Source organism: Heterodontus francisci, chromosome 15 (genome assembly GCF_036365525.1).
Source record: "Heterodontus francisci isolate sHetFra1 chromosome 15, sHetFra1.hap1, whole genome shotgun sequence".
NCBI lineage: Eukaryota > Metazoa > Chordata > Chondrichthyes > Heterodontiformes > Heterodontidae > Heterodontus > Heterodontus francisci.
In genome coordinates this window covers 82,419,717-82,484,980 of record NC_090385.1, presented here as the reverse complement: position 1 = coordinate 82,484,980, position 65,264 = coordinate 82,419,717, and the positions used below count along the sequence as shown (strand labels likewise).

General features: G+C 42.7%; 1 protein-coding gene across 1 annotated transcript; it reads left to right on the top strand.

Moving 5' to 3' along the window:
- Window positions 1–23,691: 23,691 nt before the first annotated feature.
- On the top strand, window positions 23,692–56,365 carry LOC137377754 (integral membrane protein 2A-like). Its single transcript, XM_068047765.1, has 6 exons — window positions 23,692–23,911; window positions 39,618–39,752; window positions 46,151–46,348; window positions 51,235–51,345; window positions 55,130–55,280; window positions 55,442–56,365. The coding sequence occupies exons 1-6, from the start codon at window positions 23,840–23,842 to the stop codon at window positions 55,537–55,539; spliced, it is 765 nt and encodes a 254-aa protein (XP_067903866.1). The 5' UTR covers window positions 23,692–23,839; the 3' UTR covers window positions 55,540–56,365.
- Window positions 56,366–65,264: the final 8,899 nt, after the last annotated feature.

Below are 65,264 nucleotides of genomic sequence, written 5' to 3'. Positions count from 1 at the left end.
GCCCCGACAACCAATTTTATCTGCAGCACCTGTGGAAGAGTCTGTCACTCTAGTATTAGCCTTTATAGCCACTCCAGGCTGCTGCACAAACCACTGACCACCTCCAGGCGCTTAACCATTGTCTCTTGAGATAAGGAGGCCAAAGAAGAAGAAGGGGCCAAGATAGTTGAAGGATCTTCAATTGAAGATAGCAGGAGGGGTTTGCAGGGGGGGTGGGTGGTGTGAGGGAGGGACATATAGGAGATCAGAGTTGAAAAATCAAAAGGTTAGTGCCGCCTTCTCAGTTTTGAGGAGGTCATAGAGGGGCAAATCTGTAGAGGGATTTGTAGATGACGATCGATGCAACAGCTGAGGTAGACCTTACCACGATGGTGTATCCTAGGAACACACAGATGCTCTAGGGTTGAACTTAATGGGCCCCCCAGAAGACAGGGGATGGGGGAGGAGCCATCGCACCGGAATTGAGTTGGGGGCAGGATAGGCTGAAGACAGCCTTCCTGCCCAGAAGCCAATTGAGGCCCTTAAGAGACCAATTATCAGGCACTTAAGGGCCTCTTTCTGCTGCCACTGGAATAATGCCAGCGGCGGGAGAGCCTCCACCATGCGGGGAGGTCGTCCAGTAAAACAAGGCCACCTCCCTATGGGATTAGGGGGTGTTGTGGGGCCCTCCTTTGTTGACAATCTGTGGCCTGTGGAGGGCACCCAACGGGAAACCATCCACCTCCCTGAACCTTTTCCCCCTGCACTCAACGCCCACCCTCCCCATCCCCATCATCAGGGCCTGCTGGATTGGCCCCAGCGATCCCACCTCACTTAGCTTGGGTCCGGACTCCAGCGCTGTGCCTGGTTCCAGGCCTGGTGTAGTACCAGCAGTGGCCACCACTCCTGGTGGTGCTGCCATTACTACTGAGATGCCAGCTCTCTGATTGGCCAGCAGCTCTTGGAGGTGGATCCACAACTTTAAAGGGACGGGGATCTCGGCACCATGCTGTTAATTGGCCGAGTGCTGTTAAATACAGCTGGAGGTTTCTGAATGGCTGAGACAGGGTTCCCACCGCCTTTTCAGCCCGGTGCCAGGAGCCCCGCCGCCTCCACTAAATCCTGTCCCTAGTGTGCAGAGTTGCTAGGGTGTAAGTATTACAGCAGTAACAACTTGAACTTATATAGCACCTTTAATATCCCAAAGTGCTTCACAGAGATTTGAGGAATACAGTTGGGTCTGAAAGGAAATATTAAGAATGGTAACCAAACATTTGGTCACAGAGGTGGGTTTTAAGGAGGATCTTGAAGGTGAAGAGTGAGTTGGGAAATGAAGAGGTTTCAGAAGGGAACTCGCGTGTGGGATCTGCACAGCTGTAGGCACAGATACCAATGGTGGGAAGAGGGGGGAGATACACAAAAGGCAGCAGTCAGAGAAACTGTAATTTCATGGGGGTGCTTCTAACATTGGAGGAGGTGATTGAAATACATCATACAACATATTTTCTGCCATTTGCACAGCGTTACAATACGCCTGCTCATATATACATCCCTTGTCACTTGCAGCAGATAATACTGGAACTGGTGTGGCAGCAAACAGTCGGCAGACTAGCTCCTTAAAAGTTTTCCTGCACTAACCCACTGGGAGCCAGCATAGTTCCGAAGGAAAAAGGTTCCCTTTCTATGAGAGCGTATAATCAAGTTTCTATGTATAATCCTCAACTAGTTTACAGTTGGTTTTTGGAACATCAGCTCAATGACCTGTTTCCAAGTTTACTAACAGCCTCCTTCTGCAAGACTAGCACTTTGTGACAGTAAAGAATGGACTCTATTACGATCAGGTGAAAAAGGGGTCTAGGGTTCCCTCTCAGCCTTCACCAGGTCTTACCATAACAGGGTTTAATTTTAAACACACCATTTTTAGTTCCCCCTTAGTGCATCCTTGTTAATTAACTTCCAATTAGAAGGCAAAGAAACTAGCCTAACAGATTTTCTTCGGTTTAAAGAAAAAAGGTTGAACTTTATTAAACTTAAATTCTAATTCGGTTAACGCCTACAGATACGCGGCACGCCCACACTAGCACGCATACGCGATACATGCAGATAGACACAGAAAAGAGCAGAAGAAATAAAGTGGAAAAGTTTGAGGCAATATCTGATGATGGTTTTGGCTACTGTTCTTCGAGCTCGCTGTAAAGTCCTTGATTGTAGGTAGGTCTTGCTTTTCGTTGGGGTCCAGTATTCTTCTTAAACCTTGTTCGATGTCGGAGACTTTTCTCTCTTGGAGTTCATGTGTGCTCAGTGGGTCCAGAGGCTTGTGAGAAAGAGATGGGAGCAGACAGGAGAGGTCTTCTCACTCCAGGAGCAAACAGTCTTTCTGAGTTCAAAAACCCTGGGGCTCGTTCAAAAAACCCTGGATCAGCCAGTTGGTCATGTGACCGGCTGGTTTAACCAGTCCTGGCTTTTGTGGATTGTACCTTAGCAGTCTCTAGAATGCTCTTCTTTACACCTTCAATATCTAGTGATCAAAATCCATTGTAGGTTGAATGTGGCAGGGAATGGTCCTTTTGTCTCCACAAGCACTGTCTGTTAGTATGCAAATGTTTTTCAGCTAAGTGTCTGGCAGCCCTTGTAACAGACCTTTTCTTCTTCCCAGCAAGTTTAAAATCAATATTCATATGACAAAATTAATATGCCTCATTCTTGGCAGGTGGGAGCCTGCATGACAACTCCTAAAACAAATATTTATCAAAAGCAACTTTCATTCCAAATAATTGGCCCTAACCCTACACTTGCAGGACTGTAGTGTCTCCCACCCGCCCTCCTCCTCTAACCAAAAAAAAGGACTCGGTGGTGTGCAGATAAGGTAAGGCTTTTTCTATTTCTTATTTTTTCGTGCGAATGGTAAAAACTTTTCGTTCCTTTTTCATTTATCTAAGTTAAGACTAAGTTAAGCTTAAGATTAAAAATGGCAGGAGATCTCAGACCCGTGTTATGCTCCTCTTGCTCAATGTGGGAGCTCAGGGACACGGCTGATGTCCCTGACTCCTTCACGTGCTGGAAGTGTGTCCAGCTGCAGGTCTTGTTAGACCGCATGACGGCTCTGGAGCTGCAGATGGACTCACTTTGGAGCATCCGCGATGCTGAGGAGGTCGTGGATAGCACGTTTAGTGAATTGGTCACGCCGCAGATTAGGATTGCTGAGGGAGAAAGGAAATGGGTGACCAAAAGGCAGAGAAAGAGCAAGAAGGCAGCGCAGGTGTCCCCTGCGGTCATCTCCCTCCAAAACAGGTATACCGTTTTGGATACTGTTGAGGGAGATGGCTCACCAGGGGAAGGCAGCAGTAGCCAGGTTCATGGCACCGTGGCTGGCTCTGCTGTTCAGAAGGGCGGGAAAAAGAGTGGAAGGGCTATAGTCATAGGGGATTCGATTGTAAGGGGAGTAGACAGGCGGTTCTGTGGTCGAAAACGAGACTCCCGAATGGTATGTTGCCTCCCAGGTGCACGGGTCAGGGATGTCTCAGATCGGCTGCAGAACATTCTGAAGGGGTAGGGTGAACAGCCAGTTGTCGTTGTGCACATAGGCACCAATGATATAGGTAAAAAACGGGATGAGGTCCTACAAGCAGAATTTAGGGAGTTCGGAGCCAAGTTAAAAAGTAGGACCTCAGAGGTAGTAATCTCAGGATTGCTACCAGTGCCATGTGCTAGTCAGAGTAGAAATGAAAGAATAGTCAGGATGAATGCGTGGCTTGAGAGATGGTGCAGGAGGGAGGGGTTCAGATTTTTGGGACATTGGGACCGGTTCTGGGGGAGGTGGGACTATTACAAATTGGACGGTCTACACCTGGGCCGGACTGGAACCAATGTCCTTGGGGGTGCTTTTGCTAACGCTGTTGGGGAGGGTTTAAACTAATGTGGCAGGGGGATGGGAACCAAATGAGGAGGTCAGTGGACAGTAAGGAGGTAATAACTAAAGCCTGTAAGGAACTAGATAATGAAGTCAGCGTGACTAAGGGGAAGAGTAGGCAGGGAGCAGATGATGCACGCAAAGGGACTGGTGGTCTGAGGTGCATTTGTTTTAATGCAAGAAGTGTAGTAGGTAAGGCAGATGAACTTAGGGCTTGGATTAGTACCTGGGAGTATGATGTTATTGCTATTACTGAGACTTGGTTGAGGGAAGGGCACGATATGGCAACTAAATATCCCAGGATATCGATGCTTCAGGCGGGATAGAGAGGGAGGTAAAAGGGGTGGAGGAGTTGCATTACTGGTCAAAGAGGATATCACAACTGTGCTGAAGGAGGGCACTATGGAGGACTCAAGCAGTGAGGCAATATGGGCAGAACTCAGAAATAGGAAGGGTGCGGTAACAATGTTGGGGCTGTACTACAGGCCTCCCAACAGCGAGCGTGAGATAGAGGTACAAATATGTAAACAGATTATGGAAAGATGTAGGAGCAACAGGAGAGTTTAATTTTCCCAACATTGACTGGGATTCACTTAGTGTTAGAGATCTATATGGAGCAGAATTTGTAAGGAGCAACCAGGAGGGTTTTCTAGAGCAGTATGTAAATAGTCCAACTCGGGAAGGGGCCATACTGGACCTGGTGTTGGGGAATGAGCCCGGCCAGGTGGTTGAGGTTTCAGTAGGGGACTACTTTGGGAATAGTGATCACAATTCCGTAAGTTTTAGAATACTCATGGACAAAGACAAGAGTGGTCCTAAAGGAAGAGTGCTAAATTGGAGGAAGGCCAACTATACCAAAATTCGGCAGGAGCTGGGGAATGTAGATTGGGAGCAGCTGTTTGAAGATAAATCCACATTTGATATGTGGGAGGCTTTGAAAGAGAGGTTGATTAGCGTGCAGGAGAGACATGTTCCTGTGAAAATGAGGGATAGAAATGGCAAGATTAGGGAACCATGGATGACAGGTGAAATTGTGAAACTAGCTAAGAGGAAAAAGGAAGCATTCATAAGTTCTAGGCGGCTGAAGAAAGACGAAGCTTTGGAAGAATATCGGGAATGTAGGACCAATCTGAAACGAGGAATTAAGAGGGCTAAAAGGGGTCATGAAATATCTTTAGCAAACAGGGTTAAGGAAAATCCCAAAGCCTTTTATTCATATATAAGGAGCAAGAGGGTAACTCGAGAAAGGATTGGCCCACTCAAGGACAAAGGAGGAAAATTATGCGTGGAGTCAGAGAAAATGGGTGAGATTCTAAACGAGTACTTTGCATCGGTATTCACCGAGGAGAGGGACATGACGGATGTTGAGGTTAGGGATAGATATTTGATTACTCTAGGTCAAGTCGGCATAAGGAGGGAGGAAGTGTTGGGTATTCTAAAAGGCATTAAGGTGGACAAGTCCCCAGGTCCGGATGGGATCTATCCCAGGTTACTGAGGGAAGCAAGAGAGGAAATAGCTGGGGCCTTAACAGATATCTTTGCAGCATCCTTAAACACGGGTGAGGTCCCGGAGGACTGGAGAATTTCTAATGTTGTCCCCTTGTTTAAGAAGGGTAGCAGGGATAATCCAGGTAATTATAGACCAGTGAGCCTGACGTCAGTGGTAGGGAAGCTGCTGGAGAAGATACTGAGGGATAGGATCTATTCCCATTTGGAAGAAAATGGGCTTATCAGTGATAGGCAACATGGTTTTGTGCAGGGAAGGTCATGTCTTACCAACTTAATAGAATTCTTTGAGGAAGTGACAAAGTTGATTGATGAGGGAAGGGCTGTAGATGTCGTATACATGGACTTCAGTAAGGCGTTTGATAAGGTTCCCCATGGTAGGTTGATGGAGAAAGTGAAGTCGCATGGGGTCCAGGGTGTACTAGCTAGATGGATAAAGAACTGGCTGGGCAACAGGAGACAGAGAGTAGCAGTGGAAGGGAGTTTCTCAAAATGGAGACGTGTGACCAGTGGTGTTCCACAGGGATCCGTGCAGGGACCACTGTTGTTTGTGATATACATAAATGATTTGGAGGAAAGTATAGGTGGTCTGATTAGCAAGTTTGCAGACGACACTAAGATTGGTGGAGTAGCAGATAGCGAAGGGGACTGTCAGAGAATACAGCAGAATATAGATAGATTGGAGAGTTGGGCAGAGAAATGGCAGATGGAGTTCAATCCGGGCAAATGCGAGGTGATGCATTTTGGAAGATCCAATTCAAGAGTGAACTATACAATAAATGGAAAAGTCCTGGGGAAAATTGATGTACAGAGAGATTTGGGTGTTCAGGTCCATTGCTCCCTGAAGATGGCAACGCAGGTCAATAGAGTGGTCAAGAAGGCATACGGCATGCTTTCCTTCATCGGACGAGGTATTGAGTACAAGAGTTGGCAGGTCATGTTACAGTTGTATAAGACTTTGGTTCGGCCACATTTGGAATACTGCGTGCAGTTCTGGTCGCCACATTACCAAAAGGATGTAGATGCTTTGGAGAGGGTGCAGAGGAGGTTCACCAGGATGTTGCCTGGTGTGGAGGGCGCTAGCTATGAAGAGAGGTTGAGTAGATTAGGATTATTTTCATTAGAAAGACGGAGGTTGAGGGGGGACCTGATTGAGGTGTACAAAATCATGAGAGGTATAGACAGGGTGGATAGCAAGAAGCTTTTTCCCAGAGTGGGGGATTCAATTACTAGGGGTCACGAGTTCAAAGTGAGAGGGGAAAAGTTTATGGGGCATATGCGTGGAAAGTTCTTTACGCAGAGGGTGTGGGTGCCTGGAACGCGTTGCCAGCGGAGGTGGTAGACACGGGCACGATAGCGTCTTTTAAGATGTATCTAGACAGATACATGAATGGGCAGGAAGCAAAGAGATACAGACCCTTAGAAAATAGGCGACAGGTTTAGATAGAGGATCTGGATCGGCGCAGGCTTGGAGGGCTGAAGGGCCTGTTCCTGTGCTGTAATTTTCTTTGTTCTTTGTTCTAAATAATAGTCTGTATGAATTTTATGTTATTCATCGTTCCAGGCTTTTGTTCATCGACTACTGTTCTTGATTTAGGACATTACTCTCAAGAACATGCAGGCTCCCTAGCTAAAGACTAATCAGTGCCACTGGGAATTCTGCAATTATGAGGCACCAGCTGATTTTCTGTTAAAGTGTTCCCTTCCTGTGAGGAAGTACAAAGCTGCTGCCGGATAACAGACACTGGCAACCATATCGTGCTTTTAACACAAAAACAACATGTATTTGCACAATATTTGCATTGTGAAATTCCCAAGGCTTTTCACAGGAATGTTATCAGGCAAAATTTGACACTGTTTCACCTAAGGAAATATTAGGGCAAAAGATCAAAAGCTTGGTCAAAGAGGAAGGTTTTAAGGAACATCTTAAAGGAGAAAAGAGAAAGAGAGATGGAGAGGTTTAGGGAGGGAATTCCAGACCTTAGGGCCTAGGCAGCTGAAGGCATGGCCGCCAATGGTACAGTGATTAAAATCGGAGATCCTCAAGAGGCCTGAATTTGAGCATAGCAGATATCTCAGATGTTTGTGGGGCTGGAGGAGATTACAGAGATAGGGAGGGACAAGGTCATGCAGGGATTTGAAAAGAAGGTTGAAAATTTTAAAATCAAGGCTTTGCTTAACCAGGAGCCAGTGTAGGTTAGCGAGCACAGAGCTGATGGTGAACAGGACATAGTGCAAGTTAAGGCATGGACAGCAGAGTTTTGGATGGTTTCAAATTTATAGAGGGAAGAATGTGGGAGGCTGACCAGCAGTACATTAAGTCTAGAGATAACAAAGGCATGAATGAGGGTTTCGGCAGCAGTTGCACTGAGGCAGGGTGAGATCAGGCAATGTTACGGAGGTGAAACTAAGCAGTCTTAGCAATGGCACGGATTGGTGGTCGGAAGTTCATCTCAGGGTCACACATGACATTGAGGTTGCAAAACGTCTCAGATAGTTGCCAGGGAGAGGGATTGAGCCAGTGACTAGGGAACAGAGTTTGTGATGGGAGTAGAAGATGATGGCCGGAATTTTACGCCCTTCCCGGGTGCAGGCTGGAGGCGGGAGGGGAGTAATATTGAGTGGGAGACAGGGACGCCATTCCTGTTGCATACCTGCCCCCGCTGCCATTTTACCAGCAGTGGGGAAAGTGGCAAACAGTCCACCCACCCTAGGCCAATTGAGGTTCTTATGCGGCCTAATAATTACCATTTAAGCACCTCCTCCTGCCACCACTGGTATATTACCAGCAATAGACAGGCACTTGTTAACTGGGGAAGGCCACCCAGTAAAACCTGGCAGCCTCCTTGTGGGCTCAGAGGGGGTGCCTTCCTGATCGAGCACCCTGTACCCCATGGAGGGCTCCCCCATCAGCACAAGCTGCCCCCGCAGCACCTCCCCCTACCCTCTCAATCAGCCCCACCCGCCTTGCTGGTGCCCAGCCGATTGTCCCCAGCGATGCCAGAAACCTCACTCACCTTTATTGGAGCCGGCGCCCTCTTGCTCTTCTGGCTGGGTGCAACCCCAGCAGTAGCCACTGCTCCTGGTGGCGCTGCTGGGGCTGAGGAGCTGCCGGCCCTCTGGCTGGCAGCTCTTGGAAGTGGGACTTCCTGCCTCAGTGAGGGTGGAAGTCCTGACAAAGGACAATTAAGGTCCTGGGCCACGCAAAATTGCTGCGTGACTTCCAGGCCTGGTAGAGGCAGACTTGTCCCTGACTTTTAAACCAGTGGGCAGGGCCTCCACCGTAACATAAAATTTCGGCTGATGGCTTTTATCTTTCTGATACTCAATTGGAGGAAATTTCTATTCATCCCTTACGGGAATAAATGTTTAGCACAGTAAAACATCACAAAGCACTTCACAGGACTGTTACCAAACAAAATTAAACACCAAACCTTGTAAGGACATATTAGGATAGGTGACCAAAAGCTTGGCCAAACAGGTAGGTTTTAAGGAGCATCTTAAAGGAAGAGAGAGAGCTAAAAAAGCAGACAGATGCACGGTAGGGAATTCCAGAGCTTAGGGCCTTGGCAGCTGAAGGCACGGTCACCAATGGTGGAGTGATTAAAATAGATCTTTAAGAGGCCAAAATTAGAGAAGTGTAGATACCTCGGAGGGTTGTTGGGGTGGAGGAGATTACAGAGATATGGAAGGGCAAGGCCATGGAGGGATTTGAAATGTTACACAAAGGGTTACAAAATGTTAAAGGATATTAAATAGGGTTGCACTAAGTTCACATTTCCTGTTTTAAAGGGATAGAATTCTTTTGTCTGGAACATGGTAAGATTGAGAGTAATAACAGTGGCATAATTCCACCTCTGGATTTTAAACAAAAAAAACTTATGATTTCCCATTACCCTTGTTGCGTACCTAAAGCAGCCAAAGCCAGAACTCAAACCAGGTGACAGGAGGGTGCAAGATACTAACTTATGGCTTGTCTCATTAATCAATAGGTTTGAGAGTCTTTTGAGTGAATTTAATACTTTAGTAAGAAATATAAGACTAGTCGATTCTCTGATAGTGGTTAGGCACCAAGTACAAAATCCTTTGGAATTCTAATATTAAATGGAATCAACAATGAAAGTAGAAATATCGGATGTGGAATTTTCAGTAATACTTATTCAATCCTAAATACATGTGTACGTCTGAGCATGTTCTCCACACAAACATGAATGATTACATTATTACACATGGCTAATCATCTTGTCAAACAATGAATAGCAAAGTATTCTGTTTGTCAAGGGGGTTCTGCAAATATGGATGACCTCCTTGGGAGCCCCAATCCTAAGATCTCAGAAAGACAAGGGACAGCTACAAAAAGGACGTTTGGACAGGACATGTGTAATTGGACTAATGCACTAGTATCCCATAAACGTCAACAGAACATATAGTTTGATCATTACCTCATTGCTGTCTGTGGGATCTTGCTGTGTACAAATGATGCTGTGTTCCCCAAAATAACAACAGTGATTACACTTCAAAAGTACTTCATTGGCTCTAAAATATCTTGATGTTGTGAAATGCACTATCTCAATACATTTTTTCTTCAGTTAAGTTGATACATAGATATAAAACATACAGCTATCAGATAACAAAAAGATAGAAATCTGACAGTCTGTCAGGTCTCCCTGCTCGTAGGGACCCCACTCTCAGATCCCTTCAGAGATCCAAATGAGCAAATCTATGTGGGGTAAGTTGGTCTGAGTGACTGCATAAAATACCAATGCTTCATAACAATGAAGCCATTTTCATTGAACGTCCCAAGTTGCCCAACCCAAGCTGCAAAGCAGAAGCTGACCACTTATTTCAACACAACTATAACTGGACAGCCTAGTGTAATGATCAGATTAACTGTTGTCAAATGAAGTGACTGCCTGAAACAGAAAATGTTGAAATTACTCAACAGGTCAGTCAGCATCTGGAAGAGAGGAGAGAATAAGAATTCATAAAGGGTATAACCCCATTTTTCTTTTTATGCATGCTGCTATTTATTTTCAGAGTTTTCTGTTTATATGTCAGATTACTTCCAATTTTTTGTATTTGTGACTGTTTGAAGCATTGCTATTGCCTCATTTGTGTCAGTTTCCATCTTCTCCTTATGTGGTCAGGCAATGGGCATAGTCCCTATCAGATGCTGCCAGCACATTCTGAGCACTGATGGGTAGCTCCCCATTTTGGCAGAGACAGTGTTGCAGGTAATCCAGCAGGCCATCCACAGAGCAAGGGCCTGCAGCATGGGTTAAATGAGAAAGTTGGGCTCATTGGAGATGGTTGCTCATTATTGAAGGCGGGGGTAGGCTTAGCAGCAAGGCACTGGGAAAGCAATTACGCTCATTCTGCTGCCCCCAAAAGTATTTTGAATAAATTATTCTTTATTGTTCTCAGAGTTGCTACCATCAAATCACTTTAATGGACGGTGATTCTGGAAATTTCTTGCTCTGTGTAGTGGACTGGACCAGAACTCAGTGGCCATTGTGTTTAACTACACCAAAATGACATTGGGGTCTTAACATCAAAGGTCCCTGATCTGCAGTGAATAATTATGAGCCCGTTATTTTGGGTGGGATTGTGCCCTCCCCCCCCCCCTTGAATTGGGGCCGTTTGCATATGGGGCAGATAGGATTTGGGCAGGAAACCAGCAATTGGTTTATTTTTGTTGCTTTGGTCTCTCTACCAGCCCATGTGTGAATCCATCGTGTTTGTTATCTAGATCAGCTCTCAACTTTATACACCCCTTTTTACAAGTTCCATTTGAATGCATGTTCCGGCAGCTACTGTGTGTAGATTCAAGATCAATACAAAAATAACTAACCACAGGACTTGCTCATGATTCTGGTGTTGGTTAAATCTATGAAGCATCATCCCTCAACACTTAGACTACTCCACTCTACTATATTATTCTCACACACTTGTTTTGGACTGAATAGTTTGGTTTTTCAGTGAGCTGTCTATAAAGTTCTCTGGATTAACCAAATACCAAGAGTTCGGTTTTTAAAACAGAAGCCTATTTTTTGACTCAATTCTGTCTTGTGATGACAATACATCTATTATTTATGTTAATAAGGTTTCCATTAACTTGCCTCATCAACAAAACAAACATCAAGCCATGACCTCATCTCCTGCCCTGTCCTGCCCATGTCCAACCCTTTGTCTGGTTTGGCAATGATGAAAAGGTGACACCCTGCACTGTGGGGGGCTTATAGTGTGCCAGTAATACGAAAACATTCTTATTCCTTTGGAAGTAAAGTTCTTCTCTTTCAAGCTGAGAATCACTTTTATTTTAATGTTGAGGGAAGTGACTTGGTGAAAAGTGTTTGGGAAGGAGAGAGGAGCTGTACAATATTTTAGTGGGGGTTGTTACTTGAAGAGGGTATTTCCAACCCTTGCAGAACAGGGTGCTCTTTAACACAAATAAAACAAAATATAAAATGGTGTTCTGAAGAAGGGTCACTGACCTGAAACGTTAACTCTGCTTCTCTCTCCACGGATGCTGCCAGACCTGCTGAGTATTTCCAGCATTTCTTGTTTTTATTTCAGATTTCCCGCATCTGCAGTATTTTGCTTTTATAAAATGGTGTTGTTGTTTGCAGTGCATGTTGTGACGGAAAACCCACATGCCAAATGGAAAATATTAATTTTGTCGTATGGAACTCTGCTTGAGACTTTTTTACTGGACATTATTACAAATAACTTTTAAAAATCAGAAGAGAACAGCTAAAGATGGCCGCGCACAATTTGCATTTGAGAAGCCAAAGGCCGGCTGAGAGACAGAGGTGATTTCCGAGTCTAGCCAGAACAATAGGGGTGTACTCTGATTCAATCACCAAGAATGGTTTTGTCAATGTTGGTTGTCAAAAGCCATCGACACCCAATGACATTGAAAGAGCCAAAACCTCCCTACCAAGTATGTCTGAACAACCTTGAATTTCAAAGATCATGCCAGAAACTTCTGTTGCAAACAAAGAGGTGGTCACATGACAGGACTACCTGAGTGACTCTGAGAGTTTGTGATTTGTGCCTCAGAAGGCAGACAGCAACTGATCTCCAAGAAAGAAAGCACCACTCCGTCTCTCTCTCTCTCCCTCTCCAGCAAAGTCCCAGGGGAGCCTCGGCTTCAGCTAAACCTCAAATCTACAGATCCTCACAGTCAGCAAAAGAGGATGCATAAAGCCTCTCTTCAGCCATCTGGAACCAGAGAAACAAGCTTGAATTATGCACGTGGTCCAGCAAGGACTTCAATTTCACCTAAGGACAGTAGGACAACACTTCTGTATGTAAATTTCATTTTTATTAAGGACTCTACTCCAATCTCCCAACCCTGCTTTTTCCTCTCTGTATCTATTTGTGTGTGTGTGCCTCTCGTATGAATGTGAGCATGGATGCATCATGTATTATCGTAATTTTAACCGGTTTAGAGTGATAAGGTTAATAAACTTACATCCTTCTTGTTTAAACTCAAGAAAACCTGTCTGATTAGTAAATTTACAATTATAATTAGAGGAACAAGAGCAAGTGCTCACTGAGGTGGTAAGTTGTAAAAGAATAAACCCTGTTGTGGTCAAACAAGAGAAGGTGCAAAAGGGGAGCCTGAGACCCTTTCCTCACCTGGTCATAACAATGTGCTCTAATCAAAACAGGAATCAACATTATCTTAGCTATGGCAGATGGTATCACTGCAGCTCATCACTCCACCAGGATGAGGTGCAGAAAGATGTTTAAAACCACTAATGCTTTCTTTAGAGTGCAAGCTTACAGTAAATACAGCCCAATGCTCCAGTGCTGTACGGAGGGAATGCTGCACTGTCGGAGGTGCCGTATCTTTGGAATGAGGCCTCATCTGCCCTCTCAGATGGACGCAAAATCCCACGACACTATTCGAAGAACAGGGGAGTTCTCCCCAATGTCCTGGCCAAGATATATCCCTCGACCAACATCAATCAAATAGATTATCTGGTCCTTCACAGCTATATGTGGAACCTTGTTGTGCACAAATTAACTACATTTCCTACATTAAAACAGTTCACTTCAGAAGTACTTCAATGGTTGTAAAACACTTTGTGATGGCCTGAGGTTGTGAAAGGCACTATAGAGATGCAAGTTTGCCTGAAGCTCAACGTCTGATAGGCCAGTAGATATCCATCAAAATTGCTGTGTGATAACAGCAGTTAAGAAATCATGCCCCAGTTCAGACAGATTGATGCTTTGGCACTACAGCTTTTCAAATGTTTTAGACCTAGTTTAGGATAGGGCAGGTAGTCCAAGTATTGATGTTCTGGATCGATTATGATCCTTTGGGTAGTTTTGACCTCATTTGACAAACTACTTTGAATGGAAAACTCCCCTGATCAGCTCTGAAAGTGATACTCGTGGGAGTTTCCTTTCATGTTTGTAGCAGAAGGCACCTTAACCTTCCTCATGATGTGTCAGTTTGAAGGTTCTTCCTCAATTGCAGAGATCTACAGGGCCTGGAATTCCCCATGAACTGATCCTGCTCACTCACCATAACATTACCAAAAGTGTGGCAGAAATCCCATCCACCCACGTTAACAGGTTTTCTGCCACAGTTCCAGTGAAGTGTCGATGCTGGGTAAGGATCATTTCAGAGGAAATTCACAGCTGCATATTCGGATTTTCCTCCACCTTACAAACTTTTGATTTAGGTCCATCATAGACGGTGACTGTGACAAAATATCTTCAATATTGTGAAGCCCTATCCTGGTATCAATAGCTTCAAGAGTAAATTACAATATGCAAAATATTTGGAGATGTTTCTGAGAGATGTGCTACCATTGCTGCATGCTTACAGGGAGTGCCATAAAGTTTTAGGCCATAAATGCCAATACTCTTTTTGGATGTGTCAGCCCTATGCTGCATTGTAGATGCAGCTGCCCTTGTAGCAAGTGGCTCTCTGACAGTTGCAAGGACTTGCAAAGACAGTGCTTCTTGATTGTTGCCAGGTAGGCTTACCAAGGAATGCAGATATGATTGGTGACTGTGGCCTGATCACCTGGGATGCCTTCTTTCATGCAGTGCAACTGAGAGCATGACATGTTACGATTGGGCGTCTAGAGGCAATATACAGCAGTACAATTAGTCAGGCATTTACACAGCCAAGTCACACCCATTAAGGCTGCTGTCCAAGTTTCCTTTGGGTGAAAGTAGCCTCCGCCTGCACTAATCATCTGCCAAAGCAAGGTGTAATATGGTAAAAAAATATGGTGGCCCTAGAAATCTGCAGGGGCAGGACCTCAGTGTAACTACCAGGATTGCACTCACAGCTAAACTCTTCCAGTGACCCTTGCAGAGTTCAGGAGAAGGAGCATAATGGAGACTGATTTTTGTGGGGGCTTCTAGCCAAAGTCCCAGAAACCAGGAACGGAAGTTATTCAGCTGAGAAGGAGGGTACTGGGTGCTCCCTTTGAAAAGCAGCTGGCTGTAGCCGCAGCAGTGCACTGTGTTGGGGATGGCTGCTTTAAACATTAAAAGCATAGGGACTCACTGACCTTTGGGGAGCAATGCCTTGCACTGGATGACCAGCCCTCAACCCTGATCTGCACCCCCAAAGATCAGGGAGCATCTTCAGAGATCCAGGGGAGTGTTAACGTAGGCGCCATATTGCCCTAAAGGAAGCAAATGTGACTCATCTGACTGGGTGTACCTGCCTGCAACCATAAATTGAGCCTGAGGATACAAAACTCCCTGTGCAGTCACCTTGTTTGGTGTGGACAGCAACTCTATTGTCAAACAAGGTAGCTGGAAAACTCCATGTAAAGCTGGGACCCAATTTATCCGAGTACTGGCAACAATTTTGGAATGGCCGAGCAAATTCCAATGTGGAAGTAGTGGCCAACTCCATTAACACACTTGTGGACCCAAACATGATGCAGCATCTGATGACAGATGTCTCAGCTTCTATTGCAGTACTGAGTGCTCCATTGGAAGCGTAGACTGCTGCCATCATGGCTGTGCATACCAGTATCTGAGGGGCCTCAGGGCATCATAGCACTCCTCCAATCTATTGCCCAACAAATCTGCTCCCTAAAGACCCTCTGCAGATGTGTTCTTCTGCTGAGAACCCTTCTCCCCTTCCTCCTCCTCTTTGCTCTTGAAGTAGGTTCTCCTGCACTGCGTAGCCTCTGCTCATTCTCCCTGTCATGCTGAATGCCAAGAGGAAGCCCTACTAGGCCACCCATATCAGAGAGCAATGCAGAAGCTTGAAGTCAGCTATAATGGCATCAGCCTCTGTAACACCACTTCCTGTAAACCTTTACAACTTTAAGCAACTGCAGAAAGCACCAAATACTTGTAGAATTGTAGCAACAGCCAGAAGAAATCAACTAGCAACTAACCTATTGTTACAAGAGTTTTGTTTTTGTATTGAAAACTTAGAATTCTGTGTGTTTTTAAAAGCTGAGGAAAGGATTTTTCTGTGGACACTTATTGTTGAAACTTGATGGGTTTGGACTGAGTGAAATACACAGACTGTAAGGCACCTGTTTCCAAACAACTCAGCTAGGGAATGACAGGTCAAGATTTATGATTGTCATGTGACTCGATTGTTGAAGTTAGTTTCACTTTTGGATTGTAAAGGAACAGTGATTTGGACAAGGAGCAGGCATTTGAAATTTGGCTGTAACATGCCTGGAGACTAGAGAAAGGCCCTCTCTCTCTAAAGGAAAGCTGCATCTCTTGATAAGAAATCCTGCATTTGAAAGGTGGCAGATTCCTATTGCCTCCTGTCTCTGAAGAATTCCTGCATCCATTGTGGTTCCTGGTGCCTCCTATGTTTTGGGAAACCCTGGAACCCGCAGAAAGCTTCTACTGCTGTTTTTCTTTTGCAGGAAAATCCTCATAACAATTTATTTAGCAATGTAAAATATACAGATACTACACATTAACGGGAGCGACGGAGCTGCAGTGTATTGCGTCTTCTCCATGCAGCACGACGAGAGCCTCCAATAGTTAGATGGTATTTGTGACCCTTGCCAAACCACGACTCTTCTTGCCAGCAGATATTAGGCCACGCATCTCTCTGTGCTTGTGCACAGGCTTTGTGATCCATTGGGTATCGGGGTTGCATCGGATAGCTTTGTGGAATGGGTCGACAAGAACAACCTCAAAGAACTTATATGTGGCATCTTCACCCACCCAGTATGAAGCAAGAACTCCATTATATTCTGAGGAAACAGCTGTAAACCAAAAAAAAATCCTTTTCCCCCAGTTAACCTTTTTTTTTTTAACATAAGTGTGTGTGCATGAAGGCTAAGGAACTAAGCAGCTTTTCATATATATAGATTTATCTCATTAGTAGTTAACACTTATTATTTCCTTTATAATAAATAGTTACAGTTGTTGTTCTTTAAAGAAACCTGTTTTGGTGTGCTTTATTCTGGGGGACAAATAGAGTGTCTAATTTGACTATTCTTCAGTCGGTGGGAAACTTTCTTGATATGCTGTGACCTGTGGCGTAGTGGGACTGAATTAACAGTGTATTACTCCCGTCTTGGTCGTAACATATTAATAAATAATTGAAGATTCCTTTAAATAGTGCTGATGGTGTCCTTTTTGCTGCTGAACGTGTGTTCAGCTGTGAGGGATTAAGAGAGGGCATTAGATGTAGCATGGAGCTCCAAATTTGCACCGCCGGTGTCAAATCAGTGTTGCACGCTGATTGATGTCATGATCTGCCTGCTCTACATACGTCTGGCAGACGTTGGTGTGCACGCTAATGCCCTGACCGATATGGCATCTGGCATGATTCATGGCAGAAGTGTGCGTGCACGGAGTGGACACTTTATTGGTCCCCAAATGGCACCCACGGCACCCAAACAACAGGCACTACCCAGTTCAATTTTGCACCTAAGGTGTTTGAAATAAGACAACATCTAAGGTCGTAAACCTGGTCCAAGCTTAAATCATTACAATTTGAACAAAGTTAGTTTGATTGCCTGAAAGTTTGAGCAACAAACTAATTTTGAGCAATTACAGACATGGGGCAGGGGTGAATTTTCACAGAGGTTCTGCTGCTAACCCACTGTAATTTTGGCAGAAGAGCTGCAGAAACCCGAGTTTCATGACTTTGTTATCCCTAGACTCGACTATTACAATGCTATACTGGCCAGCCTTCCAGCTTGTACCCTTCATAAACTTGAGCTTGTCAAAAACTCCATTGCCCATATTGTAAAATGCACCAAGTTCTGTTCGCCCATCACCCAATGTTCACTGACCTAAATGTCCAGTCCAGCAACAACACAATTTTAAAATTTTCATCCTTGTTTTCAAATCGCTCCATGGTTTTGCTCCTCCCTATCTCTGTAACCTCCGTCAGCCCTACAATCCTCCGAGATCTCTGCACTCCTCCAATTCTGGACTCTTGTACATCCCCAAATCTCTTTCACTTCAGCTGTCTAGACCCTAAAATTCTGGAATTCCCTTTCTAAATGTCTCTGCTTCTCTACCTCTCTTTCTTCCCATAAGTCACTACTTGAAACCTCCCTCTTTGACCAAGATTTGACCATGTCCCAATAGCTCCTTATACGGCTCGCTGTCACTTTTTGTCTGATCTTGTGCGTGTGGAGCACCTTGAGACATATTACTACAGTAAAGGTGCTTTATAATTCTTGTTTTTGTTTCTGCAACCTGTCTACAGTAGACAAGCAGGAAACCCCCCAACAGAAATTCACCCATCATGATTCATTCAGTTAAGTATAAGACAACCAATTGAGTTTGAATTTCTGTCATTAAGAAAATACAATAAGCCACTGCAATCAGCGAGAGGAAACCCCAGTGAACCAAAACTACTCATTCAGCTGAAGTATTAGTGAAGCAGATTGGGCACATCACAAGAAAAGATGAAGTAGACTTGTTAAATTCCATAGTCAAAACAGATTACAAGAAAGAAAAGGAATGTACACACATATATACATTCATACAGAAATAGCAGGGGACTAGGATGATTTGGACAGCTCTTTCATGGTCCGAATGGTCTCCTTCTGCATTGTATGCTTTTTGATTCTATATGAAACATATCTGCAAAGGGATATCTTAGTATCAGATTGCAACTCATTATTTTTTTCCACTTAAGGAGCTAGTTTCTACAGTACATTGTATTAAATGACTTAGGTTATTTCGTCTGCTGTTGTTTGTTTAATATATCTGCATAATATTTTAAACTTAAAATGTGATGATGTACCATGTGGTGAGATCATGTAGAGGAAGGCAGAAGCCTTGTAAATTTATGTACATTGGCATCAATGTCAATAGAACCCCGATGCAATTTTAACTGGGGACTGAGCATGGAAGCCACTGCAGCTTTAGGCAGAAGACCTACAACTGGTCTGAAGACAGAACCTACAGCTAAGTTTACAACTTTCCGTTGTTGTGCCAGGATGTGCAGAAGTGCCACACAAGGAAAGTTGTAGTCTTCCTTGCCCTAGGCTTTCCCACCTCCCTTCTTCTCTTCCACAAGACTGCCACACTCCGTCCCTTGGGAAAGATAGCATGGGTTTGCTCAAGGAAAATTGTGTTTAACTAACGTGATTGAGTTTTTTGATGACGTAACTGGGATGAATGATGAGGGTAATGTGGCTGATGTGGTATACGTGGACTTACAAAAGGCTTTTGATTAGGTTCCCCATAATAGACTTGACAGCAAAGTTGAAGCCCATGGAAATAAAGGGACAGTAGGCACAGTGGCGCAGTGGTTAGCACCGCAGCCTCACAGCTCCAGCGGCCCGGGTTCAATTCTGGGTACTGCCTGTGTGGAGTTTGCAAGTTCTCCCTGTGTCTGCGTGGGTTTCCTCCGGGTGCTCCGGTTTCCTCCCACATGCCAAAGACTTGCAGGTTGATAGGTAAATTGGCCATTATAAATTGCCCCTAGTATAGGTAGGTGGTAGGGAAATATAGGGACAGGTGGGAATGTGATAGGAATATGGAATTAGTGTAGGATCAGTATAAATGGGTGGTTGATGGTCGGCACAGACTCGGTGTGCCGAAGGGCCTGTTTCAGTGCTGTATCTCTAAATAAAAAAATAAAAACAGCATGGAAACAAAGTTGACTGAGGGACAGGAAACACAGTAGTGGTGAACGGTTGTTTTTTTGGACTGGAGGAGGGTATGCAGTGTGGTTCCCTGGGGTTGGTGCTAGGACCACTGCTTTTCTTGATATATATTAGTTACCTAGACTTAGGTGTGCAGGGCACAATTTCAAAGTTTGCAGATGACACAAAACTTGGACGTATTGTGAACTTTGAGGAGTGTGACGGAAACCACACCTGACAAATGGAAACATATTAATTTTGTCATATGGAACACTATTTGAACACTTACTGGATATTGAAAATAACTGATTTAAAAAGACCACAGAGCAAGGGCTGAAAACATGGTTGCACATTTGCATTCTGAGAGACAGTTGCCTGAAGAGACAGTGGCTTGGAGAGACAATGGGAGTACTCCCTGATTCAATTATCCAGATGGGTTTTGTCAATAGTAATGATCAAAAGACATTGAGAGTCATTGTCTGTGTAAGAGCCAGCATTCCACCCCCCCCCACTGATTGTGTCTGGTAAGCTTTGAAGAATCCACAACCTCACAGGTGATGCCATTTCAAACAAAGAGCTAGTCACATGACTAACCTGCTGGCTAACCTGGGAATTGATTGAATTGTGCTCACAGTAAAGTTTTGAGACAGACTGCTTTTGAAGACCAAAGAGAAGTAAGGTCTCTCTCACGCAAAGTTCCAGGGACCCACGGAAGTAACTTAAGCCTCAAGACAGAAGACCCTGCAGCCTTCTGGTGCCAGCGAAATAAGTTTGAAAGTGTACACTGGGCCCAATGAGAACTGCAAGACTTAACTTCAATCAAAGACTTAATATCCAACCCAAAACAGTAACTGAATTCCATTTACTAATTCAAATCTTGCCCCTTTAATTCTTTCTCCTCCTCTGTATCGATTTGTGTGTATGTTTATCGCGTATGCATGCTAACATGGTTATGTCGCATATTCTTCGTAGTTTTAACTGAGTTAAGAGTTTTAAGGTTAATAAACTTACACCTTTCTTGTTTAAATCTGAGAAAACCTGTCTGGTTGATTCCTTTACAACTACAATTAGAGAGCAGTGAGCTCTCACTGACTTACTGAGGGGAAGCTAAAAACATTGTGTTTTAAAAGTTAAACCTTGTTACGGCCAAACCAGGAAAAGGCCGAGAGGGGAGCCCTAGACCCGTTCCTCACCTGGTCGTAACAGGAGCATAATGATAGACTTCAAGAAGGCATAGAGAGGCTGGTGGAATGAGCAGATGAAATTTAATGCAGAGAAGTGGTACATTTTGGTCGAGGCAATATAAAATAAAAGGTACAGTTCTAAAGGTGGTGCAGGAACAGACAGACCTGGGGGGTAGATGTGCACAAATCATTGAAGGTGGCAGGGTAGGTTGAGAAAGCAGTTAAAAAGGCTTTATTGAGGCAGGGAGTACAAAATCAAGGAAGTTATGGTGAACATTTATAAAACACTGGTTTGGCCTCAACTGGAATATTGTGTATGAGCAGCGTACTTTAGGAAGGATGTGAAGGCTTTAGAGAGGGTGCAGAAAAGATTTACGAGAACGGTTGCATGTATGACGGACTTCAGTTATGGGGATAGATTGGAGACGTTGGGGTTGTTCTCCTTAGAGAAGGGAAGATTAAGAGAAGATTTCATAGAAGTGTTGAAAATCATGAGGAGCCCAGAAAGAATGGGGGGAAACTGTTTCTATTGGTGGAAAGGTCGAAAACCAGAGGACACTGATTTAAGGTGCTTGGATAAGAACTAACAGCGACATGAGGAAAAGCATTTTAAGGAGCGAGTGGTTAGGATTTGGAATGCACTACCTGACTGTGTGATGGAGGCAGATACAATCGGGCCTTTCAAAATGGAACTGGATATTCAACTGAAGAGGAAACATTTCCAGGGCTATGGGGAAAGGGCAGAGGAGTGGGACTAGCTGAGTTACTCTTGCATACAGCTGGCAAAAATCAGCCAAACGGCCTCCTTCTGCGCTGAAACCATTTTATGATTCTATTTACTTGGAAGCTAGCGGGCGACTCTTGGCTACCTGATCTTCGCCCACTGAGGACCGTTTTGTGACATCTTTGTGCCAGATCTGGGCAGGATGTGGACAGTTGACATTTAAATAAGACCTGACAGTTAGAATTGGCGTGGCCTCTTGCAAATACAGTGACAGAAATGAACAAATAAAGCCAGTTGAGAACCACCTTTTTGACTCAAAAAAGCTTCTAAAATTAGCTTCAAAGAAAATAAACCTTGGCATAAGACAACTATTCATTATGCAATAGAAAGTTCCTTTGAAGAAAGTGAAACTTTTTTTTACAAGTTGTACTTCAGTACCTATATGTATATACCTTCAATGAAAAACATTGAATAAACACACCTGAATATGCAACACTCAGAAACCATCAGCTCATCTGAAAATTCTTCCCCTCAAATAAAAATAGAAAATGTTGGCAATACTCAGCGGGTTAGGCAACATCTTTGGAGAGAGAAACAGAGTTAACATTTCAGGTCAATGACATTACATCAGAACTGGAAAAAGTTCGAGATATATCAGGTTTTAAACAAGTACAGTGGCAGGGGTGGTGGGGGGAAAGAACAGAAGGGAAGGTCTGTGTTCGGGTGAAAGATAGGAGAGATTAAATGACATAAGTGATGATGATGGTACAAGGCAAAAGGGGGGTGGTGGGACAAGTAAAGAAACAAAAGATGGATATACAGGAGGTGTAAATAGGAAAGCAAAATAATTACCAACAGCTGCCATCCAAAAAGAAAAATGGGTGGGAGGCGGAATGGGGTGCAGAGGTTATGATCTGAAATTGTTGAACTTAATGTTGAGTCTGGAAGGCTGTCAAGTGCATAATCGAAAGATGAGATTCTGTTCCTCGAGCTTCATTGGAACAGAATTGGAGGCTGAGTAGAGAGAGGCAAGAGTGGAAGTGGGATGGAGAATGAAATGGCAGGTGACTGGAAGCTCGGGGTTACACTTGCGGACTGAACAGATTTCCAGCAGCCATGGTATTTTGCTTGTGCATTAATACTTCTGCCTCAATTTGGTACACAACTAACAGTGGGAGAAACATCTTATTGATCCAGAGCTTTTGACACCCTCAGTCTCACCATCCAGACAATTTAATTGGTTGATACACAAAACCTCTCACTTCAGCTGATTTTTCTTTTTAAAATGCTGATGAATTAAGAGACTGTCAACTTCATAACCCGACGCCTGGTCTGCCGACAATATATATAAAAGAAAAGGGAGTATTTGAACCATGAGTTGTGTTTTAGTGTTGATGGTGAAATGTTTGCAAGATTATATCACCAAGTCTTGCAGAGGCCCATTCCCATGGCGTGATGTTGTCTAAGAATAGGTATTAAAGCTTGAGGTGGCTTGAAATGCTTAGCTATCACCAAAAAAGGCTATATCATTACTTTTTCCATTACTGTCATTAGAGTCAGAGTCATTACAGCACAGGAGGCCATTCCGCCCATCGCATCAATGCTGGATTTAATTCCATATGGTTATAAGCAACACGTTTAATGATGTAGAACGAGCAAATTTAAGTATTAAACAGAGGTGAGTTTATGCATACTGTATTATCATAGGACAGGTTATAACCAAAATACATAAATAAAACAGATCAGGATTAGAAGGGTCACTGACCTGTGACCTGAAACGTTAACTCTGCTTCTCTCTCCACAGATGCTGCCAGACCTGCTGAGTATTTCCAGCATTTCTTGTTTCTATTTCAGGATTAGCTGTGTTTATTGTTCATCTAAATGAGACCACATTTTGAAACCATAAAAAGATTTGATATAGGGTTATGTGATCCGAGACATCACGTGTGCAAAAAATGCAGGGCGACAGGGATATATTTTGAGTGGGATTTATCATTAAAAAGGGTGGGACGCATCAGATTGTCTTTCGCAACGCACGAGAATGTGTTTATTTTGTCGCGTGAGACCACATAATAACAGGTGATATGATTTCCAGCTCACCCCAAGCATATCAATCACTAACTGACACCAGCAGTCAGGAACACTGCCTTCGAGCCTATTTTAAACAGGAACGGCTCGGCCCCTGACCTTTCACCTTTGTGTGTGCAGATGTTGGTTTCTTGGAGGATCGGGGTGAAGTCAGGAAGTAGGGAGTCTGCGCAACAGCTCGAGAGTTCGTGCGCAGCGGCTCGAGAGTTCGTGTGCGAGCGAGGGAGTCTGCGCAGCGGCTCGAGAGTTCGTGTGCGAGCGAGGGAGGCTGCGCAACAGCTCGAGATCTGGAGCAGCCGTTAGAAAGAGTGCGTCACAGCGGCCCAAAGTCGGAGTTCCTCGGTCCGAGAGTCAGCCTCACGCCGCAGACATGGTCAAGATCGGATTCAACTCACCCGTCGCCCAGAAGGACGGTAAAGGGGCTCTCCTGGTCGCCGAGCCGGTACGTTTGGAACTGGAGGGGAGGGATACGGGGACCCGCGAGAGGGCCTGTGCCGAGTAGAGGCTCTCCGGTAAATGGCGCAGCGCCAGTTCCTCCACCGAACACTAGCCACCAACCTCTATTCACACGCCTGGCACAGGGCGCCGACCCTCCCTGGAGCCGGCCTGCGGCTTATTTCCCTACCACTCGTTTCCCAGGGATTTGCGGGAGGTGAATCGCTCTTCATCTCCATCCAGAGTGTTTCCCCCGGTCCCCGGGTTTATGTCCTGTCCTCCAGTGGTTGCCCGTCGCCACAGTGGTGACAGCTCCATTCATAGCCATGGGTCAAGGTCTGTGTGTGTTACTGAGCACCAGTCTGAATCTATCCAACTCTTCCAGTTGGGGAAAGAGAATTCCCAACTTTATTTCTTATGGCCTTTTCCTTTACTGTCCAGTGATTTTTGTATGATCCCTTTACTTATATAAATCAAGGAAATTAAATAGTAGTGCGCGCCTGTGAAAATATTGCTTCGAATGTGACTTGTTTTCCTCGTTGATTTATCACTGTGTTCTTGACGAAGGAACTGAATGTGCAGCCTATTTTTCAATTTGTGAATTTAGTTTCTTCCCCTTCAATATACTTCGACTGAATTTTATTTCTTCTCTAAGGAAGGTTAGCTCACAGTATAAATGAACTGGATTGGGTAGCAAGGGAATTGATTAAATGATAGAATTGGTTCCATGGGATGTAAATATGGTGAAAACCTGAAGTACAGTTACCAAAATTGCATAGAATCATAGAAAAAAAATAACACAGAAGGAGACCATTCAGCCCATTGTGTCTGCGCCAGCTGAATAAACTATCCACTCAAACTAATCCCACCTTCTGGCACCTGGTCCGTAGCCCCGCATGTTACAGCACCTCTGGTACATGTCCAGGTGCCTTTTATAAGAATTGAGGGTCTCTACTTCTGCAATCATTCCTGGCAGCGATTTCCAGCCATCCACCACTCTCTGGGTAAAAAGATTGTTCCTCGTGTCCTCTCTAATCCTTCTACCAATCACCTTAAATCTGTGCCCTCTGGTAACTGACCTCGCAGCCAGGGGAAACCAGTCCTTCCTGTCGACTCTATCTAGGCCCCTCATAATTTTGTATACCTCAATCAGTTCACCCCTCAGCCTCTTCAGTTCCAGGGAAACTAACCTGAGCCGATCCAATCTTTCCTCATCGCTGCAACCTTCAAGCGCTGGCAACATTCTTGTAAATCTCTGTACTCAAACCAGAGCAATTATGTCCTTTCTGTAATCTGACCAGAACTGCATGCAATACTCCAGTTGTGGCCTAACCAACTCTCTATACCATTCCAGCCTGCTTTTGTACTCTATACCTCGGCCAATCCATATGCCTTCTTCACCACTCTATCCACTTGTGCTGCCACCTTCAGGGACTTGTGGACATGCGCTCCAAGGTCTCACTTCTTCTACCCCTCTCAATATCTTCCATTTTATTGTATATTCCCTTTATTTGCCCTCCCCAAATGCAATAACTCGTGCTTCTCTGGATTGAATTCCATTTGCCATTTTTCCGCCCACTCAACCGAAACATTGATAGAGTTCTGGAATCCACGGCTTTCCTCCTCACTGTTAACCACACAGCTAATTTTTGTGTCATTGGATTTCCCAATCGTGTCATCGGATTTCCCAATCATGTCACCCACACTTAAGGCCAAATCATTAATATATACCACAAACAGCAAGGGACCTAACACTGAGCCCTGTGGAACACCACTGAAAACTGCTTTCCATTCACAAATACATCCGTCGACTACTATCCTTTGTTTCCTGTCAGAGCCAATTTTGGAACCAACCTGCTAACTTCCCCTGTATCCCATAGGCTCTCATTTTACTGACCAGTCTGCCATGTGGGACTTTGTCACATGCCTTATTAAAATCCATGTAAACCACATCCACTGCACCACCCTCATCAATCCTCCTTGTCACTTCCTCAAAAAATCTCAATTAAGTTAGTAAGACATGACCTTCCCCATACAAATCCATGCTGACCATCCTGATTAATCCATGTCTTTCTAAGGGATAGGATAAACTAACAATTTACCCACCGCCGGGGTCAGACCTGCTTAACCCTCACACCCTTTTTAAACAATGGTACAACGTTTGCAGACCTCTAGTCATCTGTTACCTTGCCTGTATCTAGTGAGGATTTGAAGATGATCCTCAGCGCATCTGCTATTTCCTCCCTGTCTTCCTTTAACAACCTGGGATGCAATCCTTCCAGTCCTGGCCACTTATCCACTTTCAGAGATGTCAGACTCTCAAGCACTTCCTTTCTGAGTTATACAGCACAGAAACAGGCCCTTCGGCTCGCAGTATCTGCGCCGGCCATCAGGCCTATCCTAATTCCAGCTAGTAATCGCTAATAGGTAGCTATCTTGGGGCTTTATTTTAAAAAGAACCTTTTTTTTTACTCTGCTCTATCTAAGCTATCCACAGGCAACAACAGCTACCACCCACCGGCCAGTCATCCCGCAGATTTCCCGTGATGGCACTGGTAGTTTTTTTCCCACTTATCAAACAGAGCGCGCGCTGACACAGCCAGAGCGCCTGCTGCTGCCCCGGACTTCTGGTAAGTTAGGGCCTCGAGCCCTGCTCTTTAATTTATATAGCTCCGTTCAGTCCCGGTTCCGCGCAGGTCCGTTGCTGAGTGCTGCTGCCCCAGACTTCTGGTAAGTGAGGGCCGTGAGCCCACTCTTGAATTTATATAGCTCCGCTCGGTCCCGGTTCCTCGCAGGTCCGCCGCTGCCTTGGACTTCTGGTAAGTGAGGGCCTCGAGCCCCGCTCTTTAATTTATATAGCTCCGTTCACTCCCGGTTCCGCGCAGGTCAGCTGCTGAGTGCTGCTGCCCCGGACTTCTGGTAAGTGAGGGCCGTGAGCCCTGCTCTTTAGTTTATATAGCTCCGCTCGGTCCCGGCTGCTCGCAGGTCCACCACTGACTGCTGCTGCCCAGGACTTCTGGCATGTCATCAATTTTTCTCTAATTTGCTAGAATGTAAAATTTCAAGAGATGAAGCAATTTTAGCTGTATTGTGCAAGACTGTACAATTTCCTGTTTTTTTCTTGCTATCCTATCCTGAAAATGTATTTAGAATGCTGAATCAGTTCGACAAGTCATGCAGTTTAACAACTCTGATCTGATAGAAAGCCGCTAATCTTGCAGCAATCACTTTTTCTACCAATAAAATTATCAGTAGTTATTTATAATTAATATTGGTGAAATATCTTGTAACTAAAAGTTGATATTTCCCCTTTTATAAAGGGAACCATTTAGTAATGTGCTTCAATTCAATGGGACCAAGCAAACTGGAGTCAAGTAACTGGCTTCTTTCAACATTGAATTTAACTTGCATTTACGTAGCGTCTTTAATGTACTAAACCATTCCAAAGTGCTTCACAGGAGTTTAATCGGAAAAAAATCAGCACTGAGCCAAAGAAGGAGATGCTAGCATTGGTGAGGTTCATTTTATGCAACCTCTTAAAGGAAAAGAGAGGCAGAGGGGTTTAGGGAGCAAATTCCAGAGCTTAGGAGGTAGATGGCTGAAGGCACAGCTGACAGTGGTGGAAGGATGGGGATGCATGAGTGTCCAGAAATCATGTTAATCATACATCTGGGGGTTCTGTTGCCAGTCATAAAAATGCATATTGGCCTGCTTTTGATGTTGATTAGTCATAAATGAAATAGATTGGGAATTAAGTATCTACTACAATGTGAACTTAATAGCACTGAGAAAATGCCAATTTCTTCATTGAACTACCTTGTACAGAATTTTGGGAAAGCTGATCAGTTAAGACACAAACTCTTCCGTTATTTGCAGCTTCATTTTTAATCTCTTTCTGCTTAAAGATGCATAGAATACATAGTGACTATTTTACAATTGGAGTAATCCACCTATACTAGAGAGTGAACTTGGAATTTGTAACTTTTTTGACTGTACAAAGATACAATATTCTCAACTTCTAACATTTCTTTTACATATTGGTAGTACAGAAAATTCAGTTTATAAAGTGTATTGTATGGTCGTCCAACATTCCACTTCTATAATAGACAAGCCCCAAGCTGTCTTAATGTGGATGGTCTAATACTGTTTGATTTCACAAAGTGACTATTCTATCCTTTTCCAAATTACTACACTGATTTTTCTTAATTCACTTAAGGTTGGAGATCATGTTTTCATTTTTGTGTACCTTAAATCCATAGTGCTGCTTTGGCAGTTTTCTTCCAGTTTATTCCACAGCTGAACCACTTGAGCTACTGTTTTCTGTAGGAAAAAAAAGTGAACATATAACATGAAGTTCATTGTTCTCCATTCATGTGATGTTTTGAAGTGCAGTTGAAATTATAAATGCTCCATGATTGATTTCCAGTTTGATTTCTTCTACAAAGTGCTCTGTCTGTTCTAATGTGACTAGTCTAAAGCTCTTAACTCTAAGGTTTATTCTCTTGCCTGCAGATTCTAGGTAAAAATTGTTTTTCTGCATAATAAATAGACCATTGAGCTACAGGAAATTGTCTGGCCTTCTGCTCAGCGATGAGCCCATGTGTTGGTGGCTATACAGACAGTAGTTGAGATATGAGTTTGAGTAATTGCATGTTTTTTTGAGATAAAATTGGCAGTCAATATGGACTAGTGTTCCATAGTTATAATTGAATTTGAACCAAAGGAGTATATTACATAATGTAAGAAATTGAAGGTTATCGCCCACATAATTTTCAGAAGCTTCATCTAGCTTTGAGCTGTTGTAGGCCCTCAGTACTCCCAGGGGCTCATTGTGGAATATTATCTTGGTGAATGTTTACTCCATAATGTTTTACAATGATGTGACCTACCGTCAAAGTAGATTAAACTTTTAAGTTTTCCCAGCAAAATAAACTAAACTAAGTTTGCTTCCTAACATTTTATAGTCTGGAGTAACAGTAAAACTATTCCAAAGTGAGTTTGCCAGCCCTCCCTTTTAGTAATTTTAGTGATATGCAGCTAATTACAGTGGGATTGAGATTCTCAGATGCCTGAGTGCTTCATAGATTGCAGTGAAAAGCTGGATGCTGAGCAAGAGGGAAGGAAGATGTTGCCTTGTATTAGAATTTAAATGTGTTTGACAGTCGTTTTGTAAACAACGTTAAAATTTAGCCTGGAAGTGAGTTTTCAATCTCCACAAATGGATCGATTGTCTTCCCTTGGATGATAGTTCATGGGGACAAGGGGGTTTTGCTTTTTTTTTGAGGCATTGCCTGCAAGCTGTAGTGTGTTGTTCCCTTTAACAGTTTACTGTCTGTAAAATTGGGATTGAGTTTGATTCGTAAAACGCAAGATAAAGCATTTGCTGTCAACTCAAGTCTTGAGCATACATGCAGGTTAGTTTTCGTGGTGACTATTTGAAATATGAAAATGATTTAAAAAAACAGAATTAAAGGCTCTTTATCTGAATGCAGCATTTGGAACAAGATGGATGAGTTGTTGGCACAAATAGAATTAAATGAGTATGATAGCCATTTTAGAGATGTGGATACAAGGTGACCAAGGCTAGGAACTGAATATTCAAGGGTATTTGACATTTTGGAAGGATGCGAAGAAAGGAAAAGGAGGTGGGGTGGCTCTGTTAATAAAGGATGAGATCAGAACAGTAGGGAGAAATGATCTAGGCTCAGAAGATCAAGATGTAAATCAGTTTGGGTGGAGATGAGGAATAGTAAGGGGGGAACGAAGCCACCGATAGGAGTAGTTTATCAGCCCCTATCAGCTACACTATAGGATAGAGTATAAATCAAGAAATAATGGGGCTTATAAGAAAGATACTGCAATAATCGTGGGTGATTTTCATCTTATCGATTGGAGGAATGAAATTGGTAAAGGTAGCTTTGAGGATGAGTTCATTGTGTATTTGGGACAGTTTCTTGGAACAATACATTATGGAACCAACCAGAGAGCAAGCTATTTCAGACCTGGTAATGTGTAATGAGACAGGATTAATTAATGGCTTCAGAGTAAAAGATCCTCTAGGCAAGAGTGACCATAACATTCTTATGATAACATGATTGAATTTTATATTCAGTTTGAGGGTGAGAAATTTGTGCCTGAAGCCAGTGCCTAAGACAATTACAAATGTATGAAGACAGTGTTGACTGAAGTGGACTGGGAAAATAGGTTAAAAGTTAAGATGATAGAAGCAGTGTCAGACATTTAAGAAGCTATTTCCTAACTCTTTCAAAGTTATATTCCATTGATAGAGACTCTGAGAAGGATGCACCATCCGTGGCTAATTAAAGAATTAAGGATGATATCAAAGTGAAAGAAAAGGCATGCAATGCTGCAAAGATTAGTGGTAGGCCAGAAGGTGGAGAAAATTTTGGAAACTAGCAAAAATGACTTTAGAAAAAGGGCGAAATTAGTGAGAGTAAACTAGCAAGAGTTATAAAACACTGTAAAGGCTTCTACAAGCATATGAAAAGGAACAGAGTAGCTAAAGTAAATGTTGATTCCTTTAGAGGATGAGACTGGGAAACTAATGTAAACAAGGAAATGGCAGAGACTTTGAACAAATATGTTGTATATGTCTTCACAGAAGACAAAAAGTAGCCCCAGAATAGTAGAAAATCAAGAAGAAAAAGGGAGGGAGGAACTTAAAGCAGTGACTATCACAAGAGAAAAAGTACTAGAAAAATTAATGGTACTAAAAGCTGACGATTCCTCTGGACCTGATGGCTTGCATCCTAGGGTCTTCAAACAAGTGGCTGCAGAGATGGTGGATACATTGGTGGTAATCTTCCAAAGTTCCCTAGATTCTGGAAAGATCCCAGCGGATTGGAAGACCGCATATATAACAGCTCTATTCAAGAAGGAGGGAGACAGGAAGCTATAGGCTAGTTAGCCAGCATCTGTCATTAGGAACATGCTGGAATCCATTATTAAGGAAGTCGTAGCAGGGCATTTAGAAAATCATAGCACAATCGGGCAGAGCCAATATGGTTTTATGAAAGGGAAGTCATGTTTGACAAATTTATTAGTTCTTTGAGGATATAACAAGCAGGGAGGATAAAGGGGAAACCAGTAGATGTCGTGTATTTTGATTTTCAAATGGCACTCGATGGTGCCACAAAAGGTTACTACACAAGATAAGAGTGTGTGGTTTTGGGGGTAATATATTAGCATGCATAGAGTATTGGTTGACAGGAAACATTTGGGATAAATGGGTCATTTTCAGTTTGGCAAACTGTAACTAGTGGAGTGCCACAGGGATCAGTGCTCGGGCCTCAGCTATTTACGATCCCTATTAATGACTTGATTGACGGGACCGAGTGTATTGTAGCCAAATTTGCTGACGAGGCAAAGATAGGTCGGAAAGCAGGTCGTGACGAGGACACAGTATCTGTAGAGGGATAAAGATAGGTTAAGTGAGTGGGCAAAAATTTAGCAGATGGAGTATAATGTGGGAAAATGTGAAGTTATCCACTTTGGTGGGAAGAGAAGAAAAGCAGGATATTATTTACATGGTGAGAGACTGCAGAATGCTGCGTTAGGAATCTGGGTGCCCTCGTACATGAATCAGTTAGCATGCAAGTACAGCAAATTGGAAAGGCAAATGGAATGTTGTTTTTTCTTGCAAGGGGATGGAGTATAAAAGTAGGGAAGTCTTGCTAAAACTGTAGAGGGCATTGGTGAGACTGCACCTAGAGTACTGTGTACAGTTTTGGTCTCCTTACCTAAGGGATATACTTGCATTGGAAGCAGTTCAGAGAAGGTTCACTAGGCTGATTATTGGGACGAAGGGCTTGTCTTATGAGGAAAGGTTGAGCAGGTTGGGCCCTTACTCATTGGAGTTTAGAAGAATGAGAGGTGATCTTTTTGAAACATAAGGTTCTGAGTGTGCTTGACAGGGTAGATGCTGAGAGGAAGTTTCCCCTCCGGCGGGGGGTGGAATCTAGAACTCGGCACAGTGTAAAAAGGAGTCTCCCATTTAAAGATAGAGAAGAGGAGGAATTTCTTAGGGTTGTTATTCTTTGGAACTCTCTTCCCCAGAGATCAGTGGAGGCTGGGTTATTGAATATGTTTGAGGCTGAGTTAGACAGAAGTTTGGTCTAGAAGGGTGTTGAGGGTTACGGGTTGGGCCGGCAGAAAAGTGGAATTAAGGCCGCGATCAAATCAGTCATGGTCTTATTGAATAGTGGATCAGGCTGGAGGGGTCATATGACCTACTTTTTTTTATGATCTAATTTGAATTTAAGGACTAATGTGAGTTGTGTAACCCTATGTTTTTAAAAGGATATGAGTGCATATGGAGGCAGTAATATTGACTTTAGAAATTAAAATGCTGTTGCTAAAATGGTAAAAGTATATGAAGTAAATGTGCTTCTGTCTAAATGTTTGTGTGTTTTTGATATCTTGTGATCATGGTGCAGCATGCTCTTACTAGGAATGGAATGCTGATTCTTGATCAGTACTTGAGCCAAGTTTAGCATGGTGAGATTCCCCTCTTTTGCCCCAATTTCAAAAGAACACCCCACACTGCAGTAGTATGATATTTTCCATGCCAGGCATGTGTTCCTCTGAATGAATGAAATTGTTAATTTAGTGCTCAATAAGAGGCAATATTCTACTTTAGGTCCATGCCTGTCAGGCAGTAGATTGACTGGCCAAGCCAACTCAACTAGACCCTTGCTGATGCTAGAGAATAGTACACATCCCATTGGGCTAGCCTAGATTTTACTGAAGGTAAAAGATCAGTGTCTAATCCCCTGTATCATCCATGGTTTTTGTTCCATTTGTTGCCATTAAAACTTATTTTTTAATAGTTGTTCAGGCAGTCTGTTAGAGAAATAAATTCACACGTCAACTCTTTTCATCTTGACTGAACAATTTTAATCTTTGAGTTTACTGTGTCAGTTTCTTGTGCCCTTACAAGTTGATTTTGTAATTAATATGATTCGCAGTCTTAAAATCAGTAAAATGTATGCACTCTATAATCTGGTGTATACACAGGTGATTGGAGGTTGAATTGGCCAATTAGTATTATAAATGAGTCAAAATATTGTTGCTCACTCTGCAGTGTGCTTGCCCTACTTTTGTTCTCTGTTCACATCTATTGTGGACTTTCCGCTCTTGTCTCTCACTGCTTCATGTACAATAGCAGCAGTACATGGACGAATTGAAGAGCACGAAAATCAAATAAACACTATGAAATGGAAGAATTATGAACTAAGGTCAACTGTTAAACAAAACCACAAAAACTTGGATGCTTGTACCACAGTCAAAATGGAGTAACGTTCATGTGAACTGTCCTGTACTGGAAATCAACAAACTGTCTACAATGATGGAACTCCTTAACCTCATCTGAAATGGCTCTGGGGAGAACCCCTTTGAAATTGAAAAGAGCACACTTGAGTATTAATGACATGAATGAACGAACAAAGCATTCTGGAGACAGACGGACTCACGGTCCAAACCAAAATTGAATAGGCATGAAATGGCACCATGTTAACAGTGGTCCCCATTCAGGCATCAGTTGATAACCATGGTCTGTGCATCCTGTCCATTGTGTGGTCACACCAGGGGAGAGGGTCAGGTGTCTCAACAGAAACACTAATGTGATGGACTTTTACCTTAAAAGGGTAGCTCTCTGGAGTGAGAGGGGAGATCAAGCCAACACCTTCAGAAAGTAGTCCGGTTAGAGGCTATGTAAGATCCAGCCAAATAAGGAAGAAGCCCTGCTGCTAATTTGACACTTCAGCTTGCTGTAGCAGAGAACTGAAATGACCACCATCTCCAGTCTGAAGTCTTAACCACCAGAATCTACAACATCTCAACATGTTCAAGACTATAAACACACAGGCCTGCACCTTTAAAAAGAGATTGTCCTCCTGTGAAGATTCAGCAGGTTTACCATAAACCACGGACACCTACCTCACTTTGAACTACATTTGCCCTTTTCTTTCTATCGGTCGTGTGTGTGCATACACTACCATTACAGGAATTGTGTAAAAGAAAGTTTTTACAACCTATGAGGAAACCTGTCATTTGTCTTATTTGACCCTATAAAAATGGCCCAAGGACTAACTCACTATTTTTACCTTAAAAACTGCTTTTCTATCCTTGCTACCAAAGTGGATAATTACACACTTACCCCACATTATACCCCCGGTGCCACCTTCTAGCCTAATCACTTAACCTTGTTTTGCTGCATTTTATTTGGGGCTAAGGTGATCTGAATCTGCTTGCCAGAGGATGTCTGCATAGTTGTACCCAGGCTGCACTTCTAATTATCTTTAATTACTTTCCATCTAAGCCATGACATTAGAACTTTTACAATTTGAGATTGTTAGCATAATCAAGATTACAGATCACCATTAACCCTACTTATTTGCAGGCATGTATTGCACTGTACTGAATGTGTGTAACCAAATTTAAATAAGGAACATTGTCCCAAAATTCCTGCAGTGGTTGCAGACTTGATGCATCATGCACCATTGTATCTGGTGCACTTCAGAGATTTCTAACAGCATCAAAACCCAAGTTTAATGTTCAGGCATAAAATATACTTTCTCACTGTTCCTGTTGTGACAAAGTGCAGAGATGTTAAATTATATTTTCAGTTTTCATTTCAAATTTTGATGTGCCAAAATGTTGTAGACCTTGCATAGTTTAGTACTGATCTACCAGATTGACAAGTATTTTTCAGCTTCTTCTCCTAACCACAATATGCAAATTTGCTGTAGTAATTTTGTTTACAAAATTTGAACTGCTCAGAATTTTTCCACCCTAAAATTGTGGGTATATTTTACACCTGTTAATGAATAAAGGAGCAAACCTACTTTTTGCTATCTGCATTTTAAGCAGAATTCATGTCAGACGTCTTGCTGAGACAGTTATCTTTGTGCTGCAGCAGAATACCACTTCCTTACTCTGTAGAGGAAGCAGGTGCAGTCTATAGTTAAAACCAGCTGCATGAGGCAAAACAATGCTTAATTTTTTTAAACCAAAAACTTATTGTCTGGTAAGCGTGAGAGACTGTGTTTTTTCAAAGATTCTTTTAAGTTGCTCAGCGCATTGCAGGACCTGCAACAGTGATATTTGTACATAGAGATTGGCTTGTTTTGGTGGTATTCCATGTTTTATACCTTACTTTATTATGTAAACTTGAATGCATTTCTTAAATTTTAACTGTTTTCTCTTCTGTCTTCTACCCTGAGTCTGCCCCCACCCATGCACACACCCTCCTCCCTGATCCTTGCCCATGGCTGAAATTACTAAGTTGTTTGACCATGGTTCCAATGTACTATTTTGTAAGGTTGTCATTGGGTAACAATAGGGCCAGGAGCACTTTTTTATCACTGAGACTGTGCTGCAATCAACTAACTAAACAAACCAATGTTAAACGCTGGAATTTTTTTTCTGGTCTGTATAGCTTAGAAAAAGAAAGTTAGACTTCTATTTATATAGCATTTTTCACAACCTCAGGAGATCCCCAGGTGCTTTACAGCCGAAGACGTACTTCTGAATTGTCGTCGCTGTTATAATGTAGGTGATGTGACAGCCAATTTACACCCAAGCTTCCTACAAAGTGCAACATGATAGTGAGCCAGATAAATTTTTTTGATGTTGATCGACAGTTAAATATTGGACAGGACACTGGTGATAACTCCCTTGCTGCTCTTCGGAAAAGTGTCATGTGATCTTTTGCGTCCGCCTGAGAGCAGACGGGTCCTCGATTTAACGTCTTACTTGAAAGTCACCTCCCTCAGTACTGCACTGGATTGTCAGCCTAGATTTTTGTGCTCAAATCTTTGGAGTGAGACTTGAACCCACAACCTTCTGACTCGGGCAAGGGTGCTAATCACTGAGCCATGGATAACACAGAATTGTGCATTTGCTCACAAATCTGTCAGTGGAGCTCATTAACCTGTTCAATTCTATGCAACTGGAGAAGGGGAGGAATTTAGGATTGTCTTCAACTTTAGTACCTTTTTAAGAAATAACTTAATTTACTGCGCTGCTGAACATTTTGAGGATCTACATTTTTTTTTCAAAACCAGTTAATTGTACACTCCTGCTCATAACTGAAAAACAATGCTTAGTAGATGCACTAGTCTCTGTTAGAACCATAGCAAAGTTATGGCACAGTAGGAGGCCATTCAGCCCATTGTTTCTATGCCAACTGAAAAAACTAGATGCCCAATCTAATCCCACCTTCCAGCACCTGGTCCATAGCCTTGCAGGTTACAGCACTTCAGGTGATTGTCCAGGTACCTTTTTAAGAGTTGAGGGTTTCTGCCTCCACCACTGTTCCTGGTAGTGAATTCCAGATACCCATCACCTTCTGGGTGAAAAAGTTCTTCCTTATGTCCCCTCTAATCCTTCTACCAATCACCTTAAATCTGTGCCCCCTGGTAATTGACCTCTTCACTAGGGGAAACAGGTTTGTCCTGTCTACTCTATCTAGGCCCCTCATAATTTTGCACACCTCAATTAAGTCACCCCTCAACCTCATCTGTCCGAAGGAAAACAACCCTAGCCGATCCAATCTTTCCTCATAGCTGCAACTTTCAAGCCCTGGCAACATTCTTGTAAATCTCTGTCCTCTCCAGAGCAATTATGTCCTTTCTGTAATGTGACCAGAACTATATGCAGTACTCCAGCTGTGGCCTAACCAGCATTTTATACAGTTCCAGCATTACATTCCTGCTTTTGTATTCTACACCTCGGCCAATAAAGGAAAGCATCCCATATGCCTCCTTCACTCTATCTACCTGGCCTGCCACCTTCAGGGACCCGTGGACATGTTATCCAAGGCCTCTCACTTCCTCTACCTCTCAGTATCCTTCCGTTTATTGTGTATTTCCTTGCTTTGTTTGCCTTACCCAAATGCAATGCCTCACACTTCTTTGGATTGAATTCCATTTGCCACTTTTCTACCCACTCAACCAAAACATTGATATCTTTCTGGAGTCTACAGCTATCCTCTTCACTATTAACCACACGGCCAATTTTTGTGTCAACAGTAAACTTCCCAATCATGCCTCCCACATTTAAGCCCAAATCATTAATATATACCACAAACAGCAAGGGTCTCAACACTGAGCCCTGTGAAATGCCATTGGAAACTGCTTTCCATTCGCATAAGCATCCATTGACTACTACCCTTTGTTTCCTGTCACTGTACCAATTTTGGATCCAACCTGCCACATTCCCCTGTATCCCATCGGCTTTCATTTTTCGGACCAGTCTGCCATGTGGGACCTTATCAGATGCCTTACTGAAATCCATATAAACCACATCCACTGCACTACCTTCCTTGTCACTTCCTCAAAAACCTCAATCAAGTTTGTAAGACACGACCTTCCCTTAACAAATCCATGCTGACTATTCCTGAATAATCTGTGCCTTTCTAAGTGGCAGTTTATCTTGTCTCAGAATTTATTCTAATAATTTACCCACCACCAAGGCCAAACTGACAGCCCTATAATTATTTGGCCTATCCCTCACACCCTTTTTAAACAATGGTGCAACGTTTGCAGATCTCCAATCCTCTGGCAGCTCACCCATATTCAGTAAGGATTTGCAAATAGCGCAACTGCTATTTCCTCCCTGGCTTCCTTTAACAACCTGGAATGCAGTCCATCCAGCCCTGGCAATTTATCCACTTTCAAGGATGTCAGACCCTCTAGTGCCTTCCTTCTCATTATGCTTATAGTATCTAACATTTACTACTATGTCTGCATCATCCCTCTCTGAAGACAAAGTACTCATTAAGGACCCTGCCCACATCTTCTACATCCATGCATAAGTTCCCTTGTATGTCTCTGATGGGCCCCACCCTTACCTTAGTTATCCTCTTTTAATGTACTGATAAAACATCTTGGGGTTTTCCTTGATTTCACCTGCCAATAATTTTTCATGTCCTCTCTTTGCTTTTCTAATTTCCTTTTTTACTTCATCCCTGCACTTCCTATATTCCTCTAGGCTTTCTAAAGTATTACGTTTTTTGTGACCATCATATGCTTTCTTTTTCTGCTTTAACTTATCCTGTGGGGCTCTAGATTTGGCCGTACCACCCTTTATCTTTGTGGGAACATGCCTGTAGCATCTTGGCTTTTAAATGCCTCCCAGTGGTTTGCCACTGATTTTCCTTCAAGTAGCTGTATCCAGTCCACTTTCGCCAAGTCACCTCTGTTTTGTGAAATTTGCCTTCCCCTATTTTAGAACTTTTACTTTTATGCATGTCCTTTTCCATGATTATGCTAAAACTATTATGGTCACCATCTCCAAAATGGTCACCCGCTGCGACTTCTAGGATTGCATCTCCTCTCATTGGGTTAATTACCTGCTGGCTACAGTGGCACAGTGGTTAGCACTGCAGCCTCACAGCTTCAGCGACCCGGGTTCAGTTCTGGGTACTGCCTGTGCGGAGTTTGCAAGTTCTCCCTGTGACCGCTTGGGTTTCCGCTGGGTGCTCCAGTTTCCTTCCACCGCCAAAGACACGCAGGTTGATGGGTAAATTGGCCATTGTAAATTGCCCCTAGTATAGGTAGGTGGTGGGGATGTGGTAAGGAATATGGGATCAATGTACGATTAGTATAAATGGGTGGTTGTTGGTCGGCACAGACTCTTTCAGTGCTGTATCTCTATGACTCTATGAATGCAGTTCAAGAATTTTGTGCCCTCTGGGCCCTTCACACTGTTTTTGTATCCCAGTTGATATTAGGGTAGTTAAAATCCCCAACTATTATAGCCCTATAGTTTTTGCAATCAGAAATTTGCCTACATATTCTTCTATCTCCCTCTCACTATTTGGGGGTCTATAGTACACTCCCAGTAGTGTCACTGCCCCTTTTTTATTTGAGCTCCACCCATATGGCCTCATTTAATGATTCATTCAGCATATCATCCTTCCTCACAGCTGTTATTGATTCCTTAACCAATAATGCTACACTCCCTCCTTTTTTTAAATCCCCCTCTCTATCCTGCCTGAAAACTGTATAGCCAGGGATGTTGAGCTATGTTGTTCTGTCTAGTAATAACTTTATAGAGTGTCTGACTTTGTTCACCAGAAAAATCACCAGCTTCTGTTTTCTGTCCTGAGGCTGAGGTAAACCGTACAGGTTAGAAAATTGTGGTTTTTTTTGCAGGTGGTGGTTTTTAAAATCATTTTTATATATAGCAACTGTTGATATTGGGGGACTGAGCTAGAGTGCCAGTTGCCAATGTGAGTATTGGCTTTCAATGTAGTTCTTATGTATTTTCTTAAACGGTATCTGAGGTGAAGTACACCTTGATCTCTAGTTGTGGGTAGAAGTAGCTTCCATTTAAGGCTACATCCCACTATGCTACCTAATGGTTATGAATTTAAATGCACCCAAACTTGGCTGGGTATTCATTTTTAAATAGTGTCAAGTAAAAGTATTTGCACAGTAGATCATAACACAATCTTAATTTTACTTTTAAGAATAGTTTGAATGCAGATTTTTTAAAACTTTGCTCAAACTAACTGCTGCTGTTGTAGCAAGTGGAATTGTCATTCATTTTGTAAATTGTGTACCAAAAAAACTTCATGCTGATTCTTGTAAACGCTATTTAAAAATTTCTTTGTGGATGAATTGCGGAATTTTGGTAAATATTTTAAATGGCTATTAAACTAACACTTCAGCTTGTATTTTGTGTAGGATCCAGAAGCTGCTGCAGTGGATGGTGGAGAGAACTCCACAGGGAGGTGTTTATTTACACTTCTTGGACTGGCTTTCATACTATCTGGATTGATAATTGGAGGAGCCTGTCTGTATCGATTCATTGTGCCAAAGGTAACTTTCTCCATGCATTTGCGATACAATTTGCAATGTGTATATTAAATGAAACACTTGAGGCTTTGTTTTAGGAAGTTTCTAGATATACTCAACTGCTGGAAAAGTCCAGTGATTTTCTTTAATACGAGGATTTTAACATTGAATAGTGTATTGCTGTGTTTATAGTTGATTCTCTAGCCAGTGGAAAAGCCCCTGGAAGGACAGCATTACCCCTGAAATAATCAAGAGTGCCAAGCCTGCTATACTCTCAGCACTACATGAACTGCTATGCCTGTGCTGGGACGAGGGAGCAGTACCCCAGGACATGCGCGATGCCAATATCATCACCCTCTATAAAAACAAAGGTGACCGCGGTGACTGCAACAACTACCGTGGAATCTCCCTGCTCAGCATAGTGGGGAAAGTCTTTGCTCGAGTCGCTCTGAACAGGCTCCAGAAGCTGGCCGAGCGCGTCTACCCTGAGGCACAGTGTGGCTTTCGTGCAGAGAGATCGACCGTTGACATGCTGTTCTCCCTTCGTCAGATACAGGAGAAATGCCGTGAACAACAGATGCCCCTCTACATTGCTTTCATTGATCTCACCAAAGCCTTTGACCTCGTCAGCAGACGTGGTCTCTTCAGACTACTAGAAAAGATTGGATGTCCACCAAAGCTACTAAGTATCATCACCTCATTCCATGACAATATGAAAGGCACAATTCAACATGGTGGCTCCTCCTCAGAGCCCTTTCCTATCCTGAGTGGCGTGAAACAGGGCTGTGTTCTCTCACCCACACTTTTTGGGATTTTCTTCTCCCTGCTGCTTTCACATGCGTTCAAGTCCTCTGAAGAAGGAATTTTCCTCCACACAAGATCAGGGGGCAGGTTGTTCAACCTTGCCCATCTAAGAGCGAAGTCCAAAGTACGGAAAGTCCTCATCAGGGAACTCCTCTTTGCTGACTATGCTGCTTTAACATCTCACACTGAAGAATGCCTGCAGAGTCTCATCGACAGGTTTGCGGCTGCCTGCAATGAATTTTGCCTAACCATCAGCCTCAAGAAAACAAACATCATGGGGCAGGATGTCAGAAATGCTCCATCCATCAATATTGGCGACCACGCTCTGGAAGTGGTTCAAGAGTTCACCTACCTAGGCTCAACTATCACCAGTAACCTGTCTCTAGATGCAGAAATCAACAAGCGCATGGGAAAGGCTTCCACTGCTATGTCCAGACTGGCCAAGAGAGTGTGGGAAAATGGCTCACTGACACGGAACACAAAAGTCCGAGTGTATCAAGCCTGTGTCCTCAGTACCTTGCTCTATGGCAGCGAGGCCTGGACAACGTATGTCAGCCAGGAGTGACATCTCAATTCATTCCATCTCCGGAGGCAGCGAAGAATACTTGGCATCAGGTGGCAGGACCGTATCTCCAACACAGAAGTCCTCGAGGCGGCCAACGTCCCCAGCTTGTACACACTACTGAGTCGGCGGCGCTTGAGATGGCTTGGCCATGTGAGCCGCATGGAAGATGGCAGGATCCCCAAAGACACATTGTACAGCGAGCTCGCCACTGGTATCAGACCCACCGGCCGTCCATGTCTCCGCTATAAAGACTTCTGCAAACGCGACATGAAATCCTGCGACATTGATCACAAGTCGTGGGAGTCAGTTGCCAGCGTTCGCTAGAGCTGGCGGGCAGCCATAAAGACGGGGCTAAAACGTGGCGAGTCGAAGAGACTTAGTAGTTGGCAGGAAAAAAGACCGAGGCGCAAGGGGAGAGCCAACTGTGCAACAGCCCCGACAAACAAATTTCTCTGCAGCACCTGTGGAAAAGCCTGTCACTCTAGAATTGACCTTTTATAGCCACTCCAGGCGCTGCTTTACAAAAAACTGACCACCTCCAGGCGCGTATCCATTGTCTCTCGAGATAAGGAGGCCCAAAAGAATAGTTCGTGAATGTTTGGTTTATAGTTAGGGGGATTGACACTGTTCTCTGCAGCAAAGAGTGAGAGAACAGATGGCTGTGTTGCTTGCCCGGTGGCAGGGTTCAGGACATCTGCTCAGGGCTGGAGATGAGCATACAATTTGAGGGGGAGGATCCAGTCGTCGTGGTCCATGTAGGTACCAATGACATAGACAGGACAAGGAAAGAGGTTCTGTATAGTCAGTACGAGGAACTAGGTGCCAAATTAAGAAGCAGACCCTCTAAGGTTGTAATCTCTGGATTATTACGTGAGCCAAATGCAAATTGGTATAGGGAAAATAAGATTTGAGAAGTAATGCCTGGCTCAAAGACTGGTGTGGTAGAAGTGGGGTCTGGTTTATGGGGCACTGACTCCCGTACTGGGGAAAGTGGTGGCTGTACCTTTGGGACGGAGCAGACTTGAACGAAGCTGGGGCTGGTGTTCTAGCAAACCGCATAACTAGGGAAGTAGAGAGGGTTTTAAACTGAATAGTGGGGGCAAGGGATCAAATTTGGGAAGATATGGTAAATCAAGGAGTAGAGACAAGGCAAGAGAGAAAGGTATGACAGGAAGGGACAGAGCATACAAATCTAGAGTAAATCAGATAAAGCTAGAGGTTGCAAAAATAATAGGACAAAACTAAAGGCTCTGTATCTGAATGTATGTAGCATTCGAAACAAAACAGATGAACTGAGAGCGCAAATGGAAATAATTAAGTATGATCTGATAGCCATTACAGGGACATGGCTGTAGGACGACATAGATTGGCACCTGAATTTTGAAGGGTACATGGCATTTAGGAAGGCTAGGAAAAGTTGGAAGGGTAGCTCTGTTAATTAATGATGGTGTTAGCATAATAGAGGGGGTTGACCTAAGTTTAGGAGACCAGAATGTAGAAGCAGTTTGGGTAGAGATGAGAAATAAAAGCAAAAAGTCACTTGTGGGATTGGTGTATAGGCCACCTAACATTAACCACACTGTAGGACAGGGTATAAAGGAAGAAATAATTGCAGCTTGTCAGAAATTATGGGGCATTTTCACCTACATATAGACTGGAAAAATCAGATGGGCAAAGGTAGCCTAGATGAGTACATCGAATGTTTTCGGGATAATTTCTTGGAACAATATGTTCTGGAGCCAACCAGAGAGCAGGCTATACTAGACCTGGTATTGTACAATGAAATAGGATTAACTTCAGACCTCATAGTTAAGGTGCCCCTGTGTAGCATCTAAGGTGAGCTGGCAAATCAGTTTAAGGGATAGGTCAATAGAGATCCAGCGGCAGTCATTTAAGGGGATATTTCAGAATACACATATATTTCATTGAGAACGAAAAATTCCAAGGGTGGGACCCACCATCCGTAGTTAACAAAAACAGTTAAAGGTAGTATCAAACTTAAAGGAAAAGCTTATAATTGCGTAAAGACGGGAGGCAGGTCAGAAGATTGGACAGGATATAAAAAACAACAAAGAATGACTAAAAGATTGATAAGGAAGGTAAAATTAGAGTATGAGGGAAAACTTGCTAGAAATATAAAGATGTAGTAAGAGTTCCTATAGATATTTTTAAAAAGTTAAAGTGAGCGTTGGTCCTATAGAAAATGAGTCTGGGGAAATAATGGATAATAAGATAGCAGATGAATTGGACAGATATTTTGCATTGGTCTTCACTATTGATGCATGTAACATCCGTGTATTGGCTGTAAGTCAGGAAATGGAAGGGAGAGAGGAACTCGATTACCATTACCAGGGAAGCGGTTCTGAACAAATTATTGGAGCTGTGGGCTGACAAGTCCCCAGGTCCTGATGGACTTCATCCAAGGGTGTTAAAAGAAGTGGCTAGTGAGATAGTTGATGCGTTAGTTTTAATTTTCCAAAATTCGCTCGATTTGGGGAAGGTTTCGCTAGATTGGAAAATAGCGAATGTAACTGCTTTATTCAAAAAAGGGAGGGAGACAGAAAGCAGGAAACTACAGGCCACTTAGTTTAACATCTGTCTTGGGGAAAATGTTAAAAGCTATTTTTAAAGACATGGTAGGGCATTTAAAAAAATTCAAGGTAATCAGGTAGTCAACATGGTTTTGTGAAAGGGAAATCGTGTTTAACCAATTTATTGGAGTTCTTTGAGGGAGTTGCATGTGCTGTGGATAAAGGAGAACCAGTGGATGTACTGTACTTAGATTTCCAGAAGGCATTTGATAAGGTGCCACATCAAAGGTTATTGCAGAAAATAAAAGCTCTTGGTGTTGGGGGCAACATAGTGGCATGGATAGAAGATTGGCTAGCTAACAGGAAAACAGTAGGTATAAATGGGTCATTTTCTGGTTGGCAAGATGTAACGAGTGATGTGCGACAGGGATCTGTGCTGGGGCCTCAACTTTTTACAATTTATATAAATGATTTAGATGAAGGGACCGAAGGTATCTTTGCTAAATTTGCTGATGACACAAAGATAAGTCGGAAAGTAACTTGTGAAGAGGATATGAGGCTACAAAGGGATTATAGATAGGTTAAGTGAGTGGGCGAAGACCTGGCAAATGGAATATAACGTGGGCAAGTGTGAAATTATCCACTTTGGCAGGAAGAATGAAAAAGCATATTATCCAAATCGTGAGAGATTGCAGAGCTCTGAGTTGCAGAGGGATCTGGGTGTCCTCGTGTGTGAATAGCAAAAGGTTAGTATGCAGGTACAGCATTCAATTAGGAAAGCTAGTAGAATGTTATTTATTGTAAGGGGAATTGAATACAAAAGTAGGGAGGTTATGCTTCAGCTATACAGGGCATTGGTGAGACTGCATCTGGAGTACTGTGTACGGTACTGGTCGTCTTATTTAAGGAAGGATGTAAATACATTGGAGGCAGTACAGAGAAGGTTTCCTGGACTAATACCTGGAATGGATGGGCTGTCTTTCGAGGAAAGATTGGACAGGCTAGGCTTGTATGTGCCGAAATTTAGAAGAGTAAGAGACGATTTGATTGAAACATACGTTGTGAGGGGTCTTGACAGGGTGGATGTGTAAAGGATGTTTCCCCTTGTGGGAGAATCTAGAACCAGGGGTCGCCCATTTAAGACAGAGATGAGGAGAAATTTTTTCTTGGGGTTGTGAATCTTCGGAATTCAATTCCTCACAAGGCAGTGGAATATGTTTAAGGCAGAGGTAGATAGATCCTTGATAAGGGGGTGGAAGGTTATCAGGGGTAGGTGGAAATGTGGAGTAATCAGTTCAACCATGAACTTATTGAATGGCGGAGCAGGCTGAAAGGTCCGAGTGGCCGCCTCCTACTCCGAGTTTGTATGATGTAAAAGCTGGGAAGCGGATGTTAGTTGCAGTTCTTTTGCAATATATTATGCTGCCAACTAATCATTGGCATTAATTGTTTTTTTGGTGCACTTAATTTAACTTGCTAATCTACTTTTTGAGAGGGTGTATTTCATTAACAGTTATTGAGGGGTTGGAATCAAGATCTGATTTTATTTTAGTACAAAATCATGGCACAGATATTTACCAAATACTTGATTCATGGGTTCTTTTTGCTTTTCCCTTCACAAAAATGTATATTTTTGAAAAGGAACTTCATTAACATTTGAATTGCAGTTATTTAAAGGGGCTTTCTGAAGTTTGTCAAAATTACCTTGAAAGTTGCCTGACCAATGGGCCAACTATTCCAATTTAATTGATAAGCTGATTGTTTTGATTTGCATTAAGGAACCCAATGTTTGTAAATTCCTTATGGGGCAATGTAAGATCCAGTAATTTTTGTACTGCACTGTTGTGACCCATCAGTTATCCAGTGGATCAAGTAGATGCTTAATGGCACCACTAAAAGTTGTTACATGCAAGACCTTTATTGAGCATCACTAGACAGTTTTATTTTGGTGCAAGCAGTGCTTAATGGTACTTTTGAGTATTATGTGTGCAAGAGTGGTGTTAGCGAACCCATCTTATTCTTTCCACTTCCCAAGGGAAGTTCGTTGCTACATTACAATTTTTTGGGAGCAGTACATGTGAAATTGCACGAGATGCCATAGTTAAATCTGCCTCTGATCTCGCTGCAAAACTCGGTCAAACATTTGGCAATTAAGTGGCATGAACTCTGTTTTTGGGATGAATACAACTGAACTTTGACTAAAATGTTTGAAACTCTTAGCAATTTGAATTTACATAAAGCTTTTAGCCAACAAATAAATTCAGTAATGGTCTGCAGTGTAAAGGTGGTCCTCAGTTGCAAGGTCTCCATAACATTTTGTCATTCAACTCCTTAGTTTTCAGAAATAACAGTCCAGCATTTTGTCCCAGAATAGTTGTGAAAATTGAGCTGTACTCAAATTTAAGTATAGTTGTTTTTGACCTTTGACCTGGAATACCATCTCAACTTGGAATTGTCTTAAAATTGTACTGATTTTTTTTGTGGACTTTTTAAAAAAAATTAATTTTTTGTTTTTCTCTTAGAACAAAGTGTTCCATGGTCAGATGCGATACCTGGATTCTAATATCCTAACACATGCCCCAGAAACAGAGGCTCCTTATTTTCTTGCTACAGAAGATGTGCAGTTCTTGGGAGATGATGAGAATGTGGCAGTGATCGATGTCCCAGTTCCAGAATTTGCAGATTCTGATCCAGCAGTCATCATCCATGATTTTGAGTTGGTAAGTTTACATCCTGTTGGCAGTGCAGTGAGAGAGGTTCCCGACCAAGAGGAGGCATTGTAAAATCCTTTGTTTCCTAGAAATGCATCTTCTGGCGACAACTGACTAGCAGTACACTTTGCTCTACATGTAATTTGTAAATTACTTTTTTTGTTCATGGGAGCAGAAATGCTTCCTTGCTGTTTGAGTTGTTTAATTTATTATTGGATAACTTAAACTTCCCAAGCAAAATATTGCCATCTGTAAACTCTTGGGATTTTTGACAGGGGGTGGGGTGGAGTGGTGGGTGGGTGGTGCAGGAGCAATCTGGTGTGTACTCTTGAGTTGCAGAATTGGTCTGTTATACTACAGCTGTGGCATTTTCCCAATGGCTGTTCAATTTCAAGTTTTTTTTTCAAAATCAATTGAATTTGTGTTTAAGCTGCCTCCATGGTGTCGAAATATAAGTAATGACAACGGCTTTTTTCACATACCAACATAGAATCATCATGGCAATTTTAACAGCTTCAGAGGATTTTAAATATGAATATACATGCTCACCATAAGAACATAAATAGCAGGAGTAGGCCATATCACCCCTCGAGCCTGCTCCGCCATTCAATAAAGATCATGGCTGATCTGATCTTGGCTTCAAGTCTGCTTTCCTGTCTATTCCCATAACCCTTGGCTTCCCTTTAGTTCAAAAATCTATATCCACCTTGAATATAATCAATGACTCAGTCTCCAGAACTTTCTGGGGTAGAAAATTCAAAAGATTCTCAAACCTCAGAAGAAATTCCTCCTCATCTCTCTTAATTGGGTGATCCCTTATTCTGAAACTATGGTCCCTAGTTCTAGTTCAAAGTCTGCCATTTCTTTGTTTCCTATTATTATTTCCCCAGTTTCATTATGTAAGGGACCAACATTTACTTTAGCTACTCTTTTTATATATTTGTAGAGGTGCTTGCCTCTTTTTATATTGTTTTACTAGTCGACTCTCGTAATCTATTTTCTTGAGTATTGCTGAAAACAGACATTTTGTAAAAGCTTTTCGTCTTGCACTCATAGGACAATTGACAAGAATACCAATGTAAAGGAAAACAACAAATTTATACTGTATGAGAGAATGCTGATTGGTTGGGAAGTGTACTCTGATAGAGGTGTTGCCATGGAGAATGCACCAGTTTATGGTGACTGGCAATTAACTCCCAAGCTTTGTTTGGAATTTAAACCAGGCAGCTTGACTCTGGTCGAGGCATTCCCCTGAGGAATGAACCAGCGAATGGCTGTCACTTACTATGTTTAGCTGAACACCACCAACTGCAAATTTCCCTACAAGCCACACATCATCCTGACTTTGGAACTATATCGATGTTCCTTCATGTCGCTGGGTCAAAATCCTGGACCTCCTTTCCTAACAGCATTATAGGTGTACCTATCCCACATGGACTGCAGTGGTTCAAGAAGGCATCTCACCACCACCTCTGTTTTCACAGTGGAGTACACTAGTGCCATCCCAATAGTAACAGGTAATGCAGAGGTTATGGGAAGAGAGGAACTTAGAAAGATCATCATCACTAGGGAAAAAGTACTGAGCAAACTATTGGGATTGAAGGTAGACAAGTCCCCAGGGCCTGATGACCTACATCCTAGGGTCTTAAAGGAGGTGGCAGCGGAGATAGTGGATCCATTGGTTATAATATTCCAAAATTCCCTGGATGCAGGAAAAAAACTAATATAATGCCCTTATTGAAAAAGGGAGGCAGAAAGTAGGAAACTATAGACCAGTTAGTTTAACATCTGTCACTGGGAAATGGTTAGAATCCATTATTAAGGAAATATTAACAGGACACTTAGAAAGTCAAAACGCAATCCATCAGAGTCAGCATGGTTTTATGAAGGGTAAATAGTGTTTGACTAATTTGCTAGAGTTCTTCGAAGCTGTGACAAGCAAAGTGGATAATGGGGATCCTGTAGATGTATATCTGGACTTCCAGAAGGCCTTTGATAAGGTGCCGCACAAAAGGTTAATACACAAGGTAAGATCACATGGGGTTAGGGGCAGTTTATTAGCTTGGATAGAGGATTGGTCAACCAACAGAAAACAGAGTCGGAATAAATGGGTCTTTTTCTGGTTGGCAGGATGTAACTAGTGGGGTGCCACAGGGTTCAGTCCTTGGGCCCCAACTATTTACAATCTATATTAATGACTTGGATGCAGGGAAAAAAGGTACTATAGCCAGATTTGAATATGACACTAAAATAGGTGGGATGGTAAGTTGCAATAAAGACAGAAGAAAGTTACAAATGGATATGGATAGATTAGGTGAATGGGCCAAAATTTGGCAGATGGAGTTTAACATGGATAAGTGTGAGGTTATCCATTTTGGTCGGAGAAATAAAAAGACAAATGATCTAAATGGAGTGAAACTTCAGAATACTTCGGTGCAGAGGGATCTGGGTGTCCTCGTGCATGAATCACAGAAAGCTAGTATGCAGGTAATAAGGAAGGCAAATGGAATGTTGGCATTTATTGCTAAAGGAATAGAATATAAAAGTAGGGAAGTGTTGCTGCAACTGTACAAGGCATTAGTGAGACCGCAACTGGAGTATTGCGTACAGTTTTGGTCCCCTTACTTGGAGGGATGTAGTTGCATTGGAGGCAGTTCAGAGGAGGTTCATTAGATTGATTCCAGGGATGAGGGGTTTGTCTTATGAAGAGAGATTGAGCAGTTTCGGCCTTTACTCTCTGGAGTTTAGAAGAATGAGAGGAGATATAATTGAGGTATATAAGATGATTGAGGGGATTGACAAAGTAAACGTAGAGAGGATGTTTCCTCTTGTGTGGTAATCTAGAATGAGAGGTCATAATTTTAGGATAAGGGGTAGCAGATTTAAAACAGAGATGAGAAATTACTTCTCTTGAAGGGTCGTGGGTCTGTGGAATTCACTACCCCAGAGTGTGTTGGATGCCGGGATATTGAGTAAATTTGAGGAGATAGACAGATTTTTAATTAGTAATGGGTTGAAGGGTTATGGCGAATGGGCAGGAAAGTGGAGTTGAGGCCAAGATGAGTTCAGCCATGATATTAAATGGCGGAGCAGGCTTGAGGGGCTGAATTGCCTACTGCTCCTCGTTCTGATGTTCTCGAGGGCAGTTAGAGATGGGCAGTAAATGCTGGCCTAGCCAGTGGCCCCCACATCCCAGCAATGAATAAAAAAAATCTCCTTTAAATCTGTCACTGTTTCTCTATTATCTTAGCTTTTCATCTATTTCCCAGTCCAGTTTAGCCAACTCTGTCTTCATCCCTTTGTAATTGCCTTTATTTAAGTTTCCGGTATGAGTTTTGAACCCAAGTTTCTCCCCCTCAAACTGAATGTGAAATTCATGTTGTGATCACTCTTGCTGAGATGATCCTTTACTATGAGTTCATTAATCCTGTTTCATGACACATTATCAGATGGAAGACAGTCTGTTCCCTGGTTGGTTCCACAATGTATTCTAAGAAACTGTCCCGAATACTCACTATGGACTTATCCGCTAGGCTGCCTATGCCAGTTTGATTTGTCCAATCTAAATGAAGTTTAAGGTCACCAATGGTTACTGCAGTATCTTTCTTACAAGCCCCTCTTATTTCTTGGTTTATACTCTGTCCTACAGTGCGGCTACTGTTGGTGCGCCTACAGACTACTCTCATTGTGACGACTTTTCCTTGCTATTTTTACTTCCACTCAAACTGATTCCACATCTTGACCATTTTACCATTGTTTGGTTACTAGTGCATTTCAATGAGTCCAACATTTTTGTGCCTGTTGATAACTGGATCCTTGACTGCAAGCTCTGAAGCTCCATTTGAGAGTGTCACAAAGATAGGATTTTTCTATTAGATATGAACTAGTATTTTGGTTCTGTGCCACATGTTAATTGGGAGTCACTGGGTGCAGATTTTAAAAATTAATTTCATTTACTTTTTGTAAGTATGATTTCCATTGTATTTTGGAACAGTTGAAGTATGGAAAAAGTGCTTGAATACTCTAAGCTATTTTGGTGCCAAGTTTTTAGTGTTATACTTGAGATTCATAGGTAAGGATAAAATGAATGTTTGCTTTCCTCTTTTTATTGTAGTTTGTGGTTTTAGAATAAAATAATCCAGTTGGAGATTTAGACACAGCTTTTCATTGATGCATATCAGATTCCTGTCACAAGGATGGATATCATAAGGTCTTTTAGTCAAACTCTTAGTTCGACAATCTGAAAATTAGATTTCTTGCTAAGAAGCGGACTAGTGCTCCCAACTACTTCTCCAGAGCTGACCACACTATAGTTGCTTGTTCTGTAATCTGATCTTGTTACTTGATTAACATGTTGAATAGTAGAAGCAATGAGTTTAGGACCTTCAGCTGGGCCAGTGAAGAGAGATCAAGGGCCTCCAAATTGGTCTTAAATCCTTGGCAATGTAGTCACAAGTCCTGGCAGCTCAGGAGTGTTGGATGTAGTTTTTAACTTGATCTGGGAGGTTTGCAAAGAAAGTTCTTAGAACTATTGCCTCATAGGCTAAACCTTACAATCAGAACATCAAGATCTATTTGCATACATCTCAAGATGTGGGTATAAATGCATTTTATTTGGCATGCATGGCTTGCACTTAAGCTGCCTAGCAATGGTCATAAACTTGGATGCTTCTGTATGTAATTGAGTAAGAATTACATTAGTGTAGCTTTTGAGATTCTTTGATTCTTAAACTTAATATTGCACTCAAGAGTCAAACCTTTTGATAATTGAAAATCAATAAATAAATGAGTTAAATTTCATATTTGTCAAAATTAAGCCTGTATTTTAAAAGTGCTAAATATATTGCTGGTTTCAAGTTAGTTTTGTTTATAAATATATGATTTCCTACTTCTAGATCCTGACTGCTTATCTTGATCTGAAATTGGATAACTGCTATGTGATTGCATTGAATACTTCTGTTGTCATGCCTCCACGCAACTTACTGGAGTTGTTCGTGAGACTTGCGGTAGGTATCGGTAAATGTTGCTTCAGTCTCGTCCGAGAAGCATGGTCCAGTACTGAATATAACTTGCTGTCTACAGGTGGGATGATAGACTGTCACTCAGTTGAGGTCAAGGAATTGAAAACTTGATGTAAAAAAACAAATCACTCAGTGGTCAAAGAAATTTTGAATTAGCACGGGTTCTGATTAATGAGAAGATGAAAGCAGAGCTTTATTTGAACGAGTGTTGTGGTTCGGCTGGTAAATGTGACTTGCATCAGTCTAAGTAAAGTGGTCTGCATGTACAAACGTATATTTTTATGTCATCTTGCATAGAATCAAATGTTAGTGACAGCAACAAACCTATATGTTAGTAATTTTACAAACATTTCATTAACGCTTACTTAAAACTATTGACTACGAGAAGGATCACTGGGTTAAATATTACTGATTTATCTCCACTAGTATTTTAACATTTCTTTAAATGTTTGTTCAATGCAAACAAAAATAACATCTATAAAAGCAACACCTATAAATTATCCTAACAGTTTGAAATTAAATGGCTGCCTTGCTTCAGATGGAATTTTTCAATGTCAGAACCCAAAAAGGCTGCTTAGTGCTTGTACAAGTCATGTGGAACAACCTGTGCATTGTAAAAGAAGTTCTTTTGTCTGCAAAATTTGATGTAGTTGCAAATTTCCTCGCAACTAATTTTGCATCTATGAATGCCAAGCATTTCAATATAATTAGCGTACACGCAGCTAATTAACTATGTACTCATTGAAAATAGACAGTAGATCCTTTGTTTACTAAATATACTTTTTCAATCAAATCTGCTTTAGAATCAAAGCTGAAGTTAGTAGTTTACTGTTCCTTTACTGGAATGTGGTTTCATGGACAACAATTTCAGAATAGTCCGCTCTTGTGCGGGCTCTCGCTCGTACCTCACCCAAGTGTAGTGAGCTTTGACAGTGATATCAGCAGCATGGTGCCATGCACACCATCACTTGGAAGGTCAGTCAAGAGCAGGGATGCTGGCCTATTACAACTGAGACTAGCCAACTTCATATGGACCAGGGAGTGATCAAATCTGATATTCTATTTAATTTAGCAACTTGCTGAGCCATTAGGGAATTCTTTTCACTTTTCATTGTGTGTAATTTGGTAGTTAGGAGCTACCATAACTACACAAGCATTATTTTAAATGTGGCTCTGTGAATTTGGTTATAGAAAAAGGTAAATACAGCAGGGTAATTACAAGGCAATAATCAAATGAAGGTTCCTACATTCTTTCAAAAGCAGTCTGACAATCCCAGCTGCATGTTTTTTCTAGTGAATGCCAAATTGTCTAGCTGTCAGCCCTCCATTCACCATGACTTCTCTGCAGCTAATGATTGGCTCAACCACATCTTCACCTCCACCTTTGCCGTTAGTGACAATTATACTTTCACCCTCGACCATTCCTCTTGGTATAGCCCTCATCTCCACACCCTTGGGTCCAATGGATGCAGACTTGAATGGATATGGTGGACATCTGGCTTAGTCGTTCATCGCTAGATCTGGTTGGACCGCATAAAGCACTGCTGGGTCTTGCTCACTATTCCACAATAATCCTGTTTTTTTTTCCTCTCTGCTACAAACTGTCATCTTAAACCTCCATTCCCTATCATCTCCAACAAGTGAGAGAAGTTCATGGACTATTTTGTCACTGAGGCCATCCATTCAACTGTCTATACTGCTTCCCTCCTTTCCCTAGTCCACCAGCCAATTGTCCTGCAGGTTGTCTTCTGTTCCAGCCCTAAACACTCATGTTTCTTTAGTTTCTCACCTATCTCCCCTCATACCTCTCCACAAGCCAGTCATGTCATTGTGACCCACTTCGTGTGCCCTTGAACCTACTGTCCCTAAATTACTGACCACCCAACTTCCTTTCTTGGCTCCCATGTTGCTGATATTCTTAACTATTCTCTCTCCTCAGGTTTCCTTCCCCCCACCCCACCCCACCCCCCCCTTCAAATCTACCTTTGTTATCCCTCTCAGAAAAAAACCAACCCTTGTCACCTCTGTCCTTGCAAACTACCAGCCCATCTCCAACATTCCTTTCCTCAAGTCCTTGAACGTGGTGTTGCCTCCCAAATCCTTGCCCATCTTTCCCACAACTCCATATTTGAATCCCTCCAATTAGGTTTCTGCTCCTGCTGCTGAAATGGCTTTTAGCAGTCGCACATGACATCCTATGTGACTGATAATGGTAAACTGTCCCTTCTTGTCCTCAGCCTGTCTGCATCCTTTGCTATGGTTGACCCCATGTCCTTCAGTGCCTCTCCACCATTGTTCAGTTGGGTGGGGTTGCTCTTACATGATTCTATTCTTACCTATCTAATAAGTCGGAGAATCACCCGCAATGTCTTCTCATCCCACTTCGACACTGACCCTGGTGCTATCCTTGGCCCCCTCCTATTTCTGGCAACATCTGATCACATGTATGCTGATGACACCCAGCTCTACCTCACCACCACCTCTCGATCTCTCCACTGTCTCTAAATTATCAGACTGCTTGTCTGGCATCCTGTACTGGATGAGCTAACTAAATATTGGGAAGACTAAATCCACTGTCTTTGGTCCCTTCCACAAACCTGGTTCCCTAGCCACTGACTCCATCCCTCTCTGGCAACTGAGGCTGGACCAGACTGTTAGAAAACTTTGGTGCCATATTTTAACCCTGATGAGCTTCCAGCCCCCACATCTGCACCATCACTAAGAGCGTCTATTTCCACCTCCGTAGAATGGCTCAACTCTGCTGCAGTGCCTTTGTTACCTATAGACTTGACTATTCCAATGCATCTGTGGCTGGCCTCCATGCTGTACTCTCCATAAACGTGAGGTCAGTGAAAATGTGCCTGTTTTCTAACTTGTAGCAAGTCATGTTCACTCATCACCCCTTTGTTTGAATACCTCCATTGACTCCTGGTTTAGCAATACCTTGATTTTAAAATTCTCATCCTTGTTTTCCAGTCCCTCCATGACCTTGTCCCTCCCTATCTCCTGAATGCTCTTCTCTTCTAGCCCTATATCCCTTGGATATCTGCACTTCTCTAATTCTGGCCTCCTTGAGTATTTCCAATTTTAATCACTCCAATTAGCTGTGCCTCACCTGTCAAGGCTCTCTGCTCTGGAGTTCCCTCCCTACACCTCTCCGTACTTGCCTCTTTTAAGACACTCCTTAAAATCTCTCTGACCAAACTTTTGGTCATCTGCCCAAATATTTCTTTAGGTGCCTCGTTGACATTTTTTAATAATACTGCTGCTAAGTGCCTTGGGGCATTAAAAGACCTACATTAAAAGAACTAAATACTTTATTTTAATTTTTCCTTTTCGTTACGCGTCCGCAATATAATTAAGATTAGACAGATCTGGTTGAATAAGGTTCACTTTTGCCATCATCCTGTCCCTATTGAAGAAAATGCCAGACTTCCAGTTAGTAAATGGAAGACTGGATAATGCCATGATGTTTGCTATTTTATCTGGGAAAGCTGTGAATTTGAACTACAGCCGTAGCCAATTTATTTGCTTTAGCTGCTTTCTCTTTATTCCATGGATATTCCTGTTAGGCACTCCAGTGGAGTAAGTTGAGTAGTTGTTATTTGAAAACTGTTATTTTGAACATTCGTTCCTGCTTTAAACAGGATTGGATGAACTAAATCGTCACCCTTCCAAGGAAGATCCTTTCAAGAAGTCATTCACCAGTTAAAAAGTAGAATTTGACTGAAATTTCATATAGCAGATTGAAAATGACTTTTCTTAACAGACAGGTGACTACTTACCTCAGACCTACCTGGTTCATGAAGATCTGATGGTGACTGAGCGCATTGACAATGTTGACCAACTGGGTTATTTCATCTACCGGCTGTGTTCAGAGAAAAAGACCTACAGACTGCAGCATAGAAATACACTGAAAGGTACAGTTCTCCTTCCATTAAAATTACTAGATTTGATGCAAAATGAGAAACTCTTGCCCAAGCTACAAATTGAGTAATTTGTGCTGTTTATAAATGAGTGAATTTGCATTATGCTGTTTTTCAAATTGCTCATCAGTTAAAGCTTTTTTTTTCTTCTGCAGGCATCCAGAAACGCTCAACAGAAAACTGCCACAGAATCAAACACTTCGCAAATAATTTCGTCCTTGATACCTTGATCTGTGAGCCATATGACGTTTAAATAAGAGGGATACTATTTTTACCCAGCTGACTGTAGAAGCTATCCACATGCAGTACATGTAACCTATAAGTAATGTGTGACAATCAAAAGCCTTATTAGCTTTGCTTTGCAGTCTGTATTCCAGTGCAAATACTGTTGCTTCACTAAAAGGCTTTCCAGATGCGGCTTCTGTTTGCACTGTTTATTCAATAGATTTATCAACATCTGTTCTTACAAATTTGCAACCTAGTTTTTATTCTTGATGTATCCAGACTGCTCAAAGGAAATTGAGTAACGTACTGATGTCAGGGAATGGAACATTAATTTTTGCTCTTTATGGTAATGCCTTCAATAATGTACTTCTAAGGATTGGCATTTACCAGCATAGCAGGATTAGAACTCGTGCAGCTACTGTATTGAGGTTATCAATTTTGTAATGTAAACGTTTGAAAGTGTAATTTGCTTTTGTTTTTTGTGATGTATCATGGAATAGTTTGTTTGCACATAATTCAGTATTGCATAACAGTTGAGAATCTGCTCAACAAAAAACTTCAAAATGGCTTTAAATTCTCATCAGCTGTGGTTGCTTCTAATGCTTACAATTTAATAAGTAAAATTCAGTACCCTATGATTTTAGAGCTCCACTCTAATTTCATTTGATTAGACACAAGGTGGAAAAACAATTGGAAGTTATCAAATTGGATAATATCTGTATAGTTAATTTAGCAGCAAATTTATTGAACAAGGGACTATCGAATAGTTAAGGTTATATTTAAATTACTAATCCTGTGGAGTATTTAATATTTTACTTCAGTATTGTAACCTTTATTAAATGTCTTTAAAATTACTGCAGCCTGGTGTTTTCCTGTTCAGTGTTCACTAGAAAAGCTAGTGTACCAGAATTAAGTTAGTTCTGCTCCCGGCGGAGCAGCAGGAGAAGGTAGCGACTCTTCGGTGGGTGAGTGAAGGCATCAGGAGCTGTGTTTTAAAAGTAAGTACTTACTGTTTTACTTACTGTTTTCCTTGTCTTTGAGTTTCTTTTGGCGCCGGAGGAACCGGAAGCTGGTCGGCAGCGAGGACTCCTGGGTAGGTTTTTTCCTTAAAGGTGCGGAGCTCCGTGGACTCGGCCTCATTTCCCGGCGGAGCAGCAGGAGAAGGTAGCGACTCTTCGGTGGGTGAGTGAAGGCATCAGGAGCTGTGTTTTAAAAGTAAGTACTTACTGTTTTACTTACTGTTTTCCTTGTCTTTGAGTTTCTTTTGGCGCCGGAGGAACCGGAAGCTGGTCGGCAGCGAGGACTCCTGGGTAGGTTTTTTCCTTAAAGGTGCGGAGCTGAGTAAACCCGAACCACTACACATGTAGTGTCTCCCACCCATCCTCCTCCTCTAACCTAATAATAAGACCCTTTTTACCCTCCTCCTCTAACCAAAAAGGACTGAGCAGGTAAGCTATTTACTGTTTTTGTTAATATCTATAGTTGTACTTAACTAAGGGGTAATTGAATAAAAGAAATGGCAGCCAGTGTAGTGTATTGCTCCTCCTGCAGAATGTTCGAGGTGAGGGAAACCTCCGGTGGCCCTGCCGACTTCACCTGCTGGAAGTGCATCCGTCTCCAGCTCCTATCAGACCGTGTTAGGGAATTGGAGCTGGAGCTGGATGAACTGAGGATCATTCGGGAAGCTGAGGGGTTGATAGATAGAAGCTACACGGAGGTCGTTACTCCACAAATCAAAGGCAGCTGGGTAACAGTTAGAGGTGGGAAGAGGTCAGTGCAGGGATCTCCTGTGGTCGTTCCCCTCAGCAACAAGTATACAGTTTTAGATACTGTTGGGGGGGACGGCCTATCGGGGGCAGGCTGCAGTGAACGGGCCTCTGGCACGGGGTCCTGCACTGTGGCTCAGAAGGGAAGGAGGGAGAATGGGAGAGCACTAGTCATCGGGGACTCGATGGTGAGGAGTACGGACAGGCGGTTCTGTGGGCGCAGGCGAGACGCACGGATGGTTTGTTGCCTCCCTGGTGCCAGGGTCCGTGATGTTTGTGATCGCGTCTTCAGGATCCTTAAAGGGGAGGGGGAGCAGCCAGAGGTCGTGGTGCACATTGGCACCAACGACGTAGGAAGGAAGGGTGGCACAGATGTTAGAAGTGAGTTTAGGGAGTTAGGCTGGAAGCTGAAAGCTCGGACGGACAGAGTTGTTATCTCTGGTTTGTTGCCGGCGCCACGTGATAGTGAGGCTAGGAATAGGGAGAGAGCACAGCTGAACACGTGGCTGCAGGAATGGTGTAGGAGGGAGGGCTTCCAGTTCTTGGATAATTGGACTGCATTCTGGGGAAGATGGGACCTGTTCAAACAGGACGGGCTGCATCTGAACCAGAGGGGCACCAATATCCTGGGAGGGAGGTTTGCTAGTACTGTTCGGGAGGGTTTAAACTAGTTTGGGAGGGGGATGGGAACCGGACTTGTAATCCAGGGACCAGTGGGTCCACTCAGAAAGACAAAGAGTGTAGTGAGGTATTGGGGAAGGTAGCACTGTCACAGAGGACAGATGGGCACGGAGAAGGGTTAAAGTGCGTATACTTCAACGCAAGAAGCATCAGGAATAAGGTGAGTGAATTGAAGGCGTGGATGGGCACTTGGGACTACGATGTTGTGGCCATCACTGAAACGTGGATAGGTGAGGGGGAGGAATGGTTTTTGGAGGTACCTGGTTATAGATGTTTTCATAAGATTAGGAATGGTGGTAAAAGAGGTGGGGGGGTGGCATTGTTAGTTAGAAATAGTGTAACAACTGCTGAAAGAATTTTCGAGGAGGATCTGCCGACTGAGGCACTGTGGGTTGAGGTCAGGAACAGGAAAGGAGCAGTCACCTTGATGGGAGTTTTCTATAGGCCCCCCAATAGCAGCAGGGAGGTGGAAGAGCAGATTGGGAAACAGATTTTGGAAAGGAGCAGAAGTCACAGGGTAGTAATTATGGGGGATTTCAACTTCCCAAATATTGATTGGCAACTCTTTAGATCGAATAGTTTGGATGGGGTAGTGTTTGTGCAGTATGTCCAGGAAGCTTTTCTGACTCAGTATGTAGACTGCCCGACCAGAGGGGAGGCAATATTGGATTTGGTACTAGGTAATGAACCAGGGCAAGTGATAGAGCTGTTGGTGGGCGAGCACTTTGGAGATAGTGATCACAATTCTGTAGCATTCACTGTGGTAATGGAGAGGGATAGGTATGTGCAACAGGGCAAGGTTTACAATTGGGGGAAGGGTAGATATGATGCTGTCAGGCAGGAACTGAGGAGCATAAGTTGGGAGCATATGCTGGCAGGGAAGGGCACGGTCGAAATGTGGAACTTTTTCAAGGAGCAGATAGTAGGGGCCATTGATAAGCATGTCCCTGTCAGACAGGGAAGGGATGGTCATGTGAGGGAACCGTGGTTGACAAGAGAGGTTGAGAGTCTTGTTAGGAAGAAGAAGGATGCGTATATAAGGTTGAGGAAAAAGGGCACAGGCATAGCTCTGGAGGGATACAAGATGGCCAGGAAGGATCTGAAGAAAGGGATTAGGAGAGCTAAGAGAGGGCATGAAAAATGCTTGGCGGGTAGGATAAAAGAAAACCCCAAGGCCTTTTACGCGTATGTCAGAAATATGAGGATGACTAGGGGGACCGTAGGTCCGGTCAAGGACAATAGCGGGAGACTGTGTGTTGAGCCGGAAGAGATAAGTGAGGTTTTGAATGAGTACTTCTCTTCGGTATTTACGAATGAGAAGGGGTGTATTACTGAAGAGGACGGTGGGAAGCAGACTGGTAAGCTCGAGGAAGTGCTCGTTAGGAGGGAAGATGTGTTGGGGTTTTTGAATAACTTGAAGATAGACAAGTCTCCCGGGCCTGACGGGGTATATCCAAGGATGTTATGGGAAGCAAGGGATGAAATTGCAGAGCCGCTGGCAATGATCTTTTCATCTTCTCTGCTGACGGGGGTGGTACCAGGTGATTGGAGGGTGGCAAATGTTGTGCCCCTGTTCAAGAAAGGGAATAGGAACAACCCTGGGAATTACAGGCCAGTTAGTCTTACTTCGGTGGTAGGCAAGTTGATGGAAAAGGTGCTGAGGGATAGGATTTCTGAGCATCTGGAAAGACACTGCTTGATTCGGGACAGTCAGCACGGTTTTGTGAGGGGTAGGTCTTGCCTCACAAGCCTGATTGAATTCTTTGAGCAGGTGACCAAGCAAGTGGATGAGGGTAAACCAGTGGATGTGGTGTACATGGATTTTAGTAAGGCATTTGATAAGGTCCCCCATGGTAGACTTATGGAGAAAGTCAGGAGGCATGGGATAGTGGGGAATGTGGCCAGTTGGATTAAGAATTGGCTAACTGATAGAAGGCAGAGAGTGGTCTTAGATGGTAAATACTCAGCCTGGAGCCCAGTTACCAGTGGCGTGCCGCAGGGATCAGTTCTGGGTCCTCTCCTGTTTGTGATTTTTATTAACGACTTGGATGAGGAAGTCGAAGGGTGGGTCAGTAAATTTGCAGATGATACAAAGGTTGGTGGAGTTGTGGATACCGAGGAGGGCTATTGTCGTCTGCAAAGGGACTTGGATAGGTTGCAGTGCTGGGCTGAAAAGTGGCAGATGGAGTTTAACCCTGAAAAGTGTGAGGTCGTCCATTTTGGAAGGACAAACATGAATGCAAAATACTGGGTTAACGGTAGGGTTCTTGGGCATGTGGAGGAGCAGAGAGACCTTGGGGTCTATGTGCATAGATCATTGAAAGTTGCAACTCAAGTGGATAGGGCTGTGAAGAAGGCATATGGGGTGTTAGCGTTCATTAGCAGAGGGATTGAATTTAAGAGCCGTGAGGTGATGATGCAGCTGTACAGGACCTTGGTAAGGCCTCATTTGGAGTACTGTGTGCAGTTCTGGTCGCCTCATTTTAGGAAGGATGTGGAAGCCTTGGAGAGGGTGCAGAGGAGATTTACCAGGATGTTGCCTGGAATGGAGAATAAGTCTTACGAGGAAAGGCTGAACATTCTAGGCCTCTTCTCATTAGAACGGAGAAGGATGAGGGGTGACATGATAGAGGTTTATAAGATGATCAGGGGAATAGATAGGGTAGACAGTCAGAAACTTTTTCCCCGGGTGGAGCAAAGCGTTACAAGGGGTCATAAATTTAAGGTGAAGGGTGGGAGATATAAGGGGGATGTCAGGGGAAGGTTCTTTACCCAGAGAGTGGTCGGGGCATGGAATGCCTTGCCCGGGGAAGTTGTTGAGTCAGAAACTTTAGGGACTTTCAAAAGGCTTTTGGATAGGTATATGGATAAAGGAGAATGATGGGGTATAGATTAAATTGTCCTTGACAGAGGACAAAGGATCGGCACAACATTGTGGGCCGAAGGGCCTGTTCTGTGCTGTATGTTCTATGTTCTATGTTCTATGTTCTATGATGTGTACTGTAAAATGCTATCAATTTGGAATTGCACAAGCACTACATATAACTTTTAATGAACAACTTTTTGGAATCTTAAGTTCTGCCCTAGAAAAGTTGATTTACCAATCATCACATCTGGCAATAAAATAAAAAGGAAATTTAGTATTGGATCTGTATCCTTTGAGTTAAGAGTAAATTAAGTAAACATGAATTAAGGGATAAATCTCTGACTAATCTGTCTTCCAAATTTTGGAACTTTATACCAATCAAGCTCTAATTCGGTGATTACAGGACAAGTAAACCCAGTCAGTTTTACAAATCCTTTTTATAATGTCTCATTGAGGTGCCAGCTGTTTACTCACCTGACTATAATTGGAGCTGAAAACAATAGATTTTTATACAGTTTAAGTCTCTAGATGTCCAAAATGAATTTTAACCTATAGTCAGTAGTTGATGGATCCATAGTATCTAAGTTTTTGTTCCTATTTTTTCGAAAAAATAGGAACAGATTTTGTCATTTTATCTCCAGCGCTCTAAAGAAAGCTATACTCATATATCTGGAGAGATGACCACTGTTCATTCGCCCAATAGTAATACATTAAGATGCGCATTCCCTCTGCAGGTGATTTCTCAGTTAATGAATTCCTCTGGTTGGTATAACTTAATTTTGGGCCACTTTTGAGCATGTGGAATATTTAAATACAGCTGGCTCATACCCATTCTACACCTTGAAATCCTAGCAAACCGTAAATAAAACCAAATGCCCTGTGTAGTTTGTCATTGACCTGAGTGGCTAGAAGCATTTGATGATTTGGTATTTTCCAATTGCCATACAGTGTCAATCTGTAACTACTGTCAAAATAACAAATCTTAGAGGTTTGATAGAGGTGTTCAAAATCATGTGGGGTCTAGACAGAATAGCGAGAAACTTCCTATTGGCTGAAGGGTCGAGAACCACAAATTTAAGGTGATGGGCAAAAGAACTAACAGTGACATGGGGGAAGAAAAAAATTTACGCAGTGAATAGATGGGATCTGCAATGCACTGCCTGTGGTGGAGGCAGATTCCATCGTGGCTTTCAAAAGGCAATCTGATGTGCACCTGAAGAGTGAGAATTTGCAGGGCTGCAGTGCAATGGGAGGAGCTGAGTTCCTCTTGCAGAGTGCTGGCACCATTCTATGAATCTTATACGATTCTATGCCTTGAATATGAATGTAAAAAAACGAAACCATCTAGACAAGAACATGGTTCCTGGAATTGGTGAGAAATGTTTTCATCCATTTTATTGGAGCATACTCACTTGAAGGAGTTTGTTGCCCATAATGCATATTTAAGCAAAATGTGCTATTCAACTTCCACATCACATTCATTCAAATACCTCAGCATATGACCATCTGATTTGTGGGGGCAGTATTTGGTGTTTTTAATCCTATTTATGTAAATACAGAAAGAACATTAAGGGGAAGATGGAGGACTGGAATCTTTTCCCGTTTGTAGATGTCTAATAACATGCAACAGTAAGTGGAAGAGTGTTGCACAGATAAACTCTCTTGCAGAGAGACTATTCAGATGGAGTGAAGTAGCTTGCCAAGACCTTGCTAATTACTCTGGTTTAAGATGCTTAAGTATATTTCAGATAGACTTGCAGTCCACTGACAAAATGATCAATGTTGCTCTGATTCTGTCAGCAATTTTAAGGTTTGTCTTCAAAGCTGAAAGGATGATTAAGAACAAGTAGCAACAGATGGTGTAACTTTTTTTCTGAATTTTGAGTTATCTACTACCTCCTACAATCTGCAATGGGGGGTTGAGTTATTTCTATAGATGGTGGCACTTTGTTTTTAAAAAAGGAAACAAATGGGCTGATTCTTAGGCAACTTTCAAGTAAAGGAGTTACAAGTTTTTTTGGGTGAATCTAATCAAATATAGATGGCTTGTGAAGCCAACATTTCCAATGTCCCTGGGGCATTAGGTGTCCTACCAGGATGTATAGTATGCAAAGGGTAAATGCTGACTGTGGGAATTTGAGATTCACTGGAAACCCAACACCATGCTTAAAAGTCTTCAAACTTCAAGAAATCTACACTCACTTTCAGAAGTCTGTATGCATCCAGTGAGCTTGGTTGTCAGAACTAAGGCTTAGTTTGAGTTGATGGGGCTGCTGTTTGAATTTAAGCAGTTAGCATTACACTTTACCAAAGCAGAAGTACTACTAAACTTTCCCTTGCTCATCCAGCTAGGAATTTATGCCCATTAGGGTTGTGTCCTCTATAGCGAGCTGGAGCCAAATGGGAAGAACCTTAACCCCCCCGCCCCTCCCATGCCCATAACCTGATTCCTTTGTTGAACCAGGAAGTTGGCCATTTCCAACACATTCAGAATTCCAAGGACCTCACGTAGGATTACCAAGTCTATCACGGAAATGTGACTTGATTTTGGACTTCTTTTGAAGAAACTATCACTTGAAGCCATCACAGTTCTGAAGGGAATGATGGTCAATAGTTGTCAGAACTGTCAAATGTAGAGTTATAACATGATTGGCTGTGGTATGAGGAGCTGCTGCTTCAGCAAGCCCTCAGGATCGAGGATGACTTGCTTTCACTCTAGTTCTGTGTATTTTAATATGGCTAACTTTATCAGGTCACATGACAATGCACAATCCACACACACACTATCACATGAGGCAGGTGGAGTTTGAAGGGGTGGTTAAATGAGTTACTTGGGCTATGCGTTCTTTCCATTGCCTAGACTTGGCCTCCACATTGCTCACAATGAAGTCTTTTGAGGTGCTTGGTGCCATCCCAAATGCTCCTCTGTTTTAAGCAGTCACGGACCAGAGATTCCCATGAATCGTTGGGGATGTTGGATCTCTTCAGGGATGCTTTGAGCATGTCCCTAAAAATTAGGAGCTGCTTTGAGTCTCATGGTGAATATTACAAACTCACAAATTCTTTGCTGCCACCTTCCTGAGCACAGTGTACTGCAATGAAAGTTTTATGATTTGGGGGAAAGAACCTGCAGTTGTTTTTCCCCATCATCGTAGGCCTCAAATCCTAAATATGAATGTTATGTCTGTCATTCAAACTTGTGACCTCAGCTACTGGAGCATCCTTATACTACTTACTACTGTTAGAGTTTTGTTTTTGTATTGAAAGCATAAAATTTTTTTTTAACAACTGCGGAAAGAATTTTTTTCTTGGACATTGCTGAAACTTGGTGGGTTTGAACTGAGTGAAATATACAGACTGCAAAGCACCTGTTTCCAAGCAACTCAGCAGTAGAATGGCAGGCCAAGATTTATGGTTGTCGTGTGACCTGATAAAGTTAGTTTTCGTTTTGGATTGTGAAAAGACCAGTGAATTGGACAAGGAGCAGGCATTTGAAATTGGCTGTGACCTGCCTGGAGAGAAAAGACCCCTCTCTGTAAAGGAAGTCTTGCATCTCTTGAAAAGAAATCCTGCACTTGACATGTGGATGTAATCTGCCTGGAGAGAGAAAAAAAACAGGGGGAAAAAAGTTACTTCTCTATAGAGGAAGACTGCTTTTCAGAGAAGAAACCCCTATATGTCAGAGGTAGCAGATTCCTACTGCCTTCAGCCTTTGAAGAATCCCTGCCTCGAGTGGGTCCTGTTACCTCCCTGTGTTTTGGGAAACCCTGGAACCTGCAGAAAGCTTCCACTGCTGTGTTGTTGCTGTGAGTCCTGAGCAGACTGGTTGCTGCACCCCTGCTAAAAGACCTGTGTGCTGCCTACTGCAGACAAATTGCCTTGAATGCCTACCCATCACAGACTGTTTATCAACCTCACCTGGAAAGACTTTGAGTGGCATTGACTATTTGACTCTGGGACACCTCACTGTATCGAAAACATCCAACCAGAACGTGATAAACTCAATCATTTTTTTTTTCCCTTTTTATTCCTAGGAAACAGCTGTAAAACAAAAAATCCCTTTTCCCCAGTTAACAGTTTTTTTTCCGAGTGTATGAGGGTTAAGGAAATAAGGAATTTTTCATATATATATATATATATATATATATATATATATATATATATATATATATATATATATATATAGATAGATAGATTTATCTCATTAGTAGTTAAGATTTATTATTTCTTTTCTAATAGTTAATGTTATTTAAAGAAGCCTGGTTTGGTGTGCTTTATTCTGGGGAGGGACAAATAGTGTCTAATTTGGCTATTCTTCAGTAGGTGGGAAACTTGCTTGATATCCTGTGAAGTAGCGGGACTGAATTAACAGTGCATTACTCCCGTCTTGGTCGTAGCACTACTAACATGTCTTCAGTATGGTGGAAGGATTTACATGAG

Coding starts and splice junctions, on each gene's coding strand:
- LOC137377754 (XM_068047765.1), top strand. CDS start 23,840: ATGGTCAAGATCGGATTCAACTCACCCGTCGCCCAGAAGGACGGTAAA. Junction 39,753..46,150: donor ATCGATTCATTGTGCCAAAG/GTAACTTTCTCC, acceptor TTTTTCTCTTAG/AACAAAGTGTTCCATGGTCA. Junction 51,346..55,129: donor AGTTGTTCGTGAGACTTGCG/GTAGGTATCGGT, acceptor TTTTCTTAACAG/ACAGGTGACTACTTACCTCA.